General features: G+C 38.4%; 2 protein-coding genes and 1 non-coding gene across 3 annotated transcripts; 1 reads left to right on the top strand and 2 right to left on the bottom strand.

Annotated features, from left to right (window-relative positions):
* Positions 1 to 27,040: 27,040 nt before the first annotated feature.
* On the top strand, positions 27,041 to 27,148 carry LOC148553119 (small nucleolar RNA R71). Its single transcript, XR_015892748.1, has one exon. It is a non-coding gene; the product is annotated as a small nucleolar RNA R71 (small nucleolar RNA).
* Positions 27,149 to 48,263: 21,115 nt separating this feature from the next.
* LOC110264610 (uncharacterized) lies at positions 48,264 to 51,239 on the bottom strand. The gene is made up of 6 exons (XM_088493988.1): positions 50,480 to 51,239; positions 50,102 to 50,349; positions 49,811 to 50,017; positions 49,622 to 49,714; positions 49,423 to 49,530; positions 48,264 to 48,653 (listed from the first exon to the last, which is right to left on the bottom strand). The coding sequence occupies exons 1-6, from the start codon at positions 51,237 to 51,239 to the stop codon at positions 48,264 to 48,266; spliced, it is 1,806 nt and encodes a 601-aa protein (XP_088350114.1).
* Positions 51,240 to 52,204: 965 nt separating this feature from the next.
* Positions 52,205 to 53,575, bottom strand: LOC148553118 (uncharacterized). Its single transcript, XM_088494771.1, has 2 exons — positions 53,067 to 53,575; positions 52,205 to 52,973 (listed from the first exon to the last, which is right to left on the bottom strand). The coding sequence occupies exons 1-2, from the start codon at positions 53,477 to 53,479 to the stop codon at positions 52,205 to 52,207; spliced, it is 1,182 nt and encodes a 393-aa protein (XP_088350897.1). The 5' UTR covers positions 53,480 to 53,575.
* Between the last annotated feature and the right edge of the window lie 18,514 nt (positions 53,576 to 72,089).

Genomic DNA, 72,089 nt, shown 5'->3' with positions numbered 1-72,089 from the left:
AAGCAAACCTCTAAGTTTGGTGTGCTTATCCATGATCACTAAGATCATGGCTCCTAAAGAAAAACAACCCACTCCAAGAGGCAAGAAAGAGAGTGTTCCAAAACCACTTTGGAATCAAGGGAAGTTCTTAACTAAAGAACATTCAGACTATTATTACAAAATAATGGGTCTAAGATCAGTGATCCCGGAAGTTAGATTCGATCTGAAAAAAGACGAATATCCGGAGATCCAGGAGCAAATTCGAATCAGGAACTGGGAGATCCTAGCCAATCCTGAAACGAAAGTGGGAAGGAATATGGTCCAGGAGTTCTATGCTAATATGTGGCATACAGATAGGCAAAGACTATCTGGATCTGCTATCTTTGACTATCGGACCTTGGTCAGAGGAAAGATTGTTCATACCCACCTTGACAAGATCAGGGAGATCTTAAAGCTACCTCAGCTGAAAGATGATCCAGACTCCTTCAATAGGAGAATGATGAGAACAGACAAGGGCCTGGATAAAATTCTAGAGGACATATGCATCCCTGAAGCCAGGTGGACCACCAGCACGAAGGGTGTTCCAAATCAACTCAAAAGAGAAGATCTCAAACCAGTCGCCAGAGGATGGCTGGACTTCATTGGGCATTCTCTGCTGCCCACTAGCAACCGTTCTGAAGTCACTATTAGAAGAGCAGTGATGATCCATTGCATCATGATGGGAAAAGAAGTGGAAGTTCATCAATTGATTTCAACTGAATTTTACAAAATTGCAAACAAAAATTCCAAAGATGCCAGGTTGGCTTATCCAAGCTTGATTTCTATGCTCTGTAAGGACGCTGGAGTAAGGATGGGAATAACTGAGTATATCTCAATTGAGCGACCAATCACCAAAGCATCAATGGAAAAACAACAAGCACAGGATGACCCCATCAAGAAGAAAACACAGGAATTTCTCCCAGAAATCCCTCAATCTGAATACTGGGAGTATCTTGAAACATCAGTTTCCAAGATGCAAGAAGCTATGAAACAAATAATAAAAGAATAGAAGGAACAAAGTAGCATTCTTTGCTATTTGATTAAAGAACAGGAGGAGCAAGGGCGTGACTTAAGGGAATTGAAGCACCAGAAATTATCTCTTGAAGGACCAAGCACCCCGCAGATTAGAGGAACATCCACTCCCCAGAACAAAGGTTGTTAAATTCCAATCTTAGCCTTAACTCTGTGATAACTGTTCTTATTTTAGTTTTACCTTAGGAGTCATATAGTAGTAATTAGTATCTATATTTTTTTTGATTTTATCTCTAATTAAGCTATAATTTAATTTTCTCATCATCATCAATCATGAATAAAATAGAAGAATTTCTTTAGAATAGGAGGCAATAATTTTCGAGTTTTTAATAAGAACATTCTAATTATTTACATGTGGTGGCAATTCTTTTTGTCTTCTGAATGAATGCTTGAACAATGCATATATCTTTTGAATTTGATGTTTAAGACTGTTAAATATGTTGGCTCTTGAAAGAATGATGAACATGAGACATGTTATTGATAATCTGAAAAATCATAAAAATGATTCTTGAAGCAAGAAAAAGCAGCAAAGAACAAAAGCTTGCAGAAAAAAAAAGCAAGCAGAAAAAGCCAAAGCTCTTAAAACCAAAAGGCAAGAGCAAAAAGCCAATAGCCCTTAAAACCAAAAGGCAAGGGTAATAAAAAGGATCCAAGGCTTTGAGCATCAGTGGATAGGAGGGCCTAAAGGAATAAAATCCTGGTCTAAGCGGCTGAACCAAGCTGTCCCTAACCATGTGCTTGTGGCGTGAAGGTGTCAAGTGAAAACTTGAGACTGAGCAGTTAAAGTCAAGGTCCAAAGCAAAAAGAAGAGTGTGCTTAAGAACTCTGGACACCTCTAATTGGGGACTTTAGCAAAGCTGAGTCACAATCTGAAAAGGTTCACCAAATTATGTGTCTGTGGCATTTATGTATCCTGTGGTAATACTGGAAAACAAAGTGCTTAGGGCCACGGCCAAGACTTATAAAATAGCTGTGTTCAAGAATCATCATACTGAAATAGGAGAATCAATAACACTATCTGAATTCTAAGTTCCTATAGATGCCAATCACTCTGAGCTTCAATGGATAAAGCAAGATGCCAAAACTGTTCGGAAGTAAAAAGCTACTAGCCCCGCTCATCTAATTAGAATCTGAGCTTCACTCAAAAACTCTGAGATATTATTGTTTCTTGACTCATTTGTATTATATTTTATTTATCTAGTTGCTTGAGGACAAGCAACAGTTTAAGTTTGGTGTTGTGATGAGCGGGTATTTTATACGCTTTTTGGGGTTAATTTCATATAGATTTTAGTATATTTTAGTTAGTTTTTAGTTTATTCTCATTAGTTTCTAGGCAAAATTTATATTTCTGGACTTTACTATGAGTTTGTGTGCTTTTCTGTAATTTCAGGTATTTTCTGGCTGAAATTGAGGGAGCTGAGCAAAAATCTGATTCAGGCTGAAAAAGGACTGCTGATGCTGTTGGATTCTGACCTCTCTGCACTCAAAATGGAATTTCTGGAGCTACAGGAGTCCAAATGGTGCGCTTCTACTTGCGTTGGAAAGTAGACATATAGGGCTTTCCAGCAATATATAATAGTCCATACTTTGCTCAAGGATAGATGACGTAAACAGGCATTCAACACCAGTTCCATGCTGCAGTCTGGCGTCCAACGCCATAAACAAGTCAAAAGTTGGAGTTCATCGCCAGAAATGGATCCAAAGCTGGCGTTGAACGCCCAAAACAGTCCTATGCACGTGAGAAGCTTTAGTCTCAGCCCCAGCACACACCAAGTGGGCCCCAGAAGTGGATTTCTGCACCATCTATCATAGTTTACTCATTTTCTGTAAACCTAGGTTACTAGTTTAGTATTTAAACAATTTTTTGAGATTTATTTTGTACCTCATGATATTTTAGATCTGAACTTTGTACCTTTTGACGGCATGAGTCTCTAAACTCCATTGTTGGGGGTGAGGAGCTCTGCTGTGTCTCGATGAATTAATGCAAGTATTTCTGTTTTCCATTCAAACATGCGTGTTCCTATCTAAGATATCCATTCGCACTTCAATATGAATGTGATGAACGTGACAATCATCCTCATTCCTCCACGAACGCGTGCCTGACAACCACTTACGTTCCACCGTAGAATGAATGAATATCTCTTAGATCTCTTAATCTGAATCTTCGTGGTATAAGCTAGATTGATGGCAGCATTCAAGAGAATCCGGAAAGTCTAAACCTTGTCTGTGGTATTCTGAGTAGGATTCAGGGATTGAATGACTGTGACGAGCTTCAAACTCACAAGTGCTGGGCGTAGTGACAGACGCAAAAGGATAGTAAATCCTATTCTGGCACGATTGAGAACCTACAGATGATTAGCCGTGAGGTGACAGCGCATCTGGACCCTTTTCACTGGAAGGATGGATGGTAGCCATTGACAATGGTGATCCACCAACACACAGCTTTCCATAGGAGGACGTGCGTGCGTGAATCAGAAAACAGAGGAAAGCAGAATTTCAGAAGACAAAGCATCTCCAAAACTCCAACATATTCTCCATCATTGCATACAAGTATAATTTGTGTTCTGCCCTTTTATTCCTTGCAACCAAATTTGATAAGTGAATTATTTTATTGTTTTCCTGACTAAGAGTTACAAGATAACCATAGATTGCTTCAAGCCAACAATCTCCGTGGGATCGACCCTTACTCACATAAGGTATTACTTGGACGACCCAGTGCACTTGCTGGTTAGTTGTGCGGAATTACATAGTGTGAAGTAATTTTCGTGCACCAAGTTTTTGGCGCCGTTGCCGGGGATTGTTTGAGTTTGAACAACTAATGGTGAATCTTGTTGCTTAGATTAGGAAATTTTTGTCTTTTGGGTCAGAGTCTTTTATTTTCGTTTCAAAAATTTTTCAAAAAATAATTTTTCTATTAAATCTTGTGCCAAACTTTAAGTTTGGTGTTTTCTTGTTGATTTTCCTTTGTTTTTCGAAAATTTTATTTTGGTTTTCTAAAAATTTTAAGTTTGGTGTTCTTTCTTCATGTTCTTGTGTTCTTGTGAGTCTTCAAAGTGTTCTTGAGTTTTCCTTGTGTCTTGATCTTAAAATTTTTAAGTTTGGTGTTCCTTGGTGTTTTCGCTCCAAAATTTTCGAAAACAAGGAGCATTAGATCTAAAAATTTTAAATCTTGTGCTATCTTATTGTTTTTCTCTTTCCTCTTTAAATTCAAAAATATCTTTTCTCTCTATTTTAAAACAAATTTTTGAAACTTATTTTTAAAATTCAAAATTTCTTAAAATCTTTTCCAAATCGTATCTTTTTCAAAACTCCCTAACCACTTTCTCTCTCCTCATTTTTTTCGAAAATCATCACCTATTTTTATTTATTCTATTTTAATTTATTTTATTTTCGAAATAATTAAATAAATAAATAAATAAATAAATAAAAATAAAATTTTTATCATCTCCCTTTCTCCATCATGGATTTAAGTGGAAATGAACAGTCCAGGAGGACTTTGGGGTCATATGCTAACCCCTCTACTGCTTCATATGGGAGTAGTATCTGTATACCCTCCATTGGAGTCAGTAACTTTGAGTTGAATCCTCAGCTCATTATCATGGTGCAGCAAAGCTGCCAGTATTCCGGTCTTCCACAGGAAGAACCTACAGAGTTTCTGGCACAGTTCTTACAAATTGCTGACACAGTACATGATAAGGAAGTAGATCAGGATATTTACAGATTATTACTGTTTCCATTTACTATAAAAGACCAAGCCAAGAGGTGGTTGAATAACCAGCCCAAGGCTAGCATAAGGACATGGAAACAGCTGACAGAAAAATTCCTGAATCAATACTTTCCTCCAAAAAGGATGACACAGCTTAGGCTGGACATCCAAGGGTTTAAACAAGGAGATAATGAATCTCTTTATGATACCTGGGAGAGATACAGAGAGATGCTACAAAAATGCCCCGCTGAAATGTTTTCAGAGTGGGTTCAGTTAGACATCTTCTATTATGGGCTTGCAGAAAGAGCTCAGATATCTCTAGATTGCTCAGCTGGTGGATCTATCCACATGAAAAAGACAATTGAAGAAGCTCAAGAGCTCATTGATACAGTTGCCAGAAATCAGCATCTGTACCTAAACAGTGACCCTTCCATGAAAGAAGAGGCTAAAACAGTAACTGCTGAATTCAGTTCTGTAAAACAAGCTGCTGAATTCAATCAGCAATTGGATTTTCTAACACAGCAGTTAGCCGAATTCAAAAATAGACTACAAGAGACAAGGATGGCTAATATAAATATGGAAGAACAATTGAAGCAAACAAAGCAGTAGCTGTCAAGACAAATAACAGAAGAATGCCAAGCAGTCCAATTAAGAAGTGGGAAAACATTAAATACCCCACCTCAAGGCAGCAAGAAGCCAAGAAATGAGCAAACCATCCAAAATCCACCAGAGGACAGTAAGAGCCCAGGGAAAAATAATTCTGGCGCTAAAACGCCAGAAATTTGGTGGAAGGTTGGTGCTGAACACCCAGACCATGCTCAGGACTGGCGTTCAACGCCAGAAACAAGCAAGGATTTGGCGTTGAACACCCAAAAGGAGCACAGTTCTGGCGTTCAGACGCCAGGAAGAACTGGGAAGCTGGCGTCTAACGCCACTCCAGCTCCTAACTCTGGCATTCAATTGCTAGTGAGGGATCAGACACATACAAGCGCTGATGACAACCCATCTAAAAAGGCTTCCTCAACCACTTCTGTAGGAAATAAACTTACAGCAACTAAGGTTGAGGAATATAAAGCCAAGATACATTATCCTCAAAAACTCCGCCAAGAGGAGCAGGATAAGCAATTTGTTCGCTTTGCAGATTATCTCAGGACTTTTGAAATAAAGATTCCATTTGCAGAGGCACTTGAGCAAATACCTTCTTATGCCAAGTTCATGAAAGAGATCTTGAGTCATAAGAAGGATTGGAGAGAAACTGAAAGAGTTCTCCTCACTGAAGAATGCAGTGCAGTCATTCTGAAAAGCTTTCCTGAAAAGCTTAAAGATCCTGGGAGTTTTCTGATACCATGCATGTTAGAACGGAATTGCACCAAGTCAGCTTTATGTGATCTTGGGGCAAGTATCAATCTAATACCTGCATCCACCGTCAGAAGGCTTGGTTTAACTGAAGAAGTTAAACCAACCCGGATATGTCTCCAACTTGCTGATGGTTCCATTAAATACCCATCAGGCGTGATTGAAGACATGATTGTCAGGGTTGGGCCATTCGCCTTTTCCACTGACTTTGTAGTGCTGGAAATGGAGGAGCACAAGAGTGCTACTCTCAATCTAGGAAGACCCTTCCTAGCAACTGGACAAAATCTCATTGATGTCCAACAGGGGGAAATAACCCTGAGAGTCAATGATGATGAGTTTAAGTTGAATGCTGTCAAAGCCATGCAGCATCCAGACACATCAAAAGACTGCATGAAAGTTGATCTTATTGACTCCTTGGTAGAAGAGATCAACATGGCTGCGAGTCTCGAATCAGAGTTGGAAGACATCTTTAAAGATGTTCAGCCTGATTTGGAGGATTCAGAGGAAATGAAAGAGCCTCTGAAATTTCCTCTGGAAGAGGAAAAACCTCCTAAACCCGAGCTCAAACCATTACCACCATCCCTGAAATATGCATTTCTGGGAGAAAGTGACACTTTTCCAGTGATCATAAGCTCTGCCTTAAATCCACAGGAAGAGGAAACACTTATTCAAGTGCTAAGGACACACAAGACAACTCTTGGGTGGTCCATAGCTGACCTTAAGGGCATAAGCCCAGCTAGATGCATGCACAAAATCTTATTGGAGGATAATGCTAAACCAGTGGTTCAACCACAAAGGCGGCTAAATCCAGCCATGAAGGAAGTGGTGCAGAAAGAGGTCACCAAATTACTGGAGGCTGGGATTATTTATCCTATTTCTGACAGCCCCTGGGTGAGCCCTGTCCAAGTTGTCCCCAAAAAGGGAGGCATGACAGTGGTTCATAATGAAAATAATGAACTGGTTCCTACAAGAACAGTTACAGGGTGGCGCATGTGTATTGACTACAGAAGGCTCAATACAGCCACCAGAAAGGATCATTTTCCTTTACCATTCATAGACCAGATGCTAGAAAGACTGGCAGGTCATGATTATTACTGCTTTTTGGATGGCTACTCAGGCTATAACCAGATTGCAGTAGATCCCCAGGATCAAGAGAAAACAGCATTCACATGTCCATCTATAGTGTTTGCTTATAGAAGGATGCCATTTGGGCTGTGTAATGCGCCTGCAACCTTCCAGATATGCATGCTCTCTATTTTCTCTGATATGGTGGAAAAATTTCTGGAAGTATTCATGGATGACTTCTCAGTATATGGAGACTCATTCAGCTCCTGTCTTGATCACCTGAAACTAGTTCTGAAAAGATGCCAAGAGACCAACCTGGTTTTAAACTGGAAAAAATGTCACTTTATGGTGACTGAAAGGATTGTCCTTGGGCATAAAATTTCAAACAAGGGAATAGAGGTGGATCAAGCAAAAATAAAGGTAATTGAAAAATTACCACCACCTGCCAATGTTAAGGCAATCAGAAGCTTTCTGGGGCATGCAGGATTCTATAGGAGGTTTATAAAGAATTTTTCAAAAATCGTAAAACCTCTGAGCAATCTGCTAGCTGCTGACACGCCATTTGTGTTTGACACAGAGTGTCTGTAGGCGTTTGAAATGCTGAAAGCCAAGCTGGTCACAGCACCAGTTATTTCTGCACCAGACTGGACATTACCATTTGAGCTAATGTGTGATGCCAGTGATCACGCCATTGGTGCAGTGCTGAGGAAGAGGCATGACAAGCTTCTGCACGTCATTTATTATGCTAGCCGCGTTTTAAATGATGCCCAAAAAAATTACACAACCACAGAAAAAGAATTGCTTGCAGTGGTTTATGCCATTGACAAGTTTAGATCATACTTGGTAGGATCAAAGGTGATTGTGTATACTGACCATGCTGCTCTCAAATATCTACTCACAAAGCAGGATTTAAAACCCAGGCTCATAAGATGGGTGTTGCTTCTGCAAGAGTTTGATATAGAAATAAGAGACAGAAAAGGGACAGAGAACCAAGTGGCTGATCATCTGTCCCGGATAGAGCCAGTAGAAGGGACGTCCCTCCCCTCTCCTGAGATCTCTGAGACTTTTCCGGATGAGCATTTATTTGCCATTCAGGAAACACCATGGTTTGCAGACATTGCAAACTATAAAGCTTCAAGGTTCATACCCAAAGAGTACAACAGGCAACAAAAGAAAAAATTAATTACTGATGCAAAGTACTACTTGTGGGATGAACCCTATCTCTTTAAGAGATGTGCAGACGGAATAATCCGGAGATGTGTGCCTAGAGAAGAAGAACAGAGGATCCTATGGCACTGCCATGGATCACAATATGGAGGCCATTTCGGAGGTGAGCGAACAGCCACCAAGGTCCTCCAATGTGGCTTCTATTGGCCCACACTCTATAAAGATTCCCGAGAGTTTGTACGTAACTGTGATAGTTGCCAAAGAGCTGGTAATCTGCCTCATGGTTACGCCATGCCTCAACAAGGAATCTTGGAGATTGAGTTGTTTGACGTATGGGGAATTGACTTCATGGGACCTTTTCCACCATCATACTCAAACACTTATATTCTGGTGGCTGTTGACTACGTATCAAAACGGGTAGAGGCCATTGCCACACCCACCAATGATACTAAAACAGTGCTGAAGTTCCTCCAGAAATATATCTTCAGCAGGTTTGGGGTCCCTAGAGTACTAATCAGTGATGGGGGCACTCACTTCGGCAACAAACAGCTTTACTCTGCCATGGTCCGGTATGGGATTCGCCACAAGGTGGCGACTCCATATCATCCACAGACTAATGGACAAGCTGAAGTCTCTAACAGAGAGCTAAAAAGAATCCTAGAACGAACTGTAAGTACCCGTAGAAAGGATTGGGCAAGAAGCTTGGATGATGCTCTGTGGGCATACAGAACAGCATTCAAGACTCCTATAGGGACCTCTCCATACTAACTTGTGTATGGTAAGGCATGTCACCTGCCCGTGGAACTGGAACATAAAGCCTACTGGGCAACCAAATTCCTAAACTTTGATGCCAAATTAGCTGGAGAAAAAAGATTGCTCCAGCTAAATGAGCTAGAGGAATTCAGATTCACTGCTTTCAAAAATGCCAAGCTTTATAAAGAAAAATAAAAAAAATGGCATGACAGGAAGCTGTCATCTAGAATCTTTGAACCAGGACAAAAGGTTCTGTTGTTTAACTCTAGGCTCAGGCTATTCCCCGGGAAACTGAAGTCCCGGTGGAGGGGACCATATGTGATTACAAGTGTATCACTATATGGTTATGTGGAGCTTCAAGATATTGATTCTGATAAGAAGTTCATTGTTAATGGACAAAGAATCAAGCACTATCTTGAAGGCAATGTTGAGCAAGAGTGCTCAAGGCTGAAGCTAGATTAAAAGCTCAGCAAGGTCCAGCTAAAGACAATAAAGAAGCGCTTGCTGGGAGGCAACCCAGCCATGGGGCATCACTTCCTCTAAGCATTTTGCCATATTCTTGATTGTATTTGTTTATATAAAGTTCATTGATCCTAAGGTAAAGAGTCAATTGTATAAGTTCACAGGGTTACAGAAGGATTCTGCACGCAAAACAGAGAAAAAGAGCTCACTGGCAAGAAAACGCCAGTAAAGTCTGTTTTGGGTGTCCAACGCCCAACAGAAGCATCCACTGGGCATTGAACGCCAGTAAGGATAGCTATCTGGGCATTGAACGCCAGAAAGAAGCTCTTTCTGGGCGTTTAACGCCAGATTTACAGCGTTCTGGGCGTTCAGAAAAACGCCCAGTAACAAAGGACTTCCTGGCGTTCAACGCTAGAAATAAGCAGCAGCTGGGCGTTGAACGCCCAGGAGAAGCAGCATTTGGGCGTTGAACGCCCAAAACATGCAGCGTTTGGGCGTTCAAACGCCAGGATGGTGGGGAGGAGGTAAATTCATTTGTTCTTCATATTTTTCATTTTAATCTTAATTTTCATGTTTCAATTCATGATTTCTTGCATAAACATGTTACAAACCCTGATTTCAAAAATCCCTAATTTCTAAAAACCCTTCTTTAAAAATATTAAATGTATCTTAATCCATAAGCACAAATCCTTTTTTCCAATCCAATTCAACTCTTTTTCAAAATTTTCAAAACAGATCTATCTTTTTTTCATTCAAAAATCTTTTCAACTAATCAATATCTTTTTCAAATCTCCATACTATCTTTTTCAAAACTCCAATTTTATCTTTTTCAAATATCTTTCATATCTTTTCAAATTTAAACTATATCTTTTCTTATCATACTTATTTTTTTTAAAAAATCATATCTTCTATCTTATCTTTCTCCCTATTTTCGAAAACCCCCCTCTCCCTTTAAATATGGGTTCGACCTCCCTCCCCTTACATCCACAATTGCACCTAGCTCTCCTTCTCTCCCTCTCCTTTCTTTTCTTTTGCTTGAGGACAAGCAAACCTCTAAGTTTGGTGTGCTTATCCGTGATCACTAAGATCATGGCTCCTAAAGAAAAACAACCCACTCCAAGAGGCAAGAAAGAGAGTGTTCCAAAACCACTTTGGAATCAAGGGAAGTTCTTAACTAAAGAACATTCAGACCATTATTACAAAATAATGGGTCTAAGATCAGTGATCCCGGAAGTTAGATTCGATCTGAAAAAAGACGAATATCCGGAGATCCAGGAGCAAATTCGAATCAGGAACTGGGAGATCCTAGCCAATCCTGAAACGAAAGTGGGAAGGAATATGGTCCAGGAGTTCTATGCTAATATGTGGCATACAGATAGGCAAAGACTATCTGGATCTGCTATCTTTGACTATCGGACCTTGGTCAGAGGAAAGATTGTTCATACCCACCTTGACAAGATCAGGGAGATCTTAAAGCTACCTCAGCTGAAAGATGATCCAGACTCCTTCAATAGGAGAATGATGAGAACAGACAAGGGCCTGGATAAAATTCTAGAGGACATATGCATCCCTGAAGCCAGGTGGACCACCAGCACGAAGGGTGTTCCAAATCAACTCAAAAGAGAAGATCTCAAACCAGTCGCCAGAGGATGGCTGGACTTCATTGGGCATTCTCTGCTGCCCACTAGCAACCGTTCTGAAGTCACTATTAGAAGAGCAGTGATGATCCATTGCATCATGATGGGAAAAGAAGTGGAAGTTCATCAATTGATTTCAACTGAATTTTACAAAATTGCAAACAAAAATTCCAAAGATGCCAGGTTGGCTTATCCAAGCTTGATTTCTATGCTCTGCAAGGACGCTGGAGTAAGGATGGGAATAACTGAGTATATCTCAATTGAGCGACCAATCACCAAAGCATCAATGGAAAAACAACAAGCACAGGATGACCCCATCAAGAAGAAAACACAGGAATTTCTCCCAGAAATCCCTCAATCTGAATACTGGGAGTATCTTGAAACATCAGTTTCCAAGATGCAAGAAGCTATGAAACAAATAATAAAAGAATAGAAGGAACAAAGTAGCATTCTTTGCTATTTGATTAAAGAACAGGAGGAGCAAGGGCGTGACTTAAGGGAATTGAAGCACCAGAAATTATCTCTTGAAGGACCAAGCACCCCGCAAATTAGAGGAACATCCACTCCCCAGAACAAAGGTTGTTAAATTCCAATCTTAGCCTTAACTCTGTGATAACTGTTCTTATTTTAGTTTTACCTTAGGAGTCATATAGTAGTAATTAGTATCTATATTTTTTTTGATTTTATCTCCAATTAAGCTATAATTTAATTTTCTCATCATCATCAAACATGAATAAAATAGAAGAATTTGTTTAGAATAGGAGGCAATAATTTTCGAGTTTTTAATAAGAACATTCTAATTATTTACATGTGGTGGCAATTCTTTTTGTCTTCTGAATGAATGCTTGAACAGTGCATATATCTTTTGAATTTGATGTTTAAGACTGTTAAATATGTTGGCTCTTGAAAGAATGATGAACATGAGACATGTTATTGATAATCTGAAAAATCATAAAAATGATTCTTGAAGCAAGAAAAAGCAGCAAAGAACAAAAGCTTGCAGAAAAAAAAGCAAGCAGAAAAAGCCAAAGCTCTTAAAACCAAAAGGCAAGAGCAAAAAGCCAATAGCCCTTAAAACCAAAAGGCAAGGGTAATAAAAAGGATCCAAGGCTTTGAGCATCAGTGGATAGGAGGGCCTAAAGGAATAAAATCCTGGTCTAAGCAGCTGAACCAAGCTGTCCCTAACCATGTGCTTGTGGCGTGAAGGTGTCAAGTGAAAACTTGAGACTGAGCGGTTAAAGTCAAGGTCCAAAGCAAAAAGAAGAGTGTGCTTAAGAACTCTGGACACCTCTAATTGGGGACTTTAGCAAAGCTGAGTCACAATCTGAAAAGGTTCACCCAATTATGTGTCTGTGGCATTTATGTATCCGGTGGTAATACTGGAAAACAAAGTGCTTAGGGCCACGGCCAAGACTTATAAAATAGCTGTGTTCAAGAATCATCATACTGAAACAGGAGAATCAATAACACTATCTGAATTCTAAGTTCCTATAGATGCCAATCACTCTGAGCTTCAATGGATAAAGCGAGATGCCAAAACTGTTCGGAAGTAAAAAACTACTAGCCCCGCTCATCTAATTAGAATCTGAGCTTCACTCAAAAACTCTGAGATATTATTGTTTCTTGACTCATTTGTATTATATTTTATTTATCTAGTTGCTTGAGGACAAGCAACAGTTTAAGTTTGGTGTTGTGATGAGCGGGTATTTTATACGCTTTTTGGGGTTAATTTCATATAGATTTTAGTATATTTTAGTTAGTTTTTAGTTTATTCTCATTAGTTTCTAGGAAAAATTTATATTTCTGGACTTTACTATGAGTTTGTGTGCTTTTCTGTAATTTCAGGTATTTTCTGGCTGAAATTGAGGGAGCTGAGCAAAAATCTGATTCAGGCTGAAAAAGGACTGCTGATGCTGTTGGATTCTGACCTCTCTGCACTCAAAATGGAATTTCTGGAGCTCCCGGAGTCCAAATGGCGCGCTTCTAATTGCGTTGGAAAGTAGACATCTAGGGCTTTCCAGCAATATATAATAGTCCATACTTTGCTCAAGGATAGATAACGTAAACAGGCATTCAACGCCAGTTCCATGCTGCAGTCTGGCGTCCAACGCCATAAACAAGTTAAAAGTTGGAGTTCATCGCCAGAAATGGATCCAAAGCTGGCGTTGAACGCCCAAAACAGTCCTATGCACGTGAGAAGCTTTAGTCTCAGCCCCAGCACACACCAAGTGGGCCCCAGAAGTGGATTTCTGCACCATCTATCATAGTTTACTCATTTTCTGTAAACCTAGGTTACTAGTTTAGTATTTAAACAATTTTTTGAGATTTATTTTGTACCTCATGATATTTTAGATCTAAACTTTGTACCTTTTGACGGCATGAGTCTCTAAACTCCATTGTTGGGGGTGAGGAGCTCTGCTGTGTCTCGATGAATTAATGCAAGTATTTCTGTTTTCCATTCAAACATGCATGTTCCTATCTAAGATATCCATTCGCACTTCAATATGAATGTGATGAACGTGACAATCATCATCATTCCTCCACGAACGCGTGCTTGACAACCACTTACGTTTCACCGCAGAATGAATGAATATCTCTTAGATCTCTTAATCTGAATCTTCGTGGTATAAGCTAGATTGATGGCAGCATTCAAGAGAATCCAGAAAGTCTAAACCTTGTCTGTGGTATTCCGAGTAGGATTCAGGGATTGAATGACTGTGACGAGCTTCAAACTCACGAGTGCTGGGCGTAGTGACAGACGCAAAAGGATAGTAAATCCTATTCCGGCACAATTGAGAACCTGCAGATGATTAGCCGTGCGGTGACAGCGCATCTGGACCCTTTTCACTGGAAGGATGGATGGTAGCCATTGACAACGGTGATCCACCAACACACAGCTTGCCATAGGAGGACGTGCGTGCGTGAATCAGAAAATAGAGGAAAGCAGAATTTCAGAAGACAAAGCATATCCAAAACTCCAACATATTCTCCATCATTGCATACAAGTATAATTTGTGTTCTGCCCTTTTATTCTTTGCAATCAAATTTGATAAGTGAATTATTTTATTGTTTTCCTGACTAAGAGTTACAAGATAACCATAGATTACTTCAAGCCAACAATCTCCGTGGGATCGACCCTTACTCACGTAAGGTATTACTTGGACGACCCAGTGCACTTGCTGGTTAGTTGTGCGGAATTACATAGTGTGAAGTAATTTTCGTGCACCAACTTCCAACTTACTTGACTTTCCTTTACTTGGTAAAGGATAACTAAGTAGAAGCAACCTTCAATTATCAATTGATCTTGAGAGAAATCCAACAAGGATAGAACTTCCAATTAGTCTACTCCCGGTCAAGGCCTTTATTTGAATTATATAAATTCTCTTATTTATTTTTCTGTTTCTCAAACTCAAAATTTCCTGGAAAACCTCTGACCAATAAGCTGCATTCTTTCCTGCAACTCGTTGGGAGACGACCTGGGATTCATACTCCCAGTAATTTTATTCTAATTTTGTGACAACCCTTCTAAATTGATAAACAGATTTTTGGTTGGTTAAGAACTGTACTTGCAACGTATCTCTTACATTAATTTCTTAATCTGCCAATTTCCCCCACGTAACTGACCCTTAGTGTTTTTCTTCCATTGTGCTCCGGGAAGATATATGTCCTTGAAGACTTGATCTAACCTTGGATTGGCTTGCACTCTCCTATTGAAAGAGTGAGGGTCATCCTTTAATGGAGGCAACTTGAAGATTTCCTCACTTTTTCCATTCCAAACTGCAGGGTCTTCCTGATGTGAGGATTATCATCGGTTAGAAAGTTCACACAAATAATCTCGTCGAAGTATAGCTCCCAACTAACAAACAATCCTCAATCAAAGTTTAGTTTTGGTTGTCACAAGTTCAACCCAATAAAAATAATCGAGAGTATTACTCCCGGGTTATTCTCCCTAGGAATTACGATCGAGTGCTCAACTATTGGTTATGAGATTCACGGGGGTTGGGTTGATAAAACAAGAAATTAAAAGGCAAGAATTTAAATGACAATAAAAGTAAATAAAACAATTAAAGATAACAAATACTAAAAAGAGGCATTCATGGCAAGGATTGAGAATCTAGGTTTTCTATCCTACTCATTAATCATAACACAATAATAAGCAAGAGATAATTCTATTTCGTTATCTCCAACATCAGGAGAAAATCAAATAAGACTAGTTAATCTCAGTCCATAAGTCCTAATCAACTTACTAATTGAATTAGCAAAAAATTAGTGTGAATGGAAACAATATTAACTAACAACTTTAGATCACCAACATAAGTTGGGTATTAATGACTCAAGAGCACCTAATTTCTTTTTCCAAGCTAAGAATGCTCAAAATCTACTCTAAAGCCCAACCAAAAATTTTGTCAAACACTTGGAAGGCATAAAAGGGAAAGCATATTAAATTGCAAGAAATATAAAATCTAAAACTACCAAATGCAAGAAAATAACAATAACAACTCAATTAAACAATAAAAAATATCAAAAGACATCAATTGCATTAAAGAAAATGGAAATCAACAAGAGTTCATAAACATAAAAATGGCTCAAAAGAGAAATTAACAAGAGAAACTAAGAAGATTAAAGCAAATCAACAAGGAAAAGTAAAGGAAACTAAATCAAAACAAGTAATTAAACCTCAATCTAAGAGAAAACTAAACTAAAAACGCTAATTTCTAGAGAGAAGAGGGAGCTTCTCTCTCTAGAAAACTAACCTAAAACATGGTTCTAAGCTACACTAATTGCTCCCCCTTTTCTCCTTCTTCATTTTGGCCTCTAATAGTATCAGAAATGAGTTGGACTTAGACCTGAATGGCTCTGAAATCACCCTCAATGTTTTGCCTTTAATGAGGTCATATGCCGCTTGTCACGCGTATGCATGGGTGATGCGTACGCGTTGCCTAACAGATTTCCTTCCCACGCGCACACGTGGGCTACATACACGCGCCGCCATGAATTCTGCAAATCCTCATTTCTTCATGAATTCTCCACTTTGCATGCTTTTCTAATTTTCTTTTTACTTCTTCTACCCAATCCTTTCCTTATGAACCTGAAATCACTCAACAAACATATCAAGGCATCGAATGAAATCAAAGTGAATTAAATTTAGCAAGTTAAAAGCCCAAAAAGCATGTTTTTAACTCTTAAGCACAAATTAGGAGAATTTCACAAAACATGCTATTTTATTGAATAAATGTGAGATAAGTTGATAAAATCCCCTAAATTCAATACAAGATAAACCACAAAATTGGGGCTTATCAAACCTCTCCACACTTAAACCAAGCATGTCCTCATGCTAAACCAAGAAAGATACAAGAAAGGGGTATCAACATTTATTCAATACAAGTAAACTTATCTATATGCAACCTATCTACATGCATGCAATTACTTGGTCAAAATAAATCAATCCCCAAGAAAGCATGTATAAACATAAGGGCTAAAGCAATCACGATCAAATCAAATCTACAATTGAATTAAGTTATTGAAGAGAATTTAACAACTTGCAAGAAAAGAGATAATCAAAGGTGAAAACATGTAATTGAGCAATTGAACCCTCACCGAATGTGTATCCGCTCTAGTCGCTCAAGTGTTTAAGGTTGATCCACTGAATTTTCTTCTAATCATGCTTTCTAAGATTTGTTTTTCATTTAACAATCAACAATTATTCAATTCATGCATAAAAATATCATGAGGACTTATCCAAAGGTTGTAATGGGGCTAGGGTCATGGCAAGTAAGTGAGCTTGAAATTTGAACCTTTGATTAACTTAAACTCTCACCTAACATATATCAACCTATGTAATTCCAACACAAAGCTTGAAGAAACCTTGCAAGCCCTTTCCTAAACCACACAATCACTTGCGCAGACTACACAAAGTTTAGCCAAAGGACAATAACGACATGAGGCCACAATGAAAAATATTGAAAGACAAGTGGGGCAACTGGCCAGATAAGCTGAATGACCAACCAATATTTTTCCAAGTGATACAATCCCCAACCCAAGGAAAGAGTGTAAAGCTGTGCAGTTGAGAAGTGGAAAGGTAGTTAGAGAAGACACAAAGGACATTAATGAGAAAGCAACAAAGCCAAAAGAAGGGGGACCAAAGGGACCAAAAGAATGATAAAGAAGCACAAACCTCTAAGAAAGGCAAGAAAATCATGAAGCCACAACTAGAGGAGAAGAAGGGAGGACTAAAGCCCTACATTCCTCCTTTGCCATACCCTCAAAAGATAAAGAAAGAGCTCAAAGATCAACAATTTTCCAAGTTCCTAGAGATTTTCAAGAAACTGAAAATCAACCTCCCCCTTGCTGAAGCATTGGAGCAAATGCCCTTGTATGCAAAATTTCTGAAAGAACTTATCAGCAAAAAGAGAAGTTGGAATGAAAAGGAGACAATGATCTTGACTTAAGAATGTAGTGCAGTAATTCAAAGAGGCATTCCACCAAAACTCAAAGACCTAGGGAGCTTCATCCTATCATGCACCATAGGCAACATGACATTGGAAAGAGCCCTCTGTGACTTGGGTGCTAGCATAAATTTGATGCCTCTTTCAATGATGGAAAAGCTTGCAATAGAGGAAGTTAAGCCCACCAAAATGTCACTTCAAATGGCCGATAGATCACTCAAGATACCTAATAGGGTTGTGGAGAATTTATTGGTGAAAGTTGGGGAATTCATTTTCCCTGCTAATTTTGTCATTTTGGACATGGAAGAAGAGGGACACGACTCAATTATCTTGGGACGACCTTTCCTAGCCACAGCAAGGGCCATTATTGATGTGGAAAAAGGTGAGATGATCCTCAGGGTACATGATGAGCAAATGATCATCAATGTTTTTAAAGCAATGCAATACCCCCATGAGAAAGAAAAGCACATGAAGGTGGAAATGATAGAGGACTTAGTAGAAGAAGTGTATGAAATCAACGGTCAAGAAGAACAAGAAGAAGAAATAGAAGCAGATCAAGGTGTCATAAGGGAACAAGTGGTTGAAATCTCTCTTGAAGGCAAGACAGAGGGGGTGCCAAAGCAAGAATTGAAAACCCTTCCTCCTCATCTCAAATATGCCTTCCTTAGTGGAGAGGATAGCCTCCCAGTGATCATCAACTCATCCTTGATCACACATGATGAAGCCAAACTGATTGAGGTGTTGAAAACTCACAAAACACCCTTAGGATGGACAATTGATGACATCAAAGGAATAAGCCCTGCTATTTGCATGCACAAGATCCTATTGGAGGAGGACTCAAGACCTATGATGCAACCCCAACGAAGGCTTAACCCAACCATGAAGGAAGTGGTTCAAAAGGAGGTAATGAAGCTATGGAATGCTGGAATCATATATCCAATTTCTGACAGCCCTTGGGTGAGTCCAGTTTAAGTGGTACCAAAAAAAGGGGGCATGACGGTCATCTTCAATGAGAAAAATGAACTCATCCCTACAAGGACAATGACGGGGTGGAGGATATGCATTGATTATAGAAGATTGAATGAGGCTACAAGGAAAGACCACTTTCCTCTCCCCTTTATTGATCAGATGCTAGAAAGATTGGCTGGCCATGCTTACTACTATTTCTTAGATGGGTATTCTGGATACAAGCGAATAGTGGTAGACCCCAAGGACCAAGAAAAAACTTCCTTCACATGTCCATTTGGAGTCTTTGCCTACAGGAGGATGCCCTTTGGACTATGCAATGCCCCAGCAACCTTTCAAAGGTGTATGCTTTCCATATTCTCTGACATGGTAGAAAAATTTTTAGAAGTTTTTATGGATGATTTTTCTATCTTTGGTAACTCTTTTGACACTTGTTTACATCATCTAACCCTTGTCTTGAAAAGATGCCAAGAAACAAACTTAGTTTTGAATTGGGAAAAATACCATTTCATGGTGCCAGAAGGAATTGTTCTTGGGCATAAGGTTTTAAACAAGGATATAGAAGTTGATAGAGCTAAGATAGAAATCATAGAAAAATTACCTATGCCAGTTAATGTGAAAGCAGTGAGAAGCTTTCTTGGGCATGCTGGATTTTATAGAAGATTCATCAAAGATTTTTCAAAAATAGCTAAACCACTAAGCAACTTGCTAGTGGTTGACAATCCATTTGTCTTTGATGAAAATTGTAAGCATGCCTTTGAAACATTGAAAAATAAGCTCATTACAGTACCAATCATCACACCCCTAGAATGAGGACTTCCTTTTGAACTCATGTGTGATGCAAGTGATGTTGCAATTGGTGCTGTATTGGGACAAAAGAAAGACAAGCTGCATCATGTTATTTATTATGGAAGCAAGGTGTTAAATGAGGCACAGAAAAATTATACCACCACAGAAAAAATAACTCTTGGCAATTGTATATGCATTTGATAAATTTAGACAATACTTGATTGGTTCAAAAGTTGTAGTATATACTGATCATGCTGCCCTCAAGTATCTCATGTCTAAACAGGATGCCAAGCCAAGACTCATCAGGTGGGTGCTGTTGCTACAAAAATTTGATGTTGAAGTGAGGGATAGAAAACGAAATGAGAACCAAGTTGTAGACCATTTGTCAAGACTACCACATGAGACCAATCAAGAGGAACCACAACCAGTGAATGAGAAGTTCCCAGATGAACATCTTCTTCAAGTCCAACAAGCACCTTGGTTTGCTGACATTGCAAACTATAAGGTGGGAGGAAAAATTCCCCAAGAATTCACCAGACAACAAGTGAAGAAGTTGCTTAATGAAGCCAAGAAATTCTTGTGGGATGAACCTTTTTTGTTCAAGAGATGTCTAGATGGAATGATCAGGAGGTGTGTTCCTGAATATGAAATGAGAAACATACTGTGGCATTGCCATGGCTCAGCTTATGGTGGACACTTTGGGCTAAAGAGAATAGCTGCTAAAGTGCTCCAAAGTGGATTTTATTGGCTAACCATATTCAAGGATGCCAGAGCATTTGTGCACCAATGCAATGAATGACAAAGAGCTTGAGGGCTAATAAGGAGGAATGAAATGCCTCAAAATTTCATTCTAGAAGTGGAATTATTTGATCTTTGGGACATAGATTTCATGGGGCCCTTTTCCTCCCATCATATTCTTTCAAATACATATTAGTGGCAGTGGAATATGTCTCCAAATGGGTGGAGGCCATAGCAACAACCACATGTGATGCAACAATTGTTCTTCAGTTCCTCAAGAAACACATTTTCACCAGATATGGGGTACCTGGTGCACGAAATTGTGATCTCTGGTAATGGCTCCAAAAACTTGATGCTCTAATCTCAATTCATAATTTGTCACAACTTCGATACAACTAACCAGCAAGTGCACTGGGTCATCCAAGTAATAAACCTTACGTGAGTAAGGGTCGATCCCACGGAGATTGTTGGTATGAAGCAAGCTATGGTCACCTTGTAAATCTCAGTCAGGCGGATATAAAATAGTTATGGAGTTTTCGAACATAAATAATAAATAGATAGAAAACAAGGATAGAAACACTTATGTAATTCATTGGTGAGAATTTCAGATAAGCGCATAGAGATGCTTTCGTTCCTCTGAACCTCTGCTTTCCTGCTGTCTTCATCCAATCAGTCCTACTCCTTTCCATGGCTGGCTTTATGTAAGGGCATCACCGTTGTCAATGGCTACATCCCATCCTCTTGTGAAAATGGTCCAAATGCTCTGTCACATCACGGCTAATCATCTGAGGTTCTCGATCATGCTGGAATAGGATTCACCCTCCTTTTGCGTCCGTCACTACGCCCAGCAATCACGAGTTTGAAGCTTGTCACAGTCATTCAATCCCAGAGTCCTACTCAGAATACCACAGACAAGGTTTAGACTTTCCGGACTCTCATGAATGCCGCCATCAATCTAGCTTATACCACGAAGATTCTGATTAAGAGATCCAAGAGATAATCATTCAATCGAAGGTAGAACGGAAGTGGTTGTCAGGCACGCGTTCATAGGGAATGGTGATGATTGTCACGTTCATCACATTCAGGTTGAAGTGCGAATGAATATCTTAGAAGCAGAATAAGTTGAGTTGAATAGAAAAATAGTAGTACTTTGCATTAATCTTTGAGGAACAGCAGAGCTCCACACCTTAATCTATGGAGTGTAGAAACTCTACCGTTGAAAAATACATAAGTGAAAGGTTCAGGCATGGCTGAATGGCCAGCCTCTCTGATCTAAGAACCAGGAATCCAAAGATGATCCAAAGATCAAAAGATAGTCCAAAGATGTCTAATACAATAGTAAAAAGTCCTATTTATAATAAACTAGCTACTAGGGTTTACAGAAGTAAGTAAATGATGCATAAATCCACTTCTGGGGCCCACTTGGTATGTGCTTGGGCTGAGCTTGAAGTCTACACGTGGAGAGGTCATTCTTGGAGTTGAACGCTAGCTTTTGTGCCATTTTGGGCGTTGAACTCCACTTTGCAACTTGTTTCTGGCGTTGGACGCTAGAATTGGGCAGAGAGCTGGCGTTGAACGCCAGTTTGCGTCATCTAAACTTGGGCAAAGTATAGAATATTATATATTGCTGGAAAGCCCTGGATGTCTACTTTCCAACGCAATTGGAAGCGCGTTATTTTGAGTTCTGTAGCTCCAGAAAATCCACTTTGAGTGCAGGGAGGTCAGAATCCAACAGCATTAGCAGTCCTTCTTCAACCTCTGAATCTGATTTTTGCTCAAGTCCCTCAATTTCAGCCAGAAAATACCTGAAATCATAGAAAAACACACAAACTCATAGTAAAGTCCAGAAATGTAAATTTAACATAAAAACTAATGAAAACATCCCTAAAAGTAACTAGATCCTACTAAAAACATACTAAAAACAATGCCAAAAGCGTATAAATTATCCGCTCATCACAACACCAAACTTAAATTGTTGCTTGTCCCTAAGCAACTGAAAATCAAATAGGATAAAAAGAAGAGAATATACTATAAATTCCAAACTATCAATGAAACATAGCTCCAATCAGATGAGCGGGACTTGTAGCTTTTTGCCTCTTGAATAGTTTTGGCATCTCACTTTATCCATTGAGGTTCATAATGATTGGCATCTATAGGAACTCAGAGTTCAGATAGTGTTATTGATTCTCCTAGTTCAGTATGTTGATTCTTGAACACAGCTACTTTATGAGTCTTGGCCGTGGCCCTAAGCACTTTGTTTTCCAGTATTACCACCGGATACATAAATGCCACAGACACATAATTGGGTGAACCTTTTCAGATTGTGACTCAGCTTTGCTAAAGTCCCCAATTAAAGGTGTCTAGGGTTCTTAAGCACACTCTTTTTTTGCGTTGGACCTTGACTTTAACTGCTCAGTCTCAAGTTTTCACTTGACACCTTCACGCCACAAGCACATAGTAAGGGACAGCTTGGTTTAGCCGCTTAGACCAGGATTTTATTCCTTTAGGCCCTCCTATCCACTGATGCTCAAAGCCTTGGGATCCTTTTTATTTGCCCTTGCCTTTTGGTTTTAAGGGTTATTGGCTTTTTGCTCTTGCCTCTTGGTTTTAAGAGCTTTTGGCTTTTTTGCTTGCTTTTTCTTTTTCTTTCTATTTTTTTTTCGCCTATTTTTTTTTCTGCAAGCTTTGTTCTTTGCTGCTTTTTCTTGCTTCAATAATCATTTTTATGATTTTTCAGATTATCAAATAACATGTCTCCTTGTCATCATTCTTTCAAGAGCCAACATATTTAACATTCTTAAACAACAACTTCAAAAGACATATGCACTGTTCAAGCATTCATTCAGAAAACAAGAAGCATTGTCACCACATCAATATAATTAAACTAAGTTCAAGGATAAATTCGAAACTCATGTACTTCTTGTTCTTTTGAATTAAAACATTTTTCATTTAAGAGAGGTGATGGATTCATAGGACATTCATAACTTTAAGACAAAGTTACTAACTACTAATGATCATGTAATGAAGACACAAACATAGATAAGCACTTTAACATAGAGAAAACGAAAAACAGAGAATGTAAGAACAAGGAATGAGTCCACCTTAGTGATGGTGACATTTCCTTCTTGAGGAACCAATGATGTCCTTGAGCTCTTCTATGTCTCTTCCTTGTCTTTGTTGCTCCTCCCTCATTGCTTTTTGATCTTCTCTTATTTCATGAAGGATGATGGAGTGCTCTTGATGTTCCACCCTTAGTTGTCCCATGTTGGAACTTAATTCTCCTAGGGAGGTGTTGATTTGCTGCCAATAGTTTTGTGGAGGAAAATGCATTTGAGGCATCTCCGGGATCTCATGGTGATGAGCTTCCTGCGCTTCTTGAGCTCCATGAATGGGCTCTCTTACTTGCTCCATCTTTTTCTTAGTGATGGGCTTCTCTTCCTCAATGTGAATGTCTCCTTCTATGAAAGCTCCAACTGAGTGACATAGATGGCAAATAAGATGAGGAAAATCTAGCCTTGCCCCAGGGGAGGGCTTTTCGTCTATTTTGTAGAGTTTAAGGGAGATGACTTCATGAACTTCTACTTCCTCTCCAATCATGATGCTATGGATCATGATGGCCCGATCCACAGTAACTTCAGATCGGTTGCTAGTGGGGATGATGGAGCGTTGGATGAACTCCAACCATCCTCTAGCCACAGGCTTGAGGTCCAGTCTTCTTAGTTGAACCGGCTTGCCTTTGGAGTCAATCTTCCATTGAGCTCCTTCCACACATATGTCCATGAGGACTTGGTCCAACCTTTGATTAAAGTTGACCCTTCTAGTGTAGGGGCGCTCATCTCCTTGCATCATAGGCAAGTTAAACGCCAACCTCACATTCTCCGGACTAAAATCTAAGTATTTCCCCCGAACCATTGTAATATAATTCTTTGGATTTGGGTTCTTACTTTGATCATGGTTCCTAGTGATCCATGCATTGGCATAGAACTCTTGAACCATTAGGATGCCGACTTGTTGGATGGGGTTTGTTAGAACTTCCCAACCTCTTCTTTGGATTTCATGTCAGATCTCCGGATACTCATTTCTCTTGAGTTTGAAAGGGACCTCGGGGATCACCTTCTTCTTGGCCACAACATCATAGAAGTGGTCTTGATGAGCTTTGGAGATGAACCTTTCCATCTCCCATGACTCGGAGGTGGAAGCTTTTGTCTTCCCTTTCCCTTTTCTAGAGGATTCTCCGGTCTTGGGTGCCATCAATGGTAATGGAAAAACAAAAAGCTTATGCATTTACCACACCAAACTTAGAATTTTGCTCGCCCTCGAGCAAGAGTAGAAAGAATAGATGAAGAAGAAGAAGAAAATATGGAGAGGAGGGGGGAGGTGTGTTTTGGCCAAGAAGAGAAAAGAGGGTTGTGTTGTGTGAAAATGAGGAAGAATGGAGGGTTATATATAGGGAAGGGAGGGGGGGTAAGTTCGGCCATTTAAGGTGGGTTTGGGTGGGAAATTGATTTTGAATTTTGAAGGTAGGTGGAGTTTATGAGGTAGGTTTATGGGGAAAAGTGGATGGATGTGAGTGGTGAAGAGGTGATGGGGAAGAGAGATTGAGGTGATTGGTGAAGGGTTTTGGGGAAGAGTGTTTATGGAATTATGTGAAAGAGGGGTGAGAAGAAGTGAGTGGAGGTAGGTGGGGATCCTGTGGGGTCCATAGATCCTGAGGTATTCAAGGATTTACAACCTTGCACCAAATTAGGCATGCAAAATGCCCTTGCACACAACTCTGGGCGTTCAGCGCCAGATGGGTGTTTGTTCTGGGCGTTGAACGCCCATTTGTTGCCCATTTCTGGCGTTGAACGCCAGAACCATGCTTGTTCTGGGCGTTCAGCGCCAGCTCTTCTCCAGGGTGCATTTCTGGCGTTCAAACGCCCAGATGCTGCCCATTTCTGGCGTTTAGCGCCAGAACCATGCTCTGTTCTGGCGTTGAACGCCCAAAACATGCTTCTTACTGGCGTTTAAATGCCAGTAAGGTCTTCCTCCAGGGTGTGATTTTTTTTCTGCTGTTTTTGATTCTGTTTTCAATTTTTTTGATTTATTTTGTGACTCCACATGATCATGAACCTAATAAAACATGAAAAACAATGAAAATTAGATAAATAAACATTGGGTTGCCTCCCAACAAGCGCTTCTTTAATGTCAATAGCTTGACAGTGGGCTCTCATGGAGCCTCACAGATGTGCAGAGCTTTGTTGAGACCTCCCAACACCAAACTTAGAGTTTGGATATGGGGGTTTGACACCAAACTTAGAGTTTGGTTGTGGCTTCCCAACACCAAACTCAGAGTTTGATTGTGGGGGCTTTGTTTGACTCTGCTTTGAGAGAAGCTTTTTATGCTTCCTCTCCATGGATGCAGAGAGAGATCCTTGAGTTGTAAACACAAGGTTGTCCTCATTTATTTGAAGGATCAATTCTCCTCTGTCCACATCAATCACAGTTCTTACTGTGGCTAGGAAAGGTCTTCCTAGGATGATGGATTCATCCTCATCCTTCCCAGTATCTAGGACTATGAAATCAGTAGGGATGTAAAGGCCTTCAACCTTTACTAACACGTCCTCTACTTGTCCATAAGTCTGTTTTCTTGAATTTTCTGCCATCTCTAATGAGATTTTAGCAGCTTGCACCCCAAAGATTCCCAATTTCTCTATTACAGAGAGGGGCATGAGGTTTATCCCTGAACCAAGATCACACAGAGCTTTAAAGATCATGGTGCCTATGGTACAAGGTATTAAGAACTTTCCAGGATCCTGTTTCTTCTGAGGCAATGTCAGTTGATCCAGATCACTCAGTTCATTAGTGAACAAGGGAGGTTCATCTTCCCAAGTCTCAATACCAAATAATTTGGCATTCAGCTTCATGATTGCACCAAGGTACTTGGTAACTTGCTCTTCAGTAACGTCCTCATTCTCTTCAGAAGATGAATACTCATCAGAGCTCATGAATGGCATAAGGAGGTTTAATAGAATCTCTATGGTCTCTAGTTGAGCCTCAGATTCTTTTGGTTCCTCAGAGGGGAGCTCCTTATTTATCACTGGGCGTCCCAGGAGGTCTTCCTCACTGGGATTCACATCCTCTCCCACCCTTACAGGTTCGGCCATGGTAATTAATTCAATGGCCTTGCATTCTCCTTTTGGATTCTCTTCTGTATTGCTTGGGAGAGTACTAGGAGGGATTTCAGTGATCCTTTTACTTAGCTGGCCCACTTGTGCTTCGAAATTTCTAATGGAGGACCTTGTTTCATTCATGAAACTCACAGTGGCCTTAGATAGATCAGAGACTAAGTTTGCTAAATTAGAGGTATTTCGTTTAGAGTTCTCTGTCTGTTGCTGAGTGGATGATGGAAAAGGTTTACTATTGTTAAACCTATTTCTTCCACCATTATTAAAGCCTTGTTGAGGCTTTTGATCCTTCCATGAGAAATTTGGATGATTTCTCCATGATGAGTTATAGGTGTTTCCATAAGGTTCACCCATGTAATTTACCTCTGCTATTGCAGGGTTTTCAGGATCATAAGCTTCTTCTTCAGAAGATGCCTCTTGAGTACTGTTGGATGCAGCTTGTATTCCATTCAGACTCTGAGAAATCATATTGACTTGCTGAGTCAATATTTTATTCTGAGCCAATATGGCATTCAGAGTATCAATTTCAAGAACTCCCTTCTTCATAGGCGTCCCATTACTCACAGGATTCCTCTCAGAAGTGTATATGAACTGGTTATTAGCAACTATGTCAATGAGTTCTTGAGCTTCTCCAGGCATTTTCTTTAGGTGAATGGATCCACCTGCAGAAGTATCCAATGACATCTTAGCTAATTCAGACAGACCATCATAGAATATATCCAGGATGGTCCATTCTGAAAGCATGTCAGAAGGACACTTTTTGGTCAGTCCTTTGTATCTCTCCCAAGCTTCATAGAGGGATTCACCTTCTTTCTGTCTGAAGGTCTGAACATCCACTCTAAGCTTACTCAGCTTTTGAGGAGGAAATAACTTGGCTAAGAAAGCCTTGACCAGCTTATCCCAAGAGTTCAGGCTATCCTTAGGTTGAGAGTCCAACCATATTCTAGCTCTGTCTCTTACAGCAAAAGGGAAAAGCATGAGCCTGTAGACTTCAGGATCTACTCCATTAGTCTTAACAGTATCACAGATCTGCAAGAATTCAGTTAAGAACTGAAAAGGATCTTCAGATGGAAGTCCATGAAACTTGCAGTTCTGCTGCATCAGAGAAACTAGCTGAGGTTTCAGCTCAAAATTGTTTGCTCCAATGGCAGGAATGGAGATGCTTCTTCCATGTAAATTGGAATTAGGTGCAGTAAAGTCACCAAGCATCCTCCTTGCATTATTATTATTTTCGGATGCCATCTCCTCTTCCTGTTCGAAAATTTCTGAAGGGTTATCTTTGGATTATTGTAATTTAGCTTCTCTTAGTTTCCTTTTCAGAGTCCTTTCAGGTTCTGGATCTGCTTCAACAAGAATATTCTTGTCCTTGCTCCTGCTCATATGACAAAGAAGAGGGCACAAAAATAATAATAATAATAATAATAATAATAATAATAATAATAATAATAATAATAATAATAATAGGGATCCTTTATACCACAGTATAAAGGTCCTTGTGTGAGTAGAAGAAAAGAAGAAGAAAATCTGAACTCAGAGAGAGAGAGGGAGTTCGGATTTTTGGTGAGTGATGTGAGGAGGAGATGTTAGTGGATGAATAAATAAATAGAATAATATGGGAGAGGGAAAATTTCGAAAATAATTTTTGAAAAAGAGTTAGTGATTTTCGAAAATAGTTTTTGAAAAAGGCTAGTAATTTTCGAAAATAAAAATCAAAAATTAAAATAATTAGTTAATTAAAAAGAAATTTTTGAAAAAGGGGGAAGATATTTTCGAAAATTAGAGAGAGAGGGTTAGTTAGGTAGTTTTGAAAAAGATAAGAAACAAACAAAAAGTTAGTTAGTTAGTTGAAACAAATTTGAAAACCAATTTTGAAAAGATAAGAAGATAAGAAGTTAGAAAAGATATTTTTGAAAAGATATGATTGAAATTAGTTTTGAAAAAGATTTGTTTTTTTTAAAATCACAATTAATGACTTGATTCACAAGAAATCACAAGATATGATTCTAGAACTCAAAGTTTGAATCTTTCTTAACAAGCAAGTAACAAACTTGAAATTTTTGAATCAAAACATTAATTGATGATGTTATTTTCGAAAATTAGGAGATAAAGATAAGAAAAAGATTTTTGAAAAATATTTTTAAAATTTTTGAAAATAAATAAGAAAAATGAAAAAGATTTGATTTTTGAAAAAGATTTTGAAAAAGATAAGATTTTTAAATTGAAAATTTGATTTGACTCATAAAAACAACTAGATTTTTAAAATTTTTGAAAAAGTCAACTCAAATTTTCGAATTTGATGAGAGAAAAAAGGAAAGATAATTTTTTTTTATTTTTGAATTTTTTATGATGAGAGGGAAAAACATGAAAAATTATGCAATGCATGAAAGTTATGGATCAAAGTATGTGATGAATGCAAGAACACTATGAATGTCAAGATGAACACCAAGAACACTTTGAATGTCATGATGAACATCAAGACTTATTTTTGAAAATTTTTATATGCAAAGAAAACATGCAAGACACTAAACTTAGAAATCTTTCATGTTTAGACACTATGAATGCAAAAATGCACATGAAAAACAAGAAAAGATGCAAAACAAGAAAACATCAAGATCAAACAAGAAGACTTACCAAGAACAACTTGAAGATCATGAAGAACACCATGAATGCATGAATTTTTTTGAAGAAATGCAAGATGAACATGCAATTGACACCAAACTTTAAATCTGACTCAAGACTTAAACAAGAAACATGAACTATTTTTTATTTTTATGATTTTATGATTTTTTGTATTTTCTTTTAATTTTTTTTGAAAATCATTTTGAAAAAGAAAAAAATAAGGCTTCCAAAATTTTTAATATGAATTCCAGGAATCTTATGCTCTTTAGTCTAAAGCTCCAATCAAAGGGTTAGGCATGGCTTAATAGCCAGCCAAGCTTTAGTATGTAACTCAGACATGACACGCCTGTCATACCCTATCCAAAGGAATTAGACATGGCTTTACAGCCAGCCAGGCTTCAACATGCTTCATGAAACTCTAGAATTCATTCTTAAAAATTCTGAAGAAAAATATGTTTTTTTGAAAACATTTTTATTTTAAATTTTTTTTTTCGAAAACAAAGGAGAAAATTTTTGAAAGATTTTTGAAAAATTTTTTTGAAAACTTTTTTAAAAAGAAAACGAAAAGAAAGTTACCCAATCTGAGCAACGAGATGAACCGTCAGTTGTCCAAACTCGAACAATCCCCGGCAACGGCGCCAAAAACTTGGTGCACGAAATTGTGATCTCTGATAATGGGTCCAAAAACTTAGTGCTCTAATCTCAATTCATAATTTGTCACAACTTCGATACAACTAACCAGCAAGTGCACTGGGTCGTCCAAGTAATAAACCTTACGTGAGTAAGGGTCGATCCCACGGAGATTGTTGGTATGAAGCAAGCTATGGTCACCTTGTAAATCTCAGTCAGGCGGATATAAAATAGTTATGGAGTTTTCGAACATAAATAATAAATAGATAGAAAACAAGGATAGAAACACTTATGTAATTCATTGGTGAGAATTTCAGATAAGCGCATAGAGATGCTTTCGTTCCTCTGAACCTATGCTTTCCTGCTGTCTTCATCCAATCAGTCCTACTCCTTTCCATGGCTGGCTTTATGTAAGGGCATCACCGTTGTCAATGGCTACATCCTATCCTCTTGTGAAAATGGTCCAAATGCTCTGTCACAGCACGGCTAATCATCTGAGGTTCTCGATCATGCTGGAATAGGATTCACCGTCCTTTTGCGTCTGTCACTACGCCCAGCAATCGCGAGTTTGAAGCTCGTCACAGTCATTCAATCCCAGAGTCCTACTCAGAATACCACAGACAAGGTTTAGACTTTCCGGACTCTCATGAATGCCGCCATCAATCTAGCTTATACCACGAAGATTCTGATTAAGAGATCCAAGAGATAATCATTCAATCGAAGGTAGAACGGAAGTGGGTGTCAGGCACGCATTCATAGGGAATGATGATGATTGTCACGTTCATCACATTCAGGTTAAAGTGTGAATGAATATCTTAGAAGCGGAATAAGTTGAGTTGAATAGAAAAACAGTAGTACTTTGCATTAATCTTTGAGGAACAACAGAGCTCTACACCTTAATCTTTGGAGTGTAGAAACTCTACCGTTGAAAAATACATAAGTGAAAGGTTCAGGCATGACCGAATGGCCAGCCTCTCTGATCTAAGAACCAGGCATCCAAAGATGATCCAAAGATCAAAAGATAGTCCAAAGATGTCTAATACAATAGTAAAAAGTCCTATTTATAATAAACTAGCTACTAGGGTTTACAGAAGTAAGTAAATGATGCATAAATCCACTTCCGGGGCCCACTTGGTGTGTGCTTGGGCTGAGCTTGAAGTCTACACGTGGAGAGGTCATTCTTGGAGTTGAACGCTAGCTTTTGTGCCATTTTGGGCGTTGAACTCCACTTTGCAACTTGTTTCTGGCGCTGGACGCCAGAATTAGGCAGAGAGCTGGCGTTGAACGCCAGTTTTTGTCGTCTAAACTTGAGCAAAGTATAGACTATTATATATTTCTGGAAAGCTCTAAATGTCTACTTTCCAACGCAATTGGAAGCGCGTCATTTTGAGTTCTGTAACTCCAGAAAATCCACTTTGAGTGCAGGGAGGTCAGAATCCAATAGCATCAACAGTCCTTCTTCAACCTCTGAATCTGATTTTTGCTCAAGTCCCTCAATTTCAGCCAGAAAATACCTAAAATCACAGAAAAACACACAAACTCATAGTAAAGTCCAGAAATGTGAATTTAACATAAAAACTAATGAAAACATCCCTAAAAGTAACTAGATCCTACTAAAAACATACTAAAAACAATGCCAAAAAGCGTATAAATTATCCGCTCATCAATACCTAAAGGCCTTGTTAGTGATGGGGGTAGCCACTTTTGCAACAAACAAATGGAAAAGCTACTCCATAAATATGGAGTAATTCACAAAGTTGCTACACTATACCACCCTCAGACAAATGGCCAGGCTGAATTGGCAAAAAGGGAGCTAAAAATAATCTTGGAGAAGACAGTTGGGGCCACAAAGAAGGACTGGGCAAGGAAGCTGGATGATGCTCTATGGGCATATAGAACTGCATTCAAGACCCCAATTGGAAAATTACCTTTTTAGCTCATCTATGGCAAATCCTGTCATCTACCTGTGGAGCTCGAACACAAAGCTTACTGGGCTACTAAGCTCCTCAATCTTGATTCTCAAGCAGCAGGAGAGAAACGGCTATTGCAACTCAATGAGTTGGATGAATTCAGATTGGAAGCATATGAGAATGCTAAGATATACAAGAAAACAGCTAAAAGATGGCATGACAAGAAAATTACAAGAAGAGAGTTTGAGCCAGGGCAACAAGTGTTATTGTACAACTCTAGGCTCAAGATTTTTCCTGGGAAGCTCAAGTCTAAACGGACAGGCCCTTATCTGGTGACTAAGGTTTTTCCATATGGAAGCCTTGAACTTTTGAATGAAGTTACAAAGGACACATTCACAGCAAATGGTCACAGAGCCAAGTATTATCTGGGAGGGTCTTTGAACAAGGAGGAGAGCACTCATGAACCGAGATAAATAAGAATGGAGAATGTCAAGCTAGTAACGATAAAAGAGCGCTTCATGGGTGGCAACCCATGCACAGTATCCTTTTATTTTTATGTTTTGGTAGTTAGAAATAAAATTTTCTTTCATATGCATTTAAGGAAAAAAAATCAATTGTGAAAAAGGTAATTAAGTTTAAATGTAACCTGTGATGGACACCAAGTTTGGTGTGAACAGAGGCTCTTTAAGATAGTATCTTGGGACATTAGCATTAATTGAGTCTATCTGAATGAGTTAATTCATTTAGTTTGCAATACTTAGTCACAGACTAAGTTTGGTGTTCACATAAGTCACATAAATATTGAATTTCAAGATAAATTGATTTAGTTCCCCTTATGCATAAGAAAGTGGCAATTTTTAAGATGTTTTGGTTTTTACTTTTACCACCACCAACTATGTTTGCCTTTATCTCTAAAGTGGAGTTGATGTTTTATTCCATCTTACAGGAAAAACAAGAAAGAAGATGTGATGGAGTCTATGAGAAAAATGGACAACAAAGGAGAAGTCACGTGGGCAAAAGAAGGAATGGAGGACATGTGGAATTACAAAGCTTGGAGTTTTATGTCTTGGGAAGAGAACTTGAGATGCAAGGACACTCATCATCCCATGCCATGACCGAACACTCATTTGAATGCCACCACAACCATCTTCAATCCTTGTCATCACACTACTTCCATATGTAAGCCATCCATTTCCACCACACTCACTCAATCCTCACCGTCCATTTCCATGCAACCAAACCATTAACCCTCTTTGTCTTAAATTAAAAGCTCACTTCCTTGGTTTAAAATAGCAAGTAACATGTTCTTTGCCTACACATCTTCATTTCATTTTATTCTTGACCTTACTCATTAAACACTTCCTGGCCATTTCCATACTTCTGCATCCTAAGCCTTGATCTATCCAAAATTCTCTATTCATACTTCACTACTTCCCCATTCAATGGCCTCACCAAGTTCTAGAAGAAAAAAAGGGAAGCAATTAGCTGAACCACCCACCTATGATAAAAAGAGATTCAAATCTCAGTTCCATGAGCGCCAATATCATGGGTGGATGGAGGAGAAAAAGGTGATCCCAGAAATTAAATTTAGAATGAAGGATGGTGAGTACCCTATAATGAGGGAAATAATTGAAAAGAGAATATGGGAACTCCTGTGTGAACCCCTCACAGACATAAGTGCAACTATGGTGAGAGAATTCTATGCAAATATAGTGAGACAAAGCAAAAATGATCCCCCTACAAGAGTTATGTGAGGGGAGTAGATGTGGACTTTAGCCCAGCTACAATCATGAGGGTTCTTCAAATAAGAGCAATCCCTTTCAGAGAACCCAATTTTGAAGATAGAACAAATGGTGAGAATGACCCTGATGAGCTAGTGAATAACATATGCCTGAGTGGTAAAGATTGGGTGAGAGATTCAAATGGGGATCCATGCCACTTAAAGAGGATGGATTTCTCACCTGAGGCCAAGGGTTGGTATGAAATAGTGAGGAGATCAATCTCCCCCACTGAAAATACTTCAGAAGTTACCATAAAGAGAGCAATCATGATACACTACATACTCAAAGGGGGAGAAATAAATGTGCCTCAACTAATTGCAGATAGCATCCAGGAATTGGCTGAAGATAGCAGCAAGTCAACCAGACTTGACCACCCAAGCACCATATTACGTCTGTGCAATAGGGCAGGGGTGCTTTTTAAAGATCAAGACACCGATTGGGTGCAGGAAGGAAGGGCAATCACCAAACAAAAATAGAAGGTGCCACTGAGACTCAAAGTGAGGTAAGACCTCAGAGAAGAAGGAGAAAACCACAAATGGAAGAGGGACAAGCTTCTAGCACAATGGATTTAAGCCAAATTCAGGGTGCCATTGAAGAACTGTCTCAACAATTTATGAGGGCTCAGAAGTAGCAACAAGAGCAATATATAAGGGCTCAAGAACAATACATGAGGGTTCAGGAGCAGCAAGAGAATTGGCAGCTGAAAATGATGGAGCAACAAGAGAACTTCCAGCTAAAGATGATGGATCAGCAAAGGGAATTCCAAGCAAGAACTATAGATCGGCAAATGGAACAATTCGCTCCATTCCAAGAATTATTCAACAAATTGTTCCAAAAACAAGCTGAGTAAGAAAAGATCATCCAGAATCTTTATCAATGGAAGAACATATACCACACAGTTGGAGAGGCTAGGCAGGTAAACAGGATAGAATATGACATAGACACTCAAGCAAAGCTAAACTACATAGTCTGTGGCATGCCAGTGGTGAACCAAGAGATCACACCATATCAACAGTGGCCTGAGCTAGGAGCAGCACAAAGAGAAAGAGCCAGAAGAAATATAGAGAGAATGGAGAAAGCATTGAAAGATGCTGGACTCTGGGATCAGATAGACCAATGTCAGTTTTCCATAGACATGTTTGAAGAACAAGTAGAACTAAAAAAGAGGAAGAAGCAGGAGCCAAAGAAGAAAGGAGAGTCAAGCAAAGGGAAGGAGCACAAAAATTAGAGGTGGTGGAGTCCCTTTCATAGCTTTAATTAAATAAGGATGATGCATATCTGAAAATGATATGCCTCCAAAAAATTTTATGTTCTGCACTTTCATGTTTGAATAAGTTTTCATATCTTGCATTATGTGTGCATCACTCATCTACTTGAATATATACCTTGTCCATCCCTTGCATGAATAAAAGAAAATGTTGAAACAGAAAGTAGAAATTTTCCAATTTGGGTAGAATTAGAATAAGGATCAGTGGTGGTATGTGTTTGATTGCTTAGCAAGTTCACTGATAAAGAAGAAAGGGAGAGTGTTCCTTTTAGTATGAACTTGGCTGTTGTTTGTGGAACCTTGGTAAATAAATATCCTGGAAAGAAAGAAAGAGTAAGAGGGAAAGAAAGAAAATGCCAAGAATTGGCAACAAAAAAAGAAAGAAACAAAGAATAAAGCTAGACACCAATAGCTTGGACCTTAAGACATATGCCTGTGGTGCTTCTGTACTGGGATCTGCTTAGATGATTAGGCTCTAAGGAGTGTTTCAATACTTGGTAACTTGGGTTAACTAACCCGGGATTATCAGCCAAAAGTCCATTGTCAAGAGCAACCTAGTTACAAGGTATTTAGTGACCCAAAGAGGTGTTGGGTACTAATGTTCTTAAGAAGAATTGTGAGTCAAGTGTCTGTGGTGTGTTTGTGTTGACTGGAAAATAAGCTAAAAGGTTGTTGCAACACATAACACTAAGCTGCAATTGAGAAATAAGTTTCTAAAGCAAAAGAAAAACAAAAATCAAACTTCAAGGATAAGTGATTAACAAGGTTTCATAGCAGCACCCTAATTTGCACTCAAAGGGATACCTCAAACCTTAAAACCAATAAGAAGTTGAGCTGCATTCTTTTCTGCATAAAAATCCCACGAACCAAATTCAAGTATATGCTAATAAGGACATATATGCTTTTCTGTTTTCATTAATACTTCTTATATTTCACTGCTTGCTTGGGGACAAGCAAGATTTAACTTTGGTATTGTGATACATTCGCATTTTTGTCTAGATTAGCTAGTTAGTTTAAGTAGTTTTAGCTTAATTTCATGCATTTTATTCAAATAAATAAGCATTTGAATGAAGTTCTCATTACACATGAATATGTCATAGGCTGGATGATTTTATGATTGATTCTATGCAAATGACATAAGAAAAGTGTTAAATCCTTGAATTATAGATGCAGAGCTTTGATAAGATGTTATTTTGTGATTATGACAGGGACGCGCAAGCGCAGAAGACGCGTATGCGTCGAAAGGCCCACAAGGAAGACGACGCGCACGCGTATATGACGTGTACGCGTCAATACCTGAGTGCTCCATTCGCTTGAAAATGCTACGTTCCCCTGCAGCATTAATAGCACTACGCCCTCTTCAAAGGAACGCTACGCTCTTCAGCGACGCGTACGCGTATGTGACGCGTACGCATGGAAGGGATTCACGTTCTTTGGCAAACGAGCGCTATGTTCTCTTTAAATGAGCGCCTACGACATTTTCAAAGTTGGGATCAAGGTTTAGCCATCGACGCGTACGCGTACATGACACGTATGCATGGGTGTTGCATTGGTGAAGAAACACGCGAACAGTGGATACAACAGTAGCGTAGAATGGATGATTTGTCGTACACGCGTACGCGTGGAAAACGCGTACGCGTGAGGAGCGTTCTTGGCGCAAACGCTACGTTCTCATAGAGAATGCTCTCAAGGGACGCGTACGCGTAAGTAACATGTACGCATGACAAGCGCTGAAGCAGCAATGATGTGCACGCTGATAAACCCATATTTTATGATTTATCTTGTGCTCAATTTGAGTGTTTTTATCAATTCTTCACCCACTTATTTCATATGAATTGCATGGTTTTACTTTACCTTTCTTATTATGTGATAAGTGTGAAAACATGTTTCCTATGCTTTCAAAATATTAATTTTAATTATCCTTTATTACCATTCGATACCGTGATTTGTGTGTTAAGTATTTTCAGGTCTTATAGGGCAGGAATGGCTTAAAGAACAGAAAGGAAACATACAAAAATGGAAAGAAAGCACAAAAATGGAGTGTTGAAGAAAAGGGCAGCGATGCGAACGCATGGATGATGCGAACGCGTGCCTAGTGCGAAATGGCACTGACGCGAACGCATGAACGACGCGGACGCGTGCCTTGAGTAGAACGCAAATGACGCGTACGCGTTACCGACGCGTACGTGTGACCAGGGAAAACTCCAAACCACGCGAACGCATGACCCACGCGCACGCGTGACGGACGCCATGTACAGGAATCTGCAGAAAATACCCCTAGCGATTTCTGTACCCTTTCTTGGCCCAGATCCAAGCCAGAAACACAGAATACAAGCCAGAGAGTGGAGGAATCAAAGAAGGACGTAATGACAATATTCATTATACATAATTTTAGGATTTAGATGTAGTTTTTAGAGAGAGAGGCTCCCTCCTCTCTCTCAAGTTTTAGGATTAGGATTTCAACTTCTTCTCAGGTTCAATGTTCCTTTAATTTATGTTTCTCTTCTACTTTTATTTATTCTAATGCTTTTATTTGTATTTGACTTATGTTGCCAAATTGGCTTATGAACATTTTCATGTTAGATTTGAATATTCTATTTAATATAATTTGAGGTATTTCAGATTTATGATTGTTTTATTCTTTTTATGATGCTTTCAATTTAATTTAGATTTATTTTCCCCTTTTGGCTTTGGTTAAGTAATTGGTAACACTTGAGTTGTCAAACTCAGCAGTAGATTGAGATTTGGGAATTGCTGATTAATTTGGATAGCTCTAAAGCTAGTCTTTCCACGGGAGTTGACTAGGACTTGAGGATCAAATTGATTAGTCCACTTGACTTTCCTTTATTTAGTAAGGATTAACTAAGTGGGAGCAAAATCCAATTCTCATCGCACCTGATAAGGATAACTAGGATAGGATTTCCAGTTCTTATACCTTGCCAAGAGATTCTCTTAATTATTAATTTATCTTTCTTGCCATTTAAATTATTTGTTCCTTATTTCAAAAACCCAAAAATATATCTTTTTACATAACCAATAATAAATCATACCTCCCTACAATTCCTTGAGAGACGACCCGAGGTTTCAATACTTCGGTTATAAATTTTATTGGGTTTGCTTAAGTGACAAACAAATTTTTGTATGAAAGGATTATTGCTTGGTTTAGAAACTATACTTGCAACGAGAATTTATTGTGAATTCTAAACCATCAATCTTCTGTTCATCACACGCATATAAGGCGTGCACGCGTGGATATGCGGCGTTGCGTTCTCCCAAAGAGCGCTACGTTCTCCTCGAAGTGGAATTTTTGGATCAATTGAAAGGCCCACTTCAGAGACTTTCAAGTACACCTGATGAAGCACTTAACTGATATAAATAGTTGGCATATTAACTGAGGGGAGGACTTGGACTTTTTGGAGCTTTTTGACACTTTGAAAGTAGAGACTTCTTGAGATCTTCTTCGACTTTTCTTTTAGATCTTTTTGTACTTGGGCACTTTAAGAAATTTACATTCTGCACTTTTTCTTCTTTTCTGTTTATGCATTTTTTCTCTTTTCTGATTACTGGAGCAATGATGAACTAAATCCCACCTTCAATAGGGGGATGAGCTCTATTGTAATCATAATGAATCAATGAAATTTTTCTTCTTCTCAATTCATTTGGGTAGCTATTGGATATTTTCTATTTTATTTGTGAATTATTCACTCTGGAAGGGGGTTTAATTCAATTGAATGCTTGTGAGCCTCGGAAGGGGAATCACTTGCATTAGATTTGGAGCTCTATCTTTCACTACTCTCTTGATCAACACTATTTGGGAGGAATTGAGATCTTGAGAGTTAGTATGGCTTATGGATGAGAGAAATGCACTTAACCTCTTCTCATGACAATTAGATCAAGGAATTGGCAAGATTGATTGTGATTAGAGAGATTGGATTGCCAAGGAATTGGGATCCAATCAATTTCAATCCGCTATAGATCTATTCAAATGATTGAGAAAGGAGTTGAGACCCAATTGATTCATGAGGATTATAATATCTCTAATCCTTAATGAATCACTTCCATTGATTTTTCTTCAATTAAGATCTCTCTGGTTTCATTTCAATTTAATTTGTTCATTGCTGTTTTAGTTTCCTGCACTCATTTCCTTTTTTAATTCAGCAGTTTAAGTTACAATGCAATTTAGATTCTGCACTTTTACTTTCCTGCACTTTAAGATTTAGTCATTTATAATTCTTGCAATTCAAGATTTGGCTCTTTTAATTTCTTGCTCTTTAAGTTTCTGTCAATTTACATTTTAGCCCTTTAGAGTTTTTGCAATTTACTTTTTTTTATTCAAGTTTCACACAAATCACCCACTGTCAACTTAACTAAATTCATTATCATACTAAAAATTGCTTGATCCACCAATCCCTGTGGGATTGACCTCGCTCTGGTGAGTTATTACTACTTGATGCGACCCGGTACACTTACCGGTTAGTTTGTGTGGAATCGATTTTCCCTCATCACCCCACCCAATTCAAATTTAAACCATTTAACACCCATTTTCCCTTCCTCATAATCGAAACACCCTAACACTCCCAACCCTATAAATACCCCCTCTTACATCCCTTCAAACACAAACCTCATACATAATAAGCACCCACTTGGCCGAATCCCTCTTTCTATATCTCCACTCTTCTACTCTCTTCTTCCATTTTGTTCATATTTGCTCGAGAACGAGCAAAGTTTTTAAGTTTGGTGTTGCAAAAGCTTTGCTTTTTGACTCCTACCATTCCTAGGTATGGCACCGAAAGTCTGAGAGTCCTCTAGAAAGAGAAAAGAAAAAGCCATTGCTTCCGCCTCTGAACCTTGGAAAATGAGGAGATTCCTCACAAAAGCTCATCAAGACCACTTCTATAAAGTAGTGGCAAAGAAAAGGGTGATCCCTGAAGTCCCTTTTAGTCTTAAAAAGAATGAGTACCCAGAGATCCAACGAGAAATCTGGAGAAGAGATTGGGAAGTCCTAACTAATCCTATACCGGAAGTTGGAGTACTAATGATGCAAGAGTTCTACGCCAATGGATGGGTCACAAAAAGGCATGATACAAGTGTGAACCCAAGCCCTAAGAATTGGCACACCATGGGCCCAGAGAGACTCTTGGATTTCAGTCCAGAGAGTGTAAAAGTGGCACTCAAACTACCACAAATGTTAGGAGACCCTCACTCTTACACTAGAAGGGTCAATACCGACCAAAGGTTAGACCAAGTGCTTGCGAACATTTGTGTGGAAGGAGTACAATGAAGGAGGGATGCGCAAGGCAGTCCATGCCAACTAGGTAGGCTTGACCTCAAGCCCATGACAAGAGGATGGTTGGAATTTATCCAACGCTCTATCATCCCAATAAGTAACTGTTATCCAAAAATGATTCACTGCATTATGCTTGGGAATGAGGTGGAGGTACACGAGGTGATACCTCAAGAGCTGTACAAGGTGGCAGAAAAGCCCTCCACTCAAGTGAGGCTGGCATTCCCACATCTCATTTGTCACCTACGTAATTCAGCTGGAATTGTCATAGAAGAAGACACCCCCATACAGGAGGATAAGCCCATCACGAAAAGAAGAATGAAGCATATTAAAGAGCCTGCGCACGCACCACAACAAGAGCATGTGCAGCCACCTCAGCAAGAAATCCCTGAGATGCCTCAAGGGATGTATTTTCCTCTGCAAAACTATTGGGACCAACTGAACACCTCTCTAGGGGAATTAAGCTCCAATGTGGATCAGATGAGGTTGGAACACAGTCCACCATCCTTCATAAAATAAGAGAAGATCAAAGAGCCTTGAGGGAAGAGAAACTATGACAAGGGCAAGACATAGAGGAGCTTAAATGCTCCATTGGATCTACTAGAGGAAGCAGTAGCCGCCGTCACTAAGGTGGTCACGTTCCACTACCCCCTTACTTATGTTATTTTTCTATTTTCCATTATATTTCATTGTCTGTTTCCTGTTTTTAGTGCATGATCATCTTTTTGTTTTGTCTTAAGCTATGAAATATTCCATATACCTCTCACCATACTTAAAAAAGAAAAATCTATTTGAAAAAGAGAAAAGTGAGATACATAATTTCGAGTTGTATAATAAGAATAGTCCAATTATTTGATGTGGTGGCCTTGCTTTTATTTTCTGAATGCATGAATTAACAGTGTATATTTGATGTTGGAGTAAAGTGTGTTGGCTCTTGAAAGAATGATGAAAAAGGAGAAGTATTATTGGTGATCTGAAAAATTAAAAAGAAAATTGATTCTTAAAGTAAGAAAAAGCAGCAAAAAGAAAAAAAAAAGAAAGAAAAAGAGAAAGAAAAAGTGAAAAAAAAGAGAAAAAACCAAAAGCTCTTAAAACCAAAAGGCAAGAGCAAGGATCTAAGGCTTTGAGCATCAATGTTTAGGAGGGTCTAAAGAAACGAAATCTTGGCCTAAAAAGTTCAAATGAGCTTCTTTCCCTAACTAAATGCTTGTGGTGTGAAGGTGTCAAGTGAAAAGCTTGAGACTGAGCAGTTAAAGCCGTGATCCCAAAAGCGAAAGAGTGTGCCTAAGAACTTTGGGTACCATTGTCTGGGGATTCTAGCAAAGTTGGATCACAATCCAATTGGGTTCACCCAGTTAAGTGCCTGTGGTGTTTATGTATCCGGTGGTAATACTGAAAAACAAAGCACTTATGGTCATGGCCAAGCTCAAAAGGAAACTGTGTTCAAGAATCAAGAAAAGCTGAACTAAGAAAATCAATAATATCATTCGGATTATGAGTTCCTAAAGATGTCAACACATCTGAGCTTCAAGGAAAAGTAAGATACCAAAACTATTCATAAGTTTTTGTGTTTTTCCTATGATTTTAGATCATTTTTGGGTGATTCTGGCAAGTTTTGAAAAAGCCTGATTCAGAGACAGAAAAATGACTGCAAATTTTGTCAGATTCTAACCTCCGTGCATTCAAACGACGATATCTGGAGCTACAGAGGCTCAAATGACGCGCTCTGAACGGCATTGGAAAGCTAACATCCAGGGCTTTTCCTAAATGTGATACTCCATACTTATTATTGGTAATGAAGGCCCAAAATGGGCGTTGAACGCCCATCTGACCCCCTGCCAGGCGTTTCAACGCCCCAAAGGGAGCAAGCTGGCATTTGGACGCCCAAAAGAGAGCAAGCCTGGTGTCCAACACCCCAAGAGGAGTCCCAGCACCTGGAGTCACCCCAAGCGCAGCCCAAACACTCCCCAAGTGGGCCCAAGAAGTGGATTTTTGCACTAAGAGTCCAGTCTATCTTATTTCTGTAATCTCTAGCTATTCGATTAGTATTTAAAGGAGAAGATCACCTATGTTTAGGATCTTCTGCCTCATATTCTTCCACCCTAATTTTGAATACACTATTTTTTGTAAGCTATGAGCTACTAAACCTCCTAAGTTAGGGTTAGGAGCTCTGCTGATTCTCATGGATTAATAATATTACTGTTTCTATTTCAATATGTTTGATTCTATTCTCTTATGCGTTCTCGTTCTTCAATCTCAATGAATTGAGGGTGAACCGTGACATTCATCCTTGTTCTAAATGGGTTCCGTGCGAGTCTAGACCCGGATAGCAGTAAACTAAAGCTAGAGAATGCATTGCGATTCTAAGAGAGTACCTGGGCAACTTTGGATACATGACATGAAATCCCATTGACCATGGGTTACTAAGGTCTCTGTGGCGCTAAGGCTAGAGTCAGAAAAGCAACATTCTCTGATCCGGAAGATCCGACCTTCTCTGTGGAGTTTTGAGTAGGATCGCGAAGGGGAGTGGATTGCTTAGAGCTTCATCTTCGGCTACAGTGAGAAGCCATGAGTCAACTTGATGAGAAGACATGAGTTACTTGGATATGGTGGACTGTTGTGGTTTAGAAGAGATTAACTTGATGAAAGGACATAAGTCAGTCACTTACGGCTGCCATTGAATGAATCATTCGTTATTGAAGTAGACAGTAATAAAAGTTAATTCGGAAAGAATACGCATCTCCGAAGCCTTAACTAAATCATTATCATTGTTTCCTTTACATCGATCTGGTATTTCTTTCTTCTATTATTTGTTTATGCTTTCAACAAACAACCATCTTTTCTAATTGCTTGACTAGGATTTACAAGATAGCCATTGTTTGCTCAATCTGACAATTTTCGTGAGATTCGACCCTCACTCACCTGAGGTATTACTTGGATGACCCAGTGCACTAGCCGGTTCAGTTGTTTAGAGTTCAATTTCACGCACCAGAGGCCGTCGCGATTGTGTCGGTAAGATTGTGTCTTTTATTGTTGTCCTCCTGCTTTCCCGATTTCCCACTTTGTGCATTGCCATTTTGTTCCTGATTTCATAATTGGCTTTTTTCTTGTTTTTATCCTCTTTTTGTAGTTGGGATGGCTAACTCATCTTTTCCCTAGAGCTGACAAGGATAGCTCGGACACCCATACCCCCGAAATTGAGGTTTTCCCAACCGGCGAGTGTGAAATTCAATCTCATCCTTCCACCAAGTCACCTACCCGGACCGGTGCCACCGACGAGGCAGATCGGAGTAAGGGGGTTATGATCGAGCCAGAGCTAGAAGTGATCATCATCTTCAACCCCAAGAAAAGGAAACCTGATTCTAGCCCAGGACAAGTTCTCATTGTGATGGAGAAAAATTTAGCGTTGGGTTCTTCATTGACTCCTAGCTCCTGCCGGGAATTGAGAACTTCTTTCGAGACGAGGATCTGACCGCTCAAGTGAAGTGGACATACCGGAGTCTTCTTCGGCCCGTAGCCATCGCTAGAAAAGTGGAACTAGTTTTGGCTCAGTGCTAGGTTTTGGAGGGAAAACATAGAGCTGCTCAAAAAGACATTTCCAACATGAAAACTGAGGGGGAGGCCATGAGGACCCGACTTGGCGAGGGCGAGAAGAAGATGAAGAAGGCATCTGAAGAGATCAATTGCCTCATTGACTGGGACCTCTCCCTCTCCAAGCATCTTAACGATGCTCAGGGTTGGGCCACTACGGTGGAGGCCAAAGTGAAGGAGTTGGAGGAGAAGCTAGAAGAAGCTGTGAAATCAGTAGACTCTACTTGCCAGGAGGCCGCGAACGTGAAAAAGAAAAATAAGGAGATCCTCAAGGATGCCAGGGACACCATAGCTGCTACCGAGGAAGCGATCAACGCCTATGTCTCTTTGCTTGCTCCTGACTTCAACACTTCCGCTGTTGGTGCCTTTAAGATGATTCATGATAGCAAGATCGTCGATCTGCCGAGGAAATGACATGTTTCTGAACTATAATTTTTAATCGATTCACTTTTATTATCGGGATGATGTGATGCCCTTTTGAATCCCCAGTTTCCGTGTTTCATAACTTGTGAATTTTGTATGCTTGAAAAATCTAGTATGATTGTTTCTTAGCCGTTTAGCCGTATTATAATGGATATCTGTGTTTTTTTGCATAGGGGCTCTCGGCGTGATCGATCCCGAGAAGCCAATTTGATGACTTGGTAATAATTAATAATCTCAAAACAGAACACAAATGTTTTTAAAAAATGGGCCACGTGAAATCCCCTTTCCGCCGTCCTGTTCTGAGACAAGGGGAAAGAGTATCCCTTCTTTTACTAAGTCATGACAATACAAGTAGACTTTGCGAAAAGTAAAACAAGGTAAATAAAAATGGAAACATCTAAACAAACTTATGAGAAAGAAAAAGATAATCGTGTAGATGGGAGATCGTGGGAGATCGTCAGACCGCTAGGAGTAAAATCTCCTAAGGTTCGTTGCATTCCAGGTTCTCGGTACCTCCATCTCGTCTAACCACTCCATCTTGTAAGTGCCTTTTCCATGCACTTCCTTTACTCTGAAGCGTCCTTCCTAGTTGGGGGAGAGCTTCCCTTCTCCCGGAGTTGGCGGACCGATATCGTTGCGTCATAACACCAAGTTTGCCTCTTCAAACCTTCTGTTAAGAACTTTGCAGTTGTACCTTAGTGCTAGCCTTTGCTTTAATGTTGCTTCTGAAAAGTTAGCCATCACCCTGGTTTCATCTATCAAGTCTTTTTCAGTCACCTCGCTGCCACCTCCCAACAATAGTCTTGGACTTGGATCTCCTTTTTCAACGGGAATCACAACATCCATTCTGTAGGTAAGCCGGAAGGGCGTCTCCCCGGTGGAGGATTACAGTGTCCTTCTATAAGACCACAAAACTAAGGCTAACTCATCTGCCCAGGAACCTTTCCTTTAATCCAAGTGCTTCTTTAGTCTATTTAGAAGAGAACTTTTGCTTGATGTCGAGGTATGACAAGAACTCTCCAAACTTTTTGTCGGAGAACTGTGTTTCGTTATCCAACACTATGACCTTGGGAATTCCAAATCTTACGATCATGTCTCCGTAGGAATTTTCGGAAATTCGCGAATGATATGCTTGTCAAGGGCCCTGCTTCCACCCACTTGATATAATAATATATGGCCATAATTAAATACTTGACTTGTCCTGGGACCGTTGGGAAGGGGCCCAACAGGTCGACTCCCCATGCATTGAAAGAAAGACCGTGAGACCAGGATGGAGCTTAGCTCTTTCGCTGGTGCCTTGTGAAAATTTGTGTTTTTTTGACACTTACGACACTTCTTAATGAACTCATTAGCATCAATCATCATGGAGGGCCAATAATAGTCAACTCTGACGAGCTTCAGGCCAAGGATTTCCCCGTTGTATGTTACCGTTATATTCTAAACCTTTGTATTGTTGGGCATAAATAAATATATAAAACTTAACTACTATATTTTGTGTATATTTCATTGTTAAACTTTTTAAATAATTTTTCTGAAAAAAAAGGTCGAGGAGGAAAGATTGAAAGAATAAAATCATCTTACCTTTTTATTTTGATCCTTTGATCATCATGTTAGAAAATCTTTTTATTATCATTTTTCTGTTCGAACGTGATCCTCGTGCTGGATTTTCTTCTTCTACTATTTGGTGCCCTTTGCTTTCAACAATGTTATATAGTGATCGCTGATCATGATTCGTTAGAGTTAAGTAATTAACTGCAAGTGTCGTGCAATCGACAATAAATAAATAACAATTCTACATTACTAACAAAATTTATTATCTTTTTACATCCTTGGCCAATATTCTATATTTGATCACTAAATTTTAGATATTAATAATATAAAAATAAAATATTCACTAAAGGTGTTGACTAATATTCATAAAACGGATTGTTCCTGATATTTTTCATAAATAAATAAATCTTGCATGTTTTTAAAATATTGTTTTCGTGGGTTCTAGTCATCTTTGTCACTCAAAGGGTTCCTTTATTTAGCTTGTAGACGATCTGTAACTACCTCCATAAATGCATAAACCGCTTTCGAGTACACTATCCATATATGCCACAAAAGTCATCTTCAAGAACTGGTCCAAACCTACAAGTTGGGTTTGATAGTGAACCACTTTATGATGAGTGTCCTATAATATGATCCAGTTTTGGATATTTTTGTCTTTGACATTTAATCCAAACTTGGAACATTATATACAATGCAAGTTGCCCTGAATTACGGATTAGTCATGTGTCTAAGGAACTTATTGTGCTAATGCTTTCATTTCCTTGCAATTTGTCAATTCCATACTAATAACATGCTTTCACCCCCCCCCCCCAACCAACACACACACACACACACACCAACCTTAGCTTCTTATAATTAATGCCTAAACTAACATAGGTTCCTTTGAGATTTGAAAACAACCCATATTTCATTCCTATTAAAAAAAAATAATAAAAAACAGTGTGCGTTTTGCAATAATACGGATTTTAAAAGATAATTTGGTGGAAGTGAACTGTGACCCTCCTTCCAATGTCACATATTATATCATTTGTACAAATATATCATTTTTATCCTTTTGCTTATAGTGTAATGCTAATTAAAAAAGATTTAATTGTTTTGTGAAATAATCATAGTATTAGGAAATGAGTGGAAGCAAAATAAAATTACAAAACCGATACAAAGAATTTAGCGGTTTGGCTTAAACCCTATATTATTCATGTATATAGACAACCATATTTTACTAAAATTGAAAATAAAAATGCAAAATTGGGTAACTAGCTTATCTTAGTCAGATTTTTATTGAAATACAAATGGTAATATCGATCAAAATATAGAAACTAACTAGATAATCACTAGCCAATTTATTCAAATTAATTTTTTAACAAGATAGAGTAGTGCGTAAATAACACTATCTAAACTAAATCTCTACCAAAAGATATTCGTATTTAGTAAACCATGATCTACCCAAGTCAAATTGTAATCAGTGACACTTCACTACTCAAAACCGATGCAAATCTTGATTGCACTCGACATATTTGACATTATTATACTAAATGGTGTATGACCTCAACTCAAATACACAAGGAAGAAATCAAAAGTACCAGATAAATATGGTCCACTTTCAATTTATACATTTAATATATTTTCTCAATATAAACAATAATTAAATAACGTCTATTACTACTACCAAAAGAAAATGTACTTCTCTTAATACAGAGTGGTGTATATAACATATCTTAATTGCTTCATGTGCTCCACTATATACAACTTGAAAAAAGTCATATCATATTACCCAACACATCCACTACAACAAATTCGGGCTGAGGCAACCCTTTAAAAACGTTGCTTATAATAAGAGAAAGTGTTGCCTTTGATAAAAGGCAACACTTTCCGACAAAAGGCAACGCTTTTTGGGGGTTGGCTATACGGCCGTTACCTTTGGTCTAAGGCAACGCTTTTGTATATTAAAGGGAACCCTTTTTTTGGCAACCTTTAAAAAACGTTGCCTTTTCTGCAAATAAAGCAACTCCGCGAAAGGGTTGCCTTAGAGCACCCAAACACAACGCTTTATATGAAACGCTATGGCAACACTTTTTACGAGTTGTATTTTCTAATATATAAAGCAACACTTGTCCAGAGTTTTGTAAGTTGCTTTTTCATATACCTAAAGCAACACTTGTACAAGTTTTTTTAAGTTGTCTTTTCCTCCACCTAAAGCAACACTTGTCCAGGTTTTTTTAAGTTGCATTTTCATATACCTAAAGCAACGCTTGTCCTAGTTTTTTTAAGTTGCCTTTTCCTCCACCTAAAACAACACTTGTCCAGGTTTTTTTAAGTTGCATTTTCATATACCTAAAGCAACACTTGTCCAGGTTTTTTTAAGTTGCCTTTTTTATAGACCTAATGCAACACTTATGTAGGTTTATTTACAGTTGTCTTTTTTTAATACCTAAAGCAACACCTTATTGAATTTTTCTTAGATTCTCTTTTTTAATATCTAAAATAATATTTTTTTATCTTTGTTATATTTATATGACATTTAAAGAATATATAACACCCGCATTTGAATAAGATAATAATATATATTGCATATATATATATAGAAAGGTCTTCCAAGTACCAATTAACATATATATATACTTGCTAATAAGTTACCAAGTCAAATAAATAATAAACCTAAGTAAGCAAAATACATGTTTTTCTGCTAATGAACTTAAATAAAAAAGAAACTAAGTTGTCCACTTAAAACCAAAAAGACTTTGTGCTTCACCATTGTGGCAAGAATTGTCTTTATGTCTTCAGAAAACTTCCTCCAACAATAAGAAAGCTGTAGTCAAATTTAAATGAACAAAAAAATTATAGTCAAAACATCAGCTATACAATAATATGTATACTCAAGTGGTACAATAATTTAGCATACATATACCTAATCATAATTTGGTATATGAGTCGATGGAGGAGAATGCCGAGGAACTAAATTTGGATCTTGTGCACTATTTGCAGACGATTGCTTAGATCGCAAGAGAGAAAGCGCTTCATCAACATTCATACCAGGAGAAGTTTGTTGCAACATAAGTTTCACAATATCTTCCAATCCTTGCAGTCGTTGCTTATGGTCGTCTAATTCAATTTTTAAAGCTATTACCTTCTCTTCACTTTGTTTTTTGATTTCATTTATTTCTTTATTTTTCTTAAGAGAAGTTTTTGTAACAGTTCTTCCATAACATCGAACTCTTCCTGAATTCTCTTTACCAAAAACTTTTTGAAATGCATTAGTAGGAGTTTCTCCAGCTTCTTGGAGATCATCAAGTTCATCCTATACACACAAATATATGATATGTCTATTTTTAGTGATAAAAATTCAATGAAAGAATCCAAAAACCTATTGATAACTAATAGGGACAGCAATCCAAAATAGCCATAAAAGAGCCATAAAACAGCAGTCCATGATAGCCATAAAATATGGTTGTAAATTGTCATAGAACAGCAATTAAATCAGCCATAAAACAGCCATGAAATAACCATAAAATAGCAGTCCATGATAGCCATAAAACATGGATAAAATACCCATAGAACAACATATAAATCAGCCATAAAACAGCCATGAAACAGCTATAAAATAGGAGCCATGACAGCCATAAAATAGCCATAAGTAGATACTAAAACAACAACTATGATAGCCATAAAACAGACATAAAATAGCCATAGAACAGCAGCTAAATCAGCCATGAAACAGCCCATGAAACAGCCATGAAACAGCCACAAAATAGATACCACAAAACATAGAAAGCAGCAAGTCAGCAAGCATGACAACCACAAAATAGCCATAAAGTAGATACTAAAACAACAACCATGATAGCCATAAAACAGTCATAAAATAGCTGCCATGACAGCCATAAAATATGCATAAAATAGCCATAAAAAAGCAACTAAATCAGCCATGAAACAGTCCATGAAACAGCTATGAAACAGCCACAAAATAGATACCATAACAATAATCACGATAGCCATAAAACAGCAAAAAAATAGCATCCATGACAGTCATAAAACAACAACTAAAACAAGAAAATTATAGAGGAACTTACAATAACAGCTTGTGTTTCTACATCAAGTGTTTTCCCTTTTAGTCCATTCCGAGTTGCAACAAACATTTCAGCTTGATTTGGTTCCTCTTTGTTCTCTTTTTTCTCACGCTACAGATCAAGATAACAATTACAAAGTTATAACATACTAAAATTAGGGAGAAGTAACAAGTAGATAATTTTAACTTAAATGTGACCTTACCAAATCAACACGCACTCTTGCAAAATTGATTGGGCCCATTTTATGCCTCCATTGTTGCTTCTTGCGATTTTCAGAATTTATAACACACATGGCCTGTGTTTAAAATAAACAATGATGAAAAAAATATAAAAATTGAAAGAATTATACTTGATCATATCAAATAATAATAATTGAAATCCTCTAGCTCACTTTGACAGTTGGAATACTCCAATATGCAATTAGCTTCCGAAATTGTATTTCTGGAATTTCCAAAGGACGATTCACCAACATATCCTCAATATTTTCAGAATATGGTTCAAAATGCTTCTTTTTTATTCTTGTTTTGTAACGCTTCCATGCTCCTTGAACACCAGTCATCACCCATAACTTTGAAGATTTTGGAAGAATGAACTTTGACTACAAACACATCAATTTCATCATATCATATGCATAAAAAGATTATTAACATATGGCATAAACATAAAGATAAATGGAGCTTACATTAATATACTTCCAAATGCGCTTTTTGATTTGCTTAGGCACAGCTTTCCAATTAGTGTACATCAAGGTAATAAAATCACTATTCCTTCCCATTGTTCCAATAAAATTAGTTAAATCCTTCACTCTTTGAGCTGTTGGCCCCACGGCTGCTCCCTGATCAAAAGTCACTTCCTCCCTTTCTTCCCAAGTTCTTGCATAAATCTTTAGGCATCTTGTTTTTCCACGAGTCTTTTTAACCTTTGAAGTATCTAAATTAAAAATTGAGAAATAGTACAAATTAAAACCAAAGACAGCCGTGAATGGTATGAAAAGGACAGCCCCATGCTCATAGATAAAAAGAAAATGTAAAACAAATAGCAACAAACTAAATTACATCACCTTCTACATGAGCCTCTTCCATAACTTGATCCCCTTCTACATCAAAATTGTCACTTTCATGTTCACCAATATAATCTTTCTCAGAGGGGATAAGAACATTTTCTCCATTATTCGGGGATGGCCTAGATCTAGCATCCTCAGTAGTTGGAACTTCATTATGTTCCTCTTCTCTTTCCACATGAATTCCTTGGTCACCCAAAAAAGCATCAAGAGTCATGGCTGGACGCTTTAAGTTATTTTTTAAGTTTGTCAAGTTAGCTGGTTCTTTTTCAGTAGCTCCAGCATCCTCACCAATTGACTCAAAGTCATCTTCCTCTTCTCTTTCCACTTCTACTCCTTCTGTATGCAAAAAGGCATCAAGAGCCATTGCTGGACACTTTGCCTTGCTCTTCATCTTCTTAGGAATTGGTTGTTCTTCTAGTTGAACATTACTCCTCACTTGGTTATGGGAAGACCTCAAAGACCGGTTCATAACATTGTCTACAAGTGTTTTATTTCTCCCTTCCACTAAATTCTCCCTACTATATTTGTCTCCAATTTCTGAAATTTTTCTCTTAGGCTGTTGTGCTATTTTGGCTTGATTACTTCCTTTATCACCTTTGGTTATAAAATTCCGAACTAGTTTCGCAGCAGAAGATACTTCCTTCATTTCAAATTCCTTAACTTTTGCATGAGCTTGATACTTTTTTACCAGTCTTTTCCTCTTTGAAGTTGCTCCGTTTTCCATTAAGTTGCTGTATAAAAATATTAAAACGGCCATAAAATACAATTGCATATGCATCTAATAAAGGGAAGAGGTAAAATGCAGAAAAGGCAGAAACTAAGTCTTCAGAATCATATTCTTCACTCAAAAGACAGAAAAATGCAGAAAAATTCAAAATGCAGAAAAATATGTCCCACACAAACTCATAATCAAGATGCAGAAAAATTCAGAAAATTCTAAGAAGCAACAATCAGAACATAAAAGAGGGAAAACAAGTTGAAAACTGCTAACATAAAGCGATAAATCTAACTTATATACCATAAAAGAGGAAAACAAGTCACTCAAAAAGTCTTCAGAATCATATTCTTCACTCAAAAGGCAGAAAAATGCAGAAAAATTCAAAATGCAGAAAAATATGTCCAACACAAACTCATAATCAAGATGCAGAAAAATTCAGAAAATTCTAAGAAGCAACAATCAGAACATAAAAGAGGGAAAACAAGTTGAAAACTGCTAACATAAAGCGATAAATCTAACTTATATACCATAAAAGAGGGAAACAAGTCACTCAAAAAGTCTTCAGAATCATATTCTTCACTCAAAAGGCAGAAAAATGCAGAAAAATTCAAAATGCAGAAAAATATGTCCCACACAAACTCATAATCAAGATGTAGAAAAATTCAGAAAATTCTAAGAAGCAACAATCAGAACATAAAAGAGGGAAAACAAGTTGAAAACTGCTAACATAAAGCGATAAATCTAACTTATATACCATAAAAGAGGGAAACAAGTCACTCAAAAAGTCTTCAGAATCATATTCTTCACTCAAAAGGCAGAAAAATGCAGAAAAATTCAAAATGCAGAAAAATATGTCCCACACAAACTCATAATCAAGATGCAGAAAAATTCAGAAAATTCTAAGAAGCAACAATCAGAACATAAAAGAGGGAAAACAAGTTGAAAACTGCTAACATAAAGCGATAAATCTGACTTATATACCATAAAAGAGGGAAACAAGTCGCTCAAAAGTCTTCGGAATCATATTCTTCATCCGATCCTGTGTTATACTCTTGGGAAAAATAGACTTCTTTTGCGACATCGACCAGAACTTCATTCAAATCATTCCTTACCAAGTCTACTTCACCATCATCATTAGGTATAGAAGGAACCGTCGAATTATCAAATGGCTCATTTTCATAAGTATCTTCAACATCAATGGCAACTTGATCACTTATGCTAAATAGGTCCCTTGGAACAGTCTTCATTACATAATGTTTATTTTTATCAAATGCATCTTGCACATAGAAGCATTGGTGCACTTGACATGCCAATACAAAAGGCTCTTCCTGATAGAACTTTTTGTTAAAATGCACATATGTCGAGCCATAAGCATCCTCCCTAGCCTCATACCAATCACATTTGAACAATGTAACCTTAAAATTTCCATAGTAGTCCAACTCAATGATATCATTCACTCTACCATAATAAGAAACGTTTTCATGAATTGGATTTGCATCCTTTGTGCTTGCAAAGCTTGTCGTTAATGCTACTAAAGTAACACCACTATTTTGTGTCTTGCGTCTTACCTCACGTTGCCTAGTGTGAAATCTATATCCGTTGATAAAATAACCAGAATATCTTTTTGCACATTGGGTTGGTCCTCTAGATAGCTCTTTTATCCAATTTGGAACATCATGCCGCAAAGCACGTGTTTTAAACCATGTAGGAAAGTTTTTGCTATGGTTTTTAGCTCTCATCCATCGTGTTCCTTGTTGATAAGTCTCATGCTCACTAAAACTCAAAAGTATAATATTTGTAAGTATAAAACAGACCTATCAATTTCTAATTAAAATACCAAAATATAGTAGAATTAGTATGATTTACCTAACATAGTCGTCTATTTTGTGACAATTCAATAATATGTAGCTATGAACTTGCTCTCGAGACTTGTCATCAAGGAGAAAAGGTTCACCTTTCTTTGCACCCAAAGGAACACCTCTTTTTGGAAATAGATTCGAAAATGCATCTGTAGTTTCCATCATAGAATTATTAGGTTCATCATTATTTCTGGGTTGTCTATTCAATTTTGTTTGGACACCAGAATGTAAGTAACGCGAGCAAAATGTCAAACATTCTTCAACCAAATATGCCTCTGCAATAGATCCTTCAGGACGACTTCTGTTTCGAACATAGGACTTCAAAGTACACATGTATCTTTCGGGAGGATACATCCACCGAAATTGAACTGGACCTCCCAATCTCACTTCATTAGCCAAATGAATAGGCAAATGAATCATTATGTCGAAGAAAGAAGGAGGAAAGATCCTCTCTAATTGGCATAATGTTGTGACAATATCCTCTTCTAATTGATCTATCTCTTGTAATGTGATAGACTTTTGACACAATTGACGGAAAAATGAGCCAAGTCGAATCAAAGGAACTGCAACTTGATCTGGAAGTATTCCTTTGATAGGAATTTGTAACAAATAGTGAAGAATGAAATGAGCATCATGAGTCTTATAACCAGATATTCTTCTCTCCAAAAGGTTCACACACCGAGAAATATTTGAAGCAGAGCTATCTGGCAACTTTGCTGTCTTCAAGACGTCACAAAAAATCGACTTTTCAGCATTGGTCATTGAGTAGCATGCCTTTGCCAGCTTCACCTTTTTCCTACCATTTGTTTTCTTGGGGTGAAGGTTCTTTCGAATGCCCATTTCTTGCAAGTCATATCGAGCATTTGTGTGATCTTTTGTCTTGCCAGAAATATCCAAGAGAGTTCCAAGAATACTATCAACTATGTTCTTTTCTATGTGCATCACATCTAAATTGTGTCGTGATGTGTTATACTGCCAATAAGGTAAATCAAAGAATATTGACCTCTTCTTCCATGGACCATCTTTCTTTGGTTTTAGCTTCCCAAACGAATTATCCACATACTCCAACTGAATATTATAATGAACAATGCATATTTAGCATAATAGAGGTAGTGGATTCCTACTGCAAGATGATTTTCTGTATGAGGTGTGACTGTTTTTTGAGCATTCAGTGCATATGATTGGAGTTTAGATGAGATGAAGTCTCATTTCCTTCAGTAAGATAAGGGTTTAAAAGTAGCACAGATGGCATGAGGGATATTGCCACTTTCAATAGTAGTTCAAGAGTTAGAATCTCTCTCTCTCTCTCTCTCTATATATATATATATATTTCTGGTAATCTCATTTATTCTAACAAAACTGTCATTTTGTGAGAGCGTAAAATGTCAATACCGAGTTTAATGAGTATTTATGTATGAATTTTGATTTATAAATTCATGTGGCAGAGTTCATTTATTCTTTCATTATCATATGATGTAAGGTTAATTTTAGTTACTGTAGTATTGGACTAAAGAATAGAATTTGTAAAATTTAGTTCATGCTGTTTGGTCTTACATTGAAATGCTTTTGTGCATTTGACCTGTAGAGAGTAGCTGTTTGCAACCCAGTTATGTTGCTTGACAAAGTTGACAAAACAGGTTCTGATGTTCGTGGAGATCCAGCTTCAGCGTTGCATTTTTAGAGATCAGATGGGTCAATATTAGGAAGCATGAAGACAATATTAGAAAAAGTGGTCAATTAAAATAACATATATATACAAGTACACTAAACATTTAGAGATCAGATGGGTCAATATTAGGAGGCATGAAGACAATTTAGATGCCAAATGTTTGCAAAAAACCATAGAATACTATAATGAACAATGCAGATTTAGCATAATAGAGGTAGTGAATTCCTACTGCAAGATAGTTTTCTGTATGAAGTGTGACTGTTTTCTGAGCATTCAGTGCATATGATTGGAGTTTAGATGAGATGAAGTCTCATTTCCTTCAGTAAGATAAGGGTTTAAAAGTAGCACAGATGGCATGAGGGATATTTTGAAAATTATTACAGATTTTTCTATGATACTTTTTAGTTTGATTCCCTGCTAATTGCTAAATAACACCATTCACAGGGCATGAATGTGGATTTCTTAGGATCAGAGGCACAGCCAAGAAATAGCAAGATGTCCAGGGCCAAGAAGGAAAATGTTTACCTGATGGGTTCACATATAGCTTTGGCAACTGGAATTCCAAGAACTGGTGCAGCTCTTCAACTGGGGGTTTACTGCAAGAATCAATGTAAAATCAGCATCAACATGAAATCCATGATATCACAGCTTTATGTATTACTAAAATTCAGTACATTTAGAATATTCCCATAGCGAAAATTTAGATTCAATGCATTCAAAAATTCTATTTTCATACTAAAATTCAGAACATTCCCAATCTTCATTCAAAATCAAAGTATTCAGAAAATCCAATTCATAGTAAATCAGAAAATCAGAAGCTTCTTACCAAGCAATACGCAGAGGAGGCGGAAGGGGATTATCGCTGCATGTAGTGTTGTCTGAGCTTGCGAAGAGGAGGAGGCGAGACAGGGGAAGAGGAGGAAGAAGGAGAGCGGTTTCTCGAAGGTGACTGCGACGCGGAGCTGAGACAGGAGGAGGAGAGCAACTCGCCGACGCCTGTGGAGGAGAGCAACTCGCCGACGCCTGTGGAGGAGAGCACCGCGCCGTCGCCGACAGAGACCTGCTCTCGTACGCGAACGAGACCTGCTGCCGTTCGTGTCGCGCCGTCTGGGTCGAGACCTACTGCCGTTCGTGTCGCGCCGTCTGGGTCGAGACCTGCTGCCGTTCGTGTCGCGCCGTCTGGGTCGAGACCTGCTGCCCTTCGTGTCGCGCCGTGAGTTAGGGCTTTTCCCTTTTCTTCGAATGGTGGGTGGCAGTGAGGAACTAAGCAATGGAAATGTGACCTCTGATCTCTAGTAGCTTTTCTTTTTTTTACTAAGTTATTTGATTGGGAAATAATTATTTGGAGGGAATATGATTAAAAGTTTCCCTCTAAAATTTTTAGCTATGAATGATTTTAGGCAACTTTTTATAAAAGTTATTTATTTAATTTTTTTTATAACCCTTATAAAATGTTGTATTTTTATTTAAAAATGTTGTCTTTAATGTTTTATATTGTAATATTTTTTAAGTGTTGCTTTAGATATCAAAGACAACTCTTTTTATGGGTGGCCAAAAATTTTGTTATCTTTGCCTTACTCAAAGGCAACTCGTTAAAAATGTTGTCTTTGCCTATCTAAAGCAACTTTTGTTAAATGTTGCTTCGAATAAGGGTTACCTTAGGCCAAAAATGTTGTAGTGACATAATAAGTCATTATACATCCTTTCTTTCGCATTAATTATATATCTCTTTATTAAATTATGATGTGAGATACATGGATGATAGGATTTTTTTAAAATAAATAAAATAAATATTTTATTTACTAAAATAAATAATTTAAAGTATTTTTATCGAAATGCGTCGCTTTTCTTATCTCGTTTATATATAGTATAAACGAAATAAGATAACACGTATCTCGTTTACACTATAAACAAGATAAAGCACGAGACGACGTGGCCGTATCACGTTTATACACGTACTGAGTAAAATCCTTAAACGAGATATGTGTTATCTTATTTCGTTTACACTGTAAACGAGATAAGATTGGAGGATGTCTATATATATATATATATATATGGTCCACAGCCTTGAGTAAGAGCTTTTGACTTACATTTTTTGGCCTTTTCTCCCACTTTTACTATTTTCTAATCATATCTCCGAATTACTTACAGAATATAGTGCGCGCTGATAATCACGATGAAAACATTAATAGACTGAACGCGACTTGACACATTGCAAGGACAACCGACTTTGAGGTTGGTGTTGTTTCTCATTTTATACTTATATTAAAGCATATTAGGGTATTTTTATAGAGGTAGTATCCAATATATGTTAGGCAAATAATTACCTGGTTAGGAGTGATTTAAATGCTAGGATATGATATTAGACATACTTTAAAATGGATGTTAGTTAAATATTTGTTTAGGGTTGTTTTTCGTTAATCTAAGTTATTATTAAGCATATGTTTATTAATTTAGTTATTAATTAAGCTTGTTAACAATTTCTAATAAATTTAATTAAGTAGCAAAATATTTATGTTTGTATTTACTAGATATTTAAGTAAATAGTTTTTTTCTTAAATTTTTTTGTTACTTAAACTAAGTTATCAAGTTAATGGTGTATTTGCTGGTTATTGAAGTAAATATTTTCACTTAATCTACCATATATAGGAGATGCAAAATGAATTATGTTATTCACTATTTAACTAAATAATTTTATTTAAATTAAAAAACATAGATCTTTATTAGTATAGTCATTAGTTATCTTACGAAACATTTTTATTTGCATTATATTATACAGACATTTAAGTTAATTATTTTACTAAATATTTTCGATTTTTTTTATTGTTTACCAGAGATCTCGCCTACTTCTTCCGAGGAGAGTGAGTCACACACTCCCACCACTGGACATCATTGTCCCGTACCTGAGGGAGGTTGGTTTCGGTGACGCGTTGTCACTCAAGAATTTCGTGTTTGACAACTCCCTGATCACGGCATTTGTTGAGCATTGGCGCCCAGAGACCCTGATGCATGAGCATCTTGTACCCCTATTTCCTTTGTTTTCTAGTTATTTTCAGTTAAGTTTTATTAAGTTTTATTATATTTTAGTGCAAAAATCTTCTTTCGATGCTACTTTGAGTTGTTTTAGTATTTTTATAATTTCAGGTGAAATTCAAATAATTTGATAGAGTTTAGAGGAAAAAGAAAAGGAGTTGAAGCTGCTCCCCTGGGCGCTAAACACCAAGCTGGCATTTAGCACTAGCAAGCTTTGCACACAACAATGTTCTGCCCCCTTTTGGGTACTAAACGCCAACTGGCATTTAGCGCCAGACAAGCTGATCCGAATGCCCACTCTTGGAGCATCTGTAGTTGGATTTAGCCTTTATTAGTTATCTGATCCTTTATTTTTGTAATTTTTATTTACAAATAATATCTTTTCATTTTAAGATTTATTATTTTATTTTATTTCCAGTTCAAATTAGGTTAGATATAAAAGGGAAAAGATTCATCCTTTAGAGATAATCTGGTACCTTGGGATCTTTTCTCTTCTGTACTTTTCAGAACCGTAGTTTTTTTTTTGTAAGTCATGAGTCACTAAACCTTTTTGGTTAAGATTAGAACCTCTGTTTATTTTTATGGATTGAGATTATTATTCTTCTATTTAATTAATGTACTGATTCAATTTCAAGAATGACTTTATTCTTAATTCTATGAATCTGGGTGGAACGGGAGTATGACCCTTATTCTAGATGGGTTCTTGTGACTCTCAGGAGAGGTCTCTCACCTGAACACAGCTTGAAAGTAAATTCCTCCTAAATTGCTAATTACTTGAATTAATCTGGATAAATGACATATAATCCATTTAGTCTTGGGTAATTTGGGTTTTTGTGGCCATAAACTAGATTTGAACTTAACCCTCTAATCAAAATTAAGTGACCAAGGGATTGGCGGTTAATAAAGATTATAAGAGACTAAATCACTAAGGAATTAGGGTTTAGTCAATTACAGTTTACCATGAAATGAATCTTGCATGATTAAAATAGTTTGTAAGAAACCTTAATCCGAAAAAGTAAACATCTCCGATACCTTAACTGTTTTCTCTCACTGCTTTTACACCAAACTCAGTATTTGCTTTCTTTAATCTCGTTCTATTGTTTAATGCTTTTGAAACCATATACATTTAACTTTTCTGTTCATCTGACGAAGTCAATAAGCTGACCATTATTGCTCAGTTCCTCAGTCCTCGTGGGATCGACCTTCACTTACTCGAGGTATTACTTGGACGACCTGGTGCACTTGCCAGTTCAGTTGTGGATATTCAAAAATCTGCACCAGACCCACAGCTTCCACCTGTCGTGTGGTGAGTGCATGATCACACTACAGGATATTGCATACCACCTCGGGCTGCGCACTAATGGAGATCCTGTGGGTGGTTGCTTGAGATCTATCAAAAATAATAAACAGTTTTCTGTGTGGTGATGTGTCGCCTCAGATTGGTAAAGAAGAAAGACCATGATTTTGTCATCTCAGACTCAAAAATTGCAAAGGCTATAAGTAGGATATTGCTGTTACCGTCTTGTGCCACTGCCATAAGTAAAACACCACCATATTTTCCATACAGATGCATACCATCGATGGAGACGATCGACTTGTAATGCTTGAAAGCCTCGACGTAGGGAGGGAATATCCAAAATATCTTGTCAAACATGCTGAAATCACGCACCATGAGGTGCCCATCATAGTACGGTACTACACTGATCTCGCACATCATTCCAAGACAACAACTTTGCAGGGTTTGCAGCAACCTCAACACCTTATTGTATGACTCCTCCCAGTCACGATATATCTGTGCAATTACCTTTTGCTTCGCTATCTAAACCTTTCTATAGGAGGGTTTGAGGCAATAAATTTGCCTAACTACACCTTGTAGGACAGGGATGCTGACGAATGGATTGGATTGTATCAACGGGATGATGACATGACAGATGAGACTGATGTCCAACTGTCAGTAGTCGTGTGACATAGTGGGTGCTAAACACATGTGCACTCCTCCCACCCTACGCGCCTCCCTAGCAAAATAGAACAATAGTGGTTAACAGGGTCAACAAACATAACAATGACAATTGAGAATATAGAACACAACGAAACTTTAACTTACGAGTATCCAAGATTTTGTCAGAGAGCAGCATGGAGACTCCAAGGGCAGCTTGTTGCATGTTGTTGGCATGGTACTTTAATCGATCCCACTTCACTACTCGGTATTTAGCACTTCTGTGAATGCTGTAAATCTTTACACCCTGCATGGCTGCAACTTTTCTTTTGAATCTGTGGCCAACCCTAAACACCACACCACTGTCCAAGTTGTAATCGTCTTCACCCATGTTGAAAAAGGGATTCTTCTCTTACATCACGTCTAGATCGAACGCACCGTAGTGATTAGGTACAGATGACAAGGTGATAAACCCCAATTTTATGGTTTATATTGTGTAGAATTTGGGGGGTTTTGTCAATATTTTTCACACTTATCCACAAGAAATGCATGGTTTTGTGTTCTCTTCCTAATTTTGCTTCATGATGAAAAAAAATGCTTATTTTACCCTAGAATTGCTATATTTTGATCCTCTTTTATTGCCATTCGATACCGTGATGTATTTGTTGAGTGATTTCAGAAATTATAGGATAAGAATGGCTTAGAAGAGAGAAAGAAAGCATGCAGAAGAGGAAGGAACATGAAGATTTGAATTTTTGGGAACTTCAGAATCGGCGCGCACGCGCACTTCACGTGCACGCGTGCATGAGGATAGCTGGAAGCAGCGCGTAAGGATTGACGCATCCGCGCGGATCAGAGAAATTCCATCGACGTGCGCGCGCACATGGCGCGCACGCGTGGATCACAAAAGCAATCGGCGCTCACGCACGCATGGCGTGCACGCGCGGAAAGCTGCACGTGACCTCATTAAAGGAAATCGTGCCTGGCAATTTCTGAGGCTCATCAGGCCCAAATTCAAGCTGTTTCTGCATGGAAAAGACCCAAGGATGCTAGGAGGAAAGGGGGGATCAATCATTTTACACATAGACATAATTTTTAGTTTTTTTTTGTTCTTTGTTCTTCTAGAGGGAGAAATCCTTGTTCCTCTCTAGATCTAGCTTTAATTTGATCTTCCCTTGTTGAATTCTGAATTGGATCTTGTTAATTACTAGTTTTAATTGTTTAATTTGAATTCTTTAGTATAATTTTGCTTAGATCTTGTGTTAGTTTCATGATATCTTGTCAATTGTCATTTTATACCCATTTCATGAATGTTGTGAATCTTGAATTGCTAATGTTACATTGATGATTTCCATGATTAATTGTGTTGTTTGAGTGATTGTATGTTGATAATTGTTAGTGGGTATTTGTTAGTTCCAATTTAATTGCAATTTGAATATGTCTTTCATTAATGCTTACCATGTGTTTGATGAAATGTTTCCTTTGATTATGGAGTAGTTTTCTTTACTCTTAGCATAAGCTAGGGGAATTGAGTGACCTTGAGTCATTGGGTCTCATTGAATTGGTGATTTGAGAACCCTAGGTGATCAATTTAATACCCATTGACACTAACCCACTACTAATCTAATTAGTAGATAGGTTGGGACTTATGGGTTGATGTGATCAAACCTATTTAACGTACTTCAAGCCTAGGAGTAGACAATACGTACTTAAGGCTTTTGAGAAGTAGACTTAGTGGGTTGGTACCTCATAATTGTCAATAATTACTATGGAGACAAGGATAGCGACCTCAATTCCCATGCTTAGCCAAGAGTTATTTTTATCATTCATATTTGAAAACCCAAAAATCTTGATTAATTTGTCTTAGTCATAGCTACTTGTTTAGTTTAGAATATAATTACATTGGATGCTATTTTATGAGTTTGGAATCATTTACAATTTGCTCTAGTTTTTTGGATTAGTTTTTTGCATTCCAAGACTACTTGCTTGTTAAGATTCCTAGTTTAATTTCTTGCTCATGACTTGCAATCCCAGATTTCTAACTAATGTTGAAGTATATGTTTGCCCATTCCTTGTAAGATGATCCGAGGTTTGAATACTTCGGTTACTTTTATTGGGGTTAAACTTGTGACAACCAAATTTCCTTCTAAATTTGATACTCGAGGATTGTTGTTGGGAAGAGCTATACTTACAACGGGATTTTATTGAGAAATTCTATACCAACATAGTCCACGGGGTCTCATCAAATTTTTGGCGCCGTTGCCAGGGAGTGGTTGCAACATATGCCTTGATATTGGTTATGTGAATATGTGAATATTGTAGATAGTTTACTTTCTTTTAATACTTAGCATAGTTTAGATTTCTTTTGTATGTGTGCTATGACTCCCAAGTTTGATGATTCGGTCTAAACCGAATTCTAGTTTAGCCGAGTTTGATCATGAGATTAAAAGAAATTTGTTACACACTCGGCAAGCTAGACGGCGGTTGGATTATACGGCTAGTACTTCGGCCTCTCCTGAGGAGCATACCGAATTACTAGACGGAACCGAGAGTGACTTGGAGTTCGCTACTTTCTATTCTTCTGTTAGCACTATTGATACATCTTTGCATCCTACAGCTGAGCCATACATGGCGGAACCACGCCGGATCACTTTGCATGAGCAAGGAGCTCCGGATATCATACTTCAACCTTTGCAAGCAAGGTATCCTAACCTTGATCCAAACTTTAAGTTGAAGAGTAGCTTGATAAATCTACTTCCTAAATATCATGGGTTGCCGGGTCAAGACCCCATTCGACATTTAAGAGATTTTCAAGTTGCTTGTTCTACGGCTCGAAGGCATGGAGCTGATGAGTTGGCCATTATGATTTTTGCCTTTCCTTTCTCTCTTGAAGGGCAAGCAAAAATGTGGTTTTACTCACAACCGGATGAGATTGTGACCAATTGGGATCTCTTGAGAGGAGAGTTTCTAGATAAATTCTTCCCACCGGAGAAGACCGACTACATTCGGAAGGAGATTTCGGGTATAATGCAAAGAGACCAAGAGAGTTTGTATGAGTACTGGACTCGGTTCAAGAGGCTATTGGAATCTTGTCCACACCATGGATTGAACACTCACTTGCTCATTAGTTACTTCACCGGAGGTCTTTGTGTGGAAGATAGGAGATTGCTCACCGCTTCTACTGGCGGTTCCCTTTTAAAGAACAAGACGGAAGGAGAAGCTTGGAAATTGATAAATGATGTTGCCGAGGCTACACAACATGTAAGGGTGAGAAGTAATCCTCTCAAGGGTGTGGTAGAACCATCCTCTTCCGAAGCAAGCTTAACCAAGGCGCTTGGGGACATGACCACTATCCTCACTCAAATACAAAAAGATCAAAAGGAATACTACTCCATCCAAGCCATCCAAGCTCCACCTCAAGTTGCTCAACTTGAAGGCCCTCCTAGAATTTGTGGTTTGTGCTCTAGCACCACACATTGCACCGATCAATGCCATCAAATTCAAGAGGAGCATGCTCTTGTTGTGGCCAATGTGAATTACAACAACCGTCCACCCTATCCTTCTCAAGGCCAAAACAACTACTCTCATGGTAGTAATCAAAATCAAGGGTGGAGGGATAATGCACAAGGGAGCAATCAAAACCAAAGATGGAACAACTCTTCTTCTCATTACAACAACAACCAATCTTCATCTCAATACCACCACAACAACAACAACCATCAAGCCAACCAAAATCACTACAACAAAAGCCAAAACAACTACACCAAATACCAAGCACCACACCATAGACAACAATCTAACCAATCCTCTTCATCTTCCACCAATCAAGTTGATGAGCTTAGAGCGACTGTGGATAAACGGGATGAGGGCTATAAAGCTCAATTCGAGGCCATGAGTGCTCAATTGGCCAATATCACTGACATGATCTCGAAAATGTCCATGTCCTCCTCCAACAACACCAACCAACCCTCAAGTTCTTCTAGCCTTCCTTCCCAACCCCAACCAAACCTAAAGGGCGGTCTCAACGCCATCACTCTACGGTCGGGGACTACTGATGCACGAAATCGTGATTGTTCATTCCTTGGTAACGGCGCCAAAAACTTAATACGCATGTTTATAATCTTAGTTCTTTTTCACAACTTCGCACAACTAACCAGCAAGTGCACTGGTCGTCCAAGTAATAAACCTTACGTGAGTAAGGGTCGATCCCACGGAGATTGTCGGCTTGAAGCAAGCTATGGTCATCTTGCAAATCTCAGTCAGGCAGATTCAAATGGTTATGGTGAATTGATAGTTAAAATATAATTAAAGTATAAAATGGGATAGAGATACTTATGCAATTCATTGGTGAGAATTTCAGATAAGCATATGGAAATGCTTTTGTTCCTTCTGAACCTCTGCTTTCCTACTGTCTTCATCCAATCATTCATACTCCTTTCCATGGCAAGCTGTATGTTGGGCATCACCGTTGTCAATGGCTACATCCCGTTCTCTCAGTGAAAATGGTCCAAATACGCTGTCACCACACAGCTAATCATCTGTCGGTTCTTGATCATGCTGGAATAGGATCCAGTGATCCTTTTGTGTCTGTCACTACGCCCATCACTCACGAGTTTGAAGCTCGTCATAGCCATCCCTTCCCAGATCCTACTCGAAATACCACAGACAAGGTTTAGACTTTCTGGATCTCAAGAATGATTGCAAATAATTCTAGCCTATACCACGAAGACTCTGATCATAAATCAGGAGGCTAAGAGATATGTATTCAAGCTTGCTTTCATGTAGAAAGGACGTGTTTGTCAGGCACGCGTTCATAAGTGAGAATGGTGATGAGCGTCACATAATCATCACATTCATCATGTTCTTGTGTGTGAATAAATATCTTAGAGAAGAAATAGGCTTGAGTTGAATAGAAAAACAATAGTACTTTGCATTAATTCATGAGGAACAGCAGAGCTCCACACCTTAATCTATGGTGTGTAGAAACTCTACCGTTGAAAATACATAAGAACAAGGTCTAGGCATGACCGAATGGCCAGCCTCCCCAAATGGCATATGAATTTGAAAATAGGGAAAAAGACCCCTAGTACAATAGTAAAAAGTTCTATTTTTAATAAACTAGTTACTAGGGTTGCAGAATTAAGTAATTGATGCAGAAATCCACTTTCGGGTCCACTTGGTGTGTGCTTGGACTGAGCATTGAAGCTTTCACATGTAGAGGTCTTCCTTGGAGTTAAACACCAGTTTGTAACTTGTTTCTGGCGTTTAACTCTGCTTTGCAACTTGTTTTTGGCGTTTAACGCCAGAATAGGGCAGAAAGCTGGCGTTAAATGCCAGTTTGCGTCATCTAAACTCAGGCAAAATATGCACTATTATATATTGTTAGAAAGCCCTGAATGTCTACTTTTTAAAGCAATTGAGAGCGCGCCAATTGGGTTTCTGTAGCTCCAGAAAATCCACTTTGAGTGCAGGGAGGTCAGAATCCAACAGCATCTGCAGTCCTTCTTCAGCCTCTGAATCAGATTTTTGCTCAAGTCCCTCAATTTCAGCCAGAAATTACCAGAAATCACAGAAAAACACACAAACTCATAGTAAAGTCCAGAAATGTGATTTTTATTTAAAAACTAATAGAAATATACTAAAAAACTAACTAAATCATACTAAAAACTGTTTAAAAACAATGCCAAAAAGTGTATAAATTATCCGCTCATCACAACACCAAACTTAAATTGTTGCTTGTCCTCAAGCAACTGAAAATCAAACAGGATAAAAAGAAGAGAATATACTGTAAATCCCAAAATATCAATGAAACTTAGCTCCAATCAGATGAGCGGGACTAGTAGCTTTTTGCCTCTGAACAGTTTTGGCATCTCACTTTATCCTTTGAAGTTCAGAATGATTGGCATCTATAGGAACTCAGAATTCAGATAGTGTTATTGATTCTCCTTGTTCAGTATGTTAATTCTTGAACACAGCTACTTTATGAGTCTTGGCCGTGGCCCTAAGCACTTTGTTTTCCAGTATTACCACCGGATACATAAATGCCACAGACACATAATTGGGTGAACCTTTTCAGATTGTGACTCAGCTTTGCTAAAGTTCCCAATTAGAGGTGTCCAGGGTTCTTAAGCACACTCTGTTTTTGCTTTGGACCTCAAATTTAACCGCTCAGTCTCAAGCTTTTCACTTGACACCTTCACGCCACAAGCACATGGTTAGGGACAGCTTGGTTTAGCCGCTTAGGCCAGGATTTTATTCCTTTGGGCCCTCCTATCCACTGATGCTCAAAGGCTTGGATCCCTTTTACCCTTGCCTTTTGGTTTTAAGGGCTATTGGCTTTTTCTGCTTGCTTTTGTTTTTCTTTTTCTTTCTTTTTTTTTTCGCCTTCTTTTTTCTATTCACTACTTTTTCTTGCTTCAAGAATCATTTTTATGATTTTTCAGATCATCAAATAACATTTCTCCTTTTTCATCATTCTTTCAAGAGCCAACAATTTTAACATTCATAAACAACAAATTCAAAAGACATATGCACTGTTCAAGCATTCATTCAGAAAACAAAAAGTATTGTCACCACATCAAAATAATTAAACTAGTTTCAAGGATGAATTCGAAATCATGTACTTCTTGTTCTTTTGTGATTAAAAGCATTTTTAATTTAAGAAAGGTGATGGATTTATAGAACATTCATAGCTTTAAGACATGGACACTTAGACACTAGTGATCATGTAATAAGACACAAACATAAATAGACATAAAGCATAGTAGACGAAAAACAGAGAAAATAAATAGACAAGGAGATTAAGGAACGGGTCCACCTTAGTAAGGGTGGTGTCTTCTTCCTCTTGAAGAACCAATGGTGTTCTTGAGCTCCTCTATGTCTCTTCCTTGTCTTTGTTGCTCCTCCCTCATAGCTCTTTGATCTTCTCTAATCTCATGGAGAATGATGGAGTGCTCTTGGTGCTCCATCCTTAGTTGTTCCATGTTGGAACTTAATTCACCTAGGGAGGTGTTGATTTGCTCCCAATAGTTTTGTAGAGGGAAGTGTATCCCTTGAGGCATCTCAGGGATTTCATGGTGAGGAATTTCCTCATGCTCTTGTTGAGGTCCATGATCTCTTGTTTGCTCCATCCTTTTCTTGGTGATGGGCTTGTCCTCATCAATGAGGATGTCTCCCTCTATGTCAGTTCCAGCGGAATTGCAGAGTTGACAAATGAGATAAATCTCTCCATCTCCCATGACTCGGAGGTGGAAGCAATTGCCTTCCCTTTCCTCTTTCTAGAGGTTTCTTCGGCCTTAGGTGCTATTAATGGTTATGGAAAAATAAAAAAAGCAGTGCTTTTTCCACACCAAACTTAAAATATTTGCTCGTCCTCGAGCAAAAGAAGAAAGAAAGGAGGAGAAGAAGAAATGGAGGAGATGGAGGTGTGTGTGGGTTCAGCCAAGGTGGGTAGTAGTGTGTATTTGGGGTTGGGTTTGGGAGGGAAAAAGAGTTTTGAATTTGAAGGTAGGTGGTGTTTTGGGGAAAAGTAAATGAGGCGATTGTTGAAGGGTATTTGGGAAGAGATATGGAGGTGATTGGTGAAGAGTATTTGGGGAACGGTGTTATGAAAAGGTGTGAAGAAGAGATAGTGAGTTGCGGTTGGTGGGGATCCTGTGGGGTCCACAGATCCTGAGGGGTCAAGGACTTATCATCCCTGCTCCATTTAGGCGTGTAAATGCCCTTAGAGTGCAATCCTAGCGTTTAACGCCAGACTGTTGCTTGTTTCTGGCGTTAAACGCCAGCTTTTCTCCCTTTATTGGCGTTTAACGCCAAGTTGGTGCTTGTTTCTGGCGTTAAACGCCAGAATGTAGCTTGTTTTTGGCGTTTAACGCTAGCTTGATGCTTCTTTCTGGCGTTAAACGCCATTCTGATGCTTCTTACTGGCATTTAAACGCCAGTAAGCTCTTCCTCCAGGGTGAGCTGTTTCTAATGCTATTTTTTATTCTGTTTTTGATTTTTTAGTTGTTTTTGTGACTTCACATGATCATCAACCTAAAGAAAATATAAAATAACAAAGGGAAACATAAATAGATAAAATTAGATAACATTGGATTGCCTCCCAATAAGCGCTTCTTTAATGTCAATAGCTTGACAGTGAGCTCTCATGGAGCCTCACAGATAACCAGAGCAAGGTTGTGGCCTCTCAACACCAAACTTAGAGTTTGAATGTGGGGGTTTTGTTTGACTCTGTATTGAGAGAAGCTTTTCATGCTTCCTCTCCATGGTTATAGAAGGAGGACCTTGAATCTTGAATACAAGGTAGTCCTCATTCAATTGAAAGACCAACTCACCTCTGTCAACATCAATCACAGCTTTTGCTGTGGCTAGGAAGGGTCTGCCAAGGATGATGAAATCATCCTCATCCTTTCCAGTGTCTAGGATTATGAAATCAGTAGGGATGTAAAGGCCTTTAAACTTTACTAGCACATCCTCTACCTGTCCATAAGCCTTTTTCATGGATTTGTCTGCCATCTCTAATGAGAATTTGGCAGCCTGTACCTCAAAGATTCCCAGTTTCTCCATTACAGAGAGTGGCATTAAGTTTATGCCTGACCCCAGGTCACACAGAGCCTTTTCAAAGGTCATGGTGCCTATGTTACAGGGAATTAGGAATTTACCAGGATCCTGTTTCTTTTGAGGTAAAGTGTACTGAACCCAGGTATTCAGTTCATTAATGAGCAATGGAGGCTCATCCTCCCAAGTCTCATTACCAAATAGCTTGGCATTCAGCTTCATGATTGCTCCTAAATACTGGGCAACTTGCCCTTGAACAATGTCTTCATCTTCTTTAGAAGATGAATAGTCATCAGAGCTCATGAATGGTAAAAAGAGGTTTAATGGAATCTCTATGGTCTCTAGATTAGCCTCAGATTCCTTTGGTTCCTCAAAGGGAAACTCCTTATTGGTCAGTGAACATCCCAGGAGGTCTTCCTCACTAGGATTCACGTCCTCCTCCTCCTCTCTAGGTACGGCCACACCAAGTAAGGTTATGGCCTTGCACTCTCTTTTTGGATTCTCTTTTGTATTGCTTGGGAGAGTACTAGGAGGAGTTTCAGTGACTCTTTTACTCAGCTGGCCCACTTGTGCCTCCAAATTTCTAATGGAGGACCTTATTTCATTCATGAAACTTAGAGTGGCCTTAGATAGATCAGAGACTATATTTGCTGAGCTAGATAGATTTTGCTCATAATTCTCTGTTTGTTGCTGAGAGGATGATGAAAAAGGCTTGCTATTGCTAAACCTGTTTCTTCCACCATTATTAAAGCCTTGTTGAGGCTTTTGTTGATCCTTCCATGAGAAATTTAGATGATTTCTCCATGAGGGATTATAGGTTTTTCCATAGGCTTCACCCATGTAATTCACCTCTGCCATTGCAGGGTTCTCAGGATCATAAGCTTCTTGTTCAGAAGATGCTTCTTTAGTACTGTTGGATGCATTTTGCAATCCATTCAGACTCTGAGAAATCATGTTGACCTGTTGAGTCAACATTTTGTTCTGAGCCAATATAGCATTCAGAGCATCAATTTCAAGAACTTCCTTCCTCTGAGACGTCCCATTACTCACAGGATTCCTTTCAGAAGTGTACATGAACTGGTTATTTGCAACCATGTCAATGAGTTCCTGAGCTTCTGCAAGCGTTTTCTTTAGGTGAATGAATCCACCTGCAGAATGGTCCAATGACATCTTTGATAATTCAGACAGACCATCATAGAATATATCCAGGATGGTCCATTCTGAAAGCATGTCAGAAGGACACTGTTTGGTCAGTTGCTTGTATCTCTCCCAAGCTTCATGGTGCACGAAGTTTGAATCACACTTTTCACAACTTGTACCACTAACCAGCAAGTGCACTGGGTCGTCCAAGTAATACCTTACGTGAGTAAGGGGTCGAATCCCACGGAGATTGTTGGTTTGAAGCAATCTATGGTTATCTTGCAATTCTTAGTCAGGAAGTCAATTGTATTTATCAGTTGAATTGCGAATAAACAAGAGAGCATGGGTTAAAGGTTACTTGTTATGCAATAATGGAGAATATGTTAGAGTTTTAGAGATGCTTTGTCTTCTGAATCTCTGCTTTCCTTTGTCCTCTGATTCACGCATGCACGTCCTTCTATGGCAAGCTGTGTGTTGGGGCATCACCGTTGTCAATGGTTACATCCCCTCCTCTTGTGAAAATGGTCCAAATGCTCTGTCACAGCACGGCTAATCATCTGAGGTTCCCGATCATGCTGGAATAGGATTCACCCTCCTTTTGCGTCTGTCACTACGCCCAGCACTCGCGAGTTTGAAGCTCGTCACAGTCATTCAATCCCTGAATCCTACTCGGAATACCACAGACAAGGTTTAGACTTTCCGGATTCTCATGAATTCCGCCATCAATCTAGCTTATACCACGGAGATTCTGATTAAAGAATCTAAGAGATATTCATTCAATCTGATGTAGAACGGAGGTGATTGTCAGACACACGTTCGTGGATTGAGAAAGGTGATGAGTGTCACTGATCATCACCTTCTCCATAGTTAGGCGCGAATGGATATCTTAGATAGGAACACGCATGTTTGAATGGAAAACAGAAATACTTGCATTAATTCATTGAGACACAGCAGAGCTCCTCACCCCCAACAATGGAGTTTCGAGACTCATGCCGTCAAAGAGTACAAAGTTCAGATCTAAAATGTCATGAGATACAAAATAAGTCTCTAAAAGTTGTTTAAATACTAAACTAGTAGCCTAGGTTTACAAAAAATGAGTAAACTATGATGGGTGGTGCAGAGATCCACTTCTGGGGCCCACTTGGTGTGTGCTGGGGCTGAGACTTGAATAATTCACGTGCATAAGGCTGTTTTGGGCGTTCAACGCCAGGTTTGGATCTATTTCTGGCGTTGAACTCCAACTTTTGATCCTTTTCTGGCGCTGGACGCCAGAATTGGGCAGAGAACTAGCGTTGAACGCCAGTTTACGTCGTCTATCCTTAAGCAAAGTATGGACTATTATATATTGTTGGAAATCCCTGGATGTCTACTTTCCAACGCAATTGGAAGCTCGCCATTTTGAGTTCTGTAGCTCCAGAAAATCCACTTTGAGTGCAGGGAGGTCAGACTCCAACAGCATCAGCAGTCCTTTTTCAGCCTGAATCAGATTTTTGCTCAGCTCCCTCAATTTCAGCCAGAAAAATACCTGAAATTACAAAAAAATACACAACTCATAGTAAAGTCCAGAAATATGAATTTTTCCTAAAAACTAATGGAAATAAACTAAAAACTAACTAGAATATACTAAAAACTATATGAAATTAACCCCAAAAAGCGTATAAAATATCCGCTCATCACAACACCAAACTTAAACTGTTGCTTGTCCTCAAGCAACTAGACAAATAAAATAGAAGACTAATAGGTTGAGAAGCAATAATATCTTAGAGTTTTTGAGTGAAGCTCAGATTCTAATTAGATGAGTGGGACTAGTAGCTTTTTGCTTCCGAACAGTTTTGGCATCTCATTTTATCCATTGAAGCTCAGAGTGATTGGCATCTATAGGAACTTAGAATTCAGATAGTGTTATTGATTCTCCTATTTCAGTATGATGATTCTTGAACACAGCTATTTCATGAGTCTTGGCCGTGGCCCTAAGCACTTTGTTTTCCAGTATACCACCGGATACATAAATGCCACAGACACATAATTGGGTGAACCTTTTAGATTGTGACTCAGCTTTGCTAAAGTCCCCAATTAGAGGTGTCCAGAGTTCTTAAGCACACTCTTCTTTCTGCTTTGGACCTTGACTTTAACCACTCAGTCTCAAGTTTTCACTTGACACCTTCACGCCACAAGCACATGGTTAGGGACAGCTTGGTTTAGCCGCTTAGGCCAGGATTTTATTCCCTTAGGCCCTCCTATCCACTGATGCTCAAAGCCTTGGGATCCTTTTTATTACCCTTGCCTTTTGGTTTTAAGGGCTATTGGCTTTTTTTTTTGCTGCTTTTTCTTGCTTCAAGAATCATTTTTATGATTTTTCAGATTATCAATAACATGTCTCATGTTCATCATTCTTTCAAGAGCCAACATATTTAACAGTCTTAAACAACAAATTCAAAAGACATATGCACTGTTCAAGCATTCATTCAGAAGACAGAAAGTATTGCCACCACATGTAACTAATTAGAATTTCTCTTATTAAAACTCGAAATTTTATTGCCTCTTATTCAAAAGATCTACTATTTTATTCATGTTTGCTGATGATGAGAAAAATAAACTATGGCTTAATTGGAGATAAAATCAAAATAGATACTAATTACTACTATATGACTCCTAAGGTGAACTTCTATAATGACACTATCACAGAGTTAAAGCAG

Source organism: Arachis ipaensis, chromosome B7 (assembly GCF_059453495.1).
Source record: "Arachis ipaensis isolate K30076 ecotype BB chromosome B7, ASM5945349v1, whole genome shotgun sequence".
NCBI classification, from domain to species: Eukaryota; Viridiplantae; Streptophyta; class Magnoliopsida; order Fabales; family Fabaceae; genus Arachis; species Arachis ipaensis.
This window is presented reverse-complemented; position numbering and strand designations above follow the sequence as displayed.

What these genes read in the sequence shown, in the direction of transcription:
- LOC110264610 (XM_088493988.1), bottom strand. Translation starts at nt 51,239, where the DNA reads ATGGCCGTTTTAATATTTTTATACAGCAACTTAATGGAAAACGGAGCA. An exon ending in GCATTTGGAAGTATATTAAT is followed by an intron (nt 50,018 to 50,101) that starts GTAAGCTCCATT and finishes ATGTGTTTGTAG; the next exon opens with TCAAAGTTCATTCTTCCAAA. An exon ending in TAGAAACACAAGCTGTTATT is followed by an intron (nt 48,654 to 49,422) that starts GTAAGTTCCTCT and finishes TTGTGTGTATAG; the next exon opens with GATGAACTTGATGATCTCCA.
- LOC148553118 (XM_088494771.1), bottom strand. Translation starts at nt 53,479, where the DNA reads ATGATTCATTTGCCTATTCATTTGGCTAATGAAGTGAGATTGGGAGGT. An exon ending in AAAATAGACGACTATGTTAG is followed by an intron (nt 52,974 to 53,066) that starts GTAAATCATACT and finishes TTTGAGTTTTAG; the next exon opens with TGAGCATGAGACTTATCAAC.